Here is a 72,089-nt window from a genome sequence, read left to right on the forward strand (position 1 = left end):
AAGAAAGATTATTTGAGGGATCTTCTAACCTATGCCTATTGCTTGATGGCTGTACTGATGGTGTACACAGGCACTCTATTTATAGGCTAGGTTAGGGACCCTCAAAATGGTAAATACCGTATTTGTTTCCATCCATCAAGGAAACAATATCGTTAATTGATTTTAAAATCAATTAACCAATTCCATATTTACGGTAATCTAAATTAATAGAAATAACCATAATACCGATTCCATATTTACGGTAATCTAAATTAATGGAAATATCCATAATGCCGTATATGTTTATTGAAAAAATAATAAACATAGTAAATACCGTAAATGTGATATAAAGGCCACAACCAAAAAGGAATAATATATTACACACAGTTCTTTTGCTTATGGAGACATCCGGTACATATCATAGATGTGGAATTTGACAGGGCATTAAAGATGGTTCCTTCGACAGGGATCGCCGCTCATCTTCATTACTAAGGCTCACGACCGATTGTGGTGGGTTGCACTCAAGCGCCGGCCACGATCGCCACCAAACACCCTCACTAGCTCAACTTATGAAATTCTGTCACTGATTGATTGAACCGACACTAAAAAGGAGATTTTTAGATTATTTCCTTCTTTCTTACCATTCCAAAATATGACAACAACGCACTTGGTACTCTATATTACTCGAACGGGAAATCATAGACAGGGGACGGTTGTTCGTCCCCTGTCTATTTATTTCCCTTACTCGAACATGGCTTATACCCCATCAATCTTATAATTCTAGAAATGTAGACACCATAACCTGATGACACGTGTTGTCCGGCCATACCTACTCCTCATAGTCAAAAGGCCTAGATAGGAGGAATTAGTCATCATGGCTACAACCACTGCAAAGCTCCGATATAAAGAATACTTAGCTAAGATATGAGAAATTCATGTCAATTTTCTCTAGTTCATTTGGTATGTAGACCGAGTATTCCATTAAAGAAATAAATATTTATTAATGGGAATGAAGAAGGATGAAATGAATAATTATTCTTATTCTTTAGTTTAGTGATAACACACATACTATAATTGAAATTGAACCAAAATTACTAAAAAAATTTACATGATTTCTTTTTTTTTTTTAAAACTCAAATCTGTAGCCGGCCAACTGCCCACAACAAACCCTGGGGTAGTCGCACTACCCTGGGTGCCATCGGGGGTGGCCAAGACCACCCTCGACAAGCATGGGGGTGGTTGCGGTGACCCTGATAAGTATCGGGGGTGGTCTTAGACACTCAAAGAATCGACATATATGTTTCTTAATTTTTATTTTTTATTTTTTATTTTTTTAAAAAAATGGTTTTCGAAAGAAATTAAATTAAAATATGGTTTTTTTTTTTTTTTGAAAATGTTGTCAATTCCCTTAGAAATAGTTATTTCTCTCTTTTATTTATTAATTTATTTTTTATATTTAGGAATAGCTATTATTTTTCGTAAAGAAATAGTTATTTCCATTGAATAGTTATTCCTAAGAATATGTCACAACCAAATAAAAGAATAAATATATTTTTTGGAATAGTAATTTCATTTCAGCCCTAAGTCTAGAAACTTTCTCTCCAAGTCTTTGCCATCTTCCGTCTTTGAGTTGTATTCGACTTAGGTATCGTATCGAAGCTATTCCCCGCCGGCACATCTCTCCGAGCTCTTTGCCTAATTTTCTACTTTCTTGCAAGGACTAGTTCGTGTGTGACCGAATTTGGAGCTGTCCGGTCATCAACCAAAAACTGTTCTAACACTTCTCATGCCTGTCTAGTTTTCGTGAACTACGACTCTTGCGTAATCAGCTGGTTGTTACAAATGATCACTTTATTATCTCTCCTTATAATTTTCTTTTACCTATGAATAAGTAGGCCATGGGCAACTATATATATTACGACGTCGTACTTTGTTGAATGGTAATCAATGAAGAATTTTATTAGACACCAAATTGTTGGGATTGAGGTTCATAGGCATGCTTATTCTAGGGAACAATCAGCATAGAAGAGAGCCCGATCCTTCAGGGGCGATGGTTTATAGTGACTTTTTCTCTGTGTTTTGTAGGTTGCCTGTCAACCAGTCCGCCGTGCGAAATGAAGCATCATCACTAGGCATTATCCTTTATTTTAGAGGTATTACGGCTTTTAATAAGAATTTTCTTAAATAAGAATGACATAGGAAATTGAAGAAGTAATTACTTCCATTTTGAAAAATGAATATATATCTTGAGATATCCAAATAAAAAATAGGACATCTAAATTTAGTGGAAGTCTTAAAATATTACGAAAATTATATTAATTATCACTGCATGTGTTTCGTGCTTTTTTTTTTTCTTTTTTTTTTTTCTTTTTTAAGTAATTTTAGGAATCTCTTATGTATTACTCTTATATTTCCTTTAAAAAATGAGGTGGCTTTTAAAATCATCATTTGATCAAAATTCAATAATAATCAATCATAAGCCCAATAGTTATCGATTTTAAAAGTCACCTCATTTTTGAAGGGACGCAAAAGAGACTTCTAACATTACTCACGACTTTAAGATTTCAATTTGATGATTTAATTTCAAGATCCAAGGTCCACTATAAATTTAAATTCTCCTTAATTAAGCTTTCCCACAAATTATTGTACAAATTTGTCAACCAATTTAAATAATAGCTAGGTACATATATAGTCCCAAGTTGTGTCTCAAGTTGTAATTTATTATATAGAATAGATTTACATAAGCATATAAATAATTTTTTAATTAGGATTCCAGAGTGTCATAAATCCAACCACCGAAAACTCTTTCACATGCACATACGTAGACCACCACTCATATGCTATTATTCAATAAGTTTGACTTAATTGCTGAAAATAATAATAATAATAAAAAAACAAAAAAAAAACGTACAACATATTTTGTGTAATGTTTTTAACGATCTACATTTATTCTTACTATCTCTTTTATGAAAAAAAAAAAAAAATTTAATTAAATCTAGATAGTTAAAAAAAATTACAAGAAATGTACTGTAATATTTTTTTTACAACATCCAAGTCAAATTCTTGTTCAATTTATTAAAAAGCATTTTAATAGAATATTATTTTTAGCAATTTAAATAATAATCTAACACTTTTTTTTTTTGGTCCAATTCAAATCACTAAGATCAAGGTTATCAATTTCATTTTTATAATTGTTTATTAGAATAAAAAACATCAGTAATAGAGCAATATTCTAATGTACTATATATATATAATTGTACATTCTTATTATCTGATGCAATTGATCCATATCTTTATATATATAATTTCTTAATTAAATTATTTTAATCACAAATTATTTATACCATACCTAATATTTCTCAATCATTCGGATAAAAAAGGTATATAGATTGTAACTATAATTTGAGCCTTTGAGGTGATTATGAACAACCAGGCAACAAATATTTCAACTCACGTAGTCAATCAGACAAACAAGCCTGAAGACTTGCGAACAAAGTCTACCTTCTTGGCATAAATGTCCAAACTCGGAGCTTTGTATAAATGGAACTCCTCGATTAATTACTATATATATACTAAAAGTTATCCAAACCATACTGCGGAGTAGTCTCTGATCTTTCTCTCCAAGAGATTTCTTCGCTGCTTTTCAATATTATCCTTTTTTTCCTGTCAATTCTTGTAAGCTATGCCTGTGAAAGGCCAGGGTCCAGCGATTGGGATCGATTTGGGAACATGCTACTCCTGCGTGGCAGTTTGGAAACATAATCGGGTGGAGATCATACCCAATGATCTCGGGAACCGAAAAACACCATCTTTTGTAGCTTTCAATGAGACTCACCGTTTGATCGGTCAGGCGGCCATGGACCAGGCAGCCATGAATCCTACCAACACTGTTTTTGGTGAGTTCCTGGATCTCTGATACAATGGGTTCTGTAATTCTGTTAGCTTGCTTAGTCAATGATAATGAAGAGAAAATTTTGGAATTTTTTCTCTCTTTTTTAATGTTGTTTTGGTTTCTTTCATGATAATGAAGAGGAAAATTGTTTTAAGTTGCAGGGGTAAATCCCGAAGTAGCATAAAAAGTTGACCTTTCTGATGACAAAATGTACTTATTGTGAAGCGAAGAATGTTTGATATTGTAATGACTTGTTTACATGTTGATTTTCATGTCGGTGGTATATATGAAGACTCTAAACGTTTGATTGGAAGGCGATTCAATGATGCCTCAGTGCAACATGACATGAAATTGTGGCCATTCAAGGTGATTGCTGACCCTACTAATGGGAGGCCCATTATTGTTGTTACCTACAAGTACGAGGAAAAGCAGTTTCTGGCTGAAGAAATCTCTTCAATGATTCTCGCAAAGATGAAAGAGATTGCAGAGGCTTATTGCGGTTCAAAGATCAAGAATGCTGTTATTTCTGTCCCTGCTTGTTTCAATCACTTGCAACGTCAAGCCACAAAGGATGCTGGTGTCATTGCGGGCCTAAATGTGGTGCGTATAATCAATGAGCCAAGTGCTGCTGCTTTAGCATATGCGCTTGACAAGGAGTATGGTAGTACTGGTGAGAAGAATGTGCTCGTCTTTGATCTTGGTGGTGGCACGTTGGATGTCTCAGTTCTCACCATTGAAGAGGGCATCATCGAAGTGAAAGCTACAGCTGGTGATACCCACTTGGGAGGTGAAGATTTTGACCATAGAATGGTGAAGCATCTCGTTCAAGAGTTCAAAGCAAAGCATAAGAAGAAAATTACTGGAGTTAAGGCTCTTAGGAAGTTGCGGACTGCTTGTGAAAGGGCTAAGAGGATTCTGTCATCTAATACTCGAGTAAGTATTGAGATTGATTCTTTGTACGAGGGTATTGACTTCCAGTTAAACCTCACCCGAGCCAGGTTTGAGGAGCTTAACATGGATTTATTCTCGAAGTGTATAGGGCTTGTCGAGAAGTGTTTGAGGGATGCTAAGATGGATAAAAGCAGTGTCCATGATGTGGTTCTGGTTGGAGGGTCTACCAGGATCCCCAAGGTTCTAACATTGTTGCAGGACTTCTTCGATGGGAAGGAGCTCTGCAAAAGGATTAACCCCGACGAGGCGATTGCCTATGGTGCTGCTGTTCACGCTGCAGTCCTTAGCGGTGAGGGTAATGAGAAGGTGCAGGGCTTGTTATTGATGGATGTCACTCCTCTTTCGCTTGGTTTGGAGACTGCTGGAGAAGTCATGAATGTGTTGATTCCTAGAAACACCACCATTCCCACCATGAAGGAGCAGGTGTTCTCAATCCACATCGATAACCAGTCTGATGTACTGATTAAGGTGTATGAGGGTGAACGTAGCAGAACCGGTGACAACAACTTGCTGGGCAAGTTGGAGTTATCTGGCAATATTCCTCCTGCTCCTGAGGGAGTTGCTCAAATCCATGTGTGCTTTGGCATTGATGCCAACGGTGTTTTGGTTGTCTCTGCCGAGGATAAAACCACTGGAAATAAGAACAAAACTACAATCACCAATACGGGCTGGCTCTCCAAGGAAGAGATGGAGAGGTTAGTGGAGGAGGCTAAGAAGTACAAGGCTGAGGACGAGGAGTATAACATGAAGGGCGAGACAAAGAATAGACTAGAGAACTACGCTTACAACATGAGGAACACATTTAAAGATGAGAAGTTTTCAGCCAAGGTCCAATCTGCTATCATGAAGAAGATTGTAGATGCAATTGAGGGTACTATTAAGTGGCTGGAAGGGAACCAACTTGCTGAGGCAGATGAATTTGAGTTCCAGATGAGCGAGCTGGAGAAATTATGCAAGCCGGTCATTGCCAAGATTGTGAACGAGGGACAAGAGGCTGAGCAGTACGTGGCTCAGGATGAGGAGCATAAGAAGGAGAAAATTGAGGAGAAGAAGGCTGGGAAGGCCATCCATAGGGAGCATCGGAAGAAGGTTGAGGCTAAGAGAGCATTGGAAAATTGTGCTTACTACATGAGGTACAGAATCAGGGATGTGAAGAATGCTTTGGCAGAGACCGAAGATGCAATTGAGCAGACCATCCACTGGCTTGAAAGGAACCAGCTGGTGGAGGCACATGAGTTTGACAATAGGATGAAGGAGTTGGAGGGTATTTGTTACCCTTTCCTTGCCCAGATGTACAAAGGAGCTGGTAGTGACTCGAGCTGATAGATTAATTAGCATCTCAGATTCTCACGGGCCTAAAAAAAGTCTCCATCTTTTTAAATTAATTTGTTATATATAGTGATATTTTCTTTTCTTTATTTATTTTTATTTTTATTTTTATGGGCATTTTAATATGACTTTTGCCTTACGTATCAATTTGACCAAATATTTATAAAATATTTGTGTGGTGTGTAACATTACTTGTAATAAAATATTTGTAATATTTAACATTTTTTTTTGAGTAATACTATATACTACACTACTATTCCACTACTATCCTACTATGTTGACGCGTCATTACCAATGCATCCTTAAAACTTTTGTTAAAAAGTCCAAATAAAAAATCAATAGTGAATTAACAATGCCACATTAATATAGTAAAATAGCGATGTGGCAAGAGATTTTGGAGCTCTTGCCATACCGACGGGGGCTATAGTGAGAAAAAGTGCCAAAATTTTGAAGGAAACTCTATTGCCCCAAAAAAAAAGGGGACAAATTTTGAAAAATTACTACTTGAAGAAAGAGATCATGGAGCTCGAGCCGCATTTATTTGTCATGCATTACATGTAGAGGTAACAATTTGTATTCGTATATAATTTAGATTGTGTCGAGTTATGAATATAAAACGAATATTTCAATCTTAATCCGATTCATTTAATTAAATGGGTCAGGCCTCTCAATCACAATTCGCTAGTTTCATGTTGGGTTCAAGTTTAGTTTGTGGGTGTGTAAAAAATTGGCAACCCTAAATGTTGTGTATAGGGTTTGGGTTGTGTAAAACATGAGTATAATCCTCCGTTTGTTTCGGCGTAAAATGTTTTCGGCATTTTTTAGTGTTTGGTGAGAGCGAAAATAATGATCAACGGGAATCATTTTTAGTTTGACCGTAAAATCTTCTTTAATTTTTGGAAAACGATTTACGGTTTTGAAAATTGTAAATCGTTTTCTGGATTTAAGCTCTTCACTCTTGCACGCACGTTTATGGGAATCCGCCACCGTCGAGCACTGGAGTTTGTTGGTAATCCGACTCTACCGCCGAAGATCCCTAAATTTTAGTATCGGATTACCGTAATCCGGTGACGTCGCCGAATTTCGCCAGACCAGTACGGCTGGAATATAGAAATTTCTGCCTGAATTTGGAGACTTTGCCGGATTCCGGCAGATTAGATTCTGGCCAGTTTGAAAATTTCTACTTGGATCTGGCAACAGCGGCCGGACATCACTGGATTCCAACGACGGTTGCTGGATTCTGTTTTACGCAGTTGTTGATTTTTTCGTACGAGCCAAAATTAGGACTGCGCTGGTTCTCAACGAGAAACCGTATTTCAACGAACCGAGATGTGTTCTTCTGAGTCAAGCATTTTCGGGAGCGATGAACCCTAATTTTTCAATGAGATGTGTTCTTCTGAGTTGGTAATTGGGAAATTTTTACCTATATATATATACTAAAACTTATCCAAACCATACGTACTGCCGAGTCTCTGATCTTTCTCTTCAAGAATCCAAGAGATTTCTTCGTTGCTTTTCAATATTATCTTCTCTTTTTTCTTTCTTTTTTTTTTTCTTTTTTTTCCTGTTAGTTCTTGTAAGCAATTGCTGGCAAAGGCCAGGGTCGTCCGGTGATTGGGATCGATTTGGGAACATGCTACTCTGCGTGGCAGTTTGGGAACATAATCGGGTGGAGATCACACCCAATCATCTTGGGTACAAAAAAACACCATCTTTTGTAGCTTTCAATGAGGCTCGCCGTATGATCGGCAATGAGGCCATGGACCAAGCCCCCTTGAATCGTACCAACACTATTTTTGGTGAGTTCCTCGTCCTCTGTTAGGAGTATATATTTTAGAGTTTTATGCTTCGTTTGTTTCGGCGTAAACTGGTTTCTAAAAAATGATTTCGGCATTTTCTCGCTTTTGGTAGGGGCGAAAATAATGGTCAACCGGAAAATGATTTCCGTTTGACAAAAATGCTTAGTAAATTTCGAAAAATGATTTATGTTTTTTAAATCATTTTCTGTAGATGGCAAACGTAGTCGACCTTTATGTTCAAGCAGTTGACTATCTCCGGATTTCGGCATGGACCATCTGACAAATTATGCCGGAATCCAGCGACGTCCAGCTACCTTCACCGGATTTTGGCAGTACAGTGCCAGATTTCAGCCAGTCTGGTCGGAATCTGATCAGAACGGCCGGGATCTTGGACGGATACAGCCATTATGGCCGAATCTCCGGCCAGGATGGCAAGTTTCCGGTCAATTGGCCGAGATCCGACCATTTTCCCGGAATTCGTATGTTCCAAATATATATAAAAAAAAAAATTCTTTTTATCTTATTTTTTATTAATTTTTTTAAAATTAATATGATTAAATAAAAATATAAAAAATATTTGTAATTTTTTGTATGTACCAAACACCAAAAAAAATTTCGACGAAAAATATTTTTCCTGAAAAATTATTTCTCTGAAAATATTTTACGACAAAAACCATTTTACGCTTTTTAAGCGTAAACCACGCAGTTGACCATTTTCCCCTGACAACAGATGCGTTCAACTCTTTTTTAAACGATACAACCAACCTTCACAAATCACGCTCAAACAGTCGACTTTCGTCGAAAACTTGCAAGTACCGGAATCCTGCCGGTTCCGAAATCCGACACATCCAGCCGCCGTCGCCGGACTCCAGTGACCGAATTTTGGCTAAATCTGGCTAGGATCTTGCCAAGCAGGTCGGAACCGACCGGAATCTAGCGACGGTGATCAGATGTTGCTAGATTCCGACAACAGTTGTTAGATTTATTTTTTTTTAGCTGTTGATAAATTTTTTGTACAAACCAAACACCAAAAAATATTTTTAAAAAAATTATTTTCTTAAAAAATAATTTTGTCAAAAATATTATACGACGGCAATGATTTTATACTCAAATAATCAGTGCATTACATTCAAAACTTTGCTTATTTGTTTTATATATTGTAATGACTTGTTTACACAGGGCCGTTTCACATCTCTGACAAGAGATGAAGGTGAAAAGATGTGGCTGTCACATCTTTTCACAGCCACACCTTTTTTTTGCTTTTACTTTTTCTTTTCGGTCATTTTCCCATAAGGAAAAAGTAACCTTTTAAAAAAAAAAAAAAAAAAAAAAAAAAAAAAAAAAAACCAATAAGGGAAAGGAGTTATTTACTTAGGGCATTACTAGCAGTTTCCCTATAAAAGATCTGTTCCTTAAATTTTAGGAAAAATTTTAAGAAAGTCAAAAAAATTATTCCACAGCAACTTCCCTACAATTATCTGTTCCCTAGGAAGTGAACAGTGCTTCCCAATGCATTGGGAAGCACTGTTCACCTCCCATTCAATTATTTATTCTAAAAATATAATCTCTCTCTTACTTTATCTCTTTCTTTTCTTACTTTTAATTAAAGTAAAAGTAACAAAATAATATTTTAATGATATAGGGAAAAATGAAGGGAAGCTGCTGTGGGGTATTTTTTGATAGGGAAGTAAAAAGTAGTTTTATTCCCTACATTTAGAAAAAATGAAGGGGAAGGAAATGGAAGTTGCTAGGGATGCTCTTATAAAATAGTATTACTAATTTTTTTCAACAAAAGCTTATATAAATAAACTAATATTAGGCAGATGAAATTATGAAAGGATGTCAGTTTATTATTTTGTCCGTATAAATTAGTTACTAATTATTAAAAAAAAATTGTCTTATGGAGGTTAAAATTGTTACATGATTTTATTATAGAGCGAGGCGTTTTTGATAAATCAGGTTCTATTTTATTATTCTTTTATGTCACTTCTTTATTTATAATATTTTATAATTTATGCTACAAATATGATTAGTTATGACTTATGAAAAGCTTTAAAAATAGAAGAATAAAAAAAATATATAATTGAATCTAAAAAAATTCTGCAGACAAATTTATTACTAGCAATAAAATGTTAAATCTTAAAAGGAAGAAAAATAATTATTAAATAAAAAATATATATAAAAGGCCCATTTAAAATTGTCGCCTTAGACCCCACAATATATTGAGCCAGCCCTGTGTTTACATATATGTTGATTTTCATATCGGTGGTATATATATATATATATAAAGACTCTAAACGTTTGATTGGAAGGCGATTCAATGATGCCAAAGTCCAACATGACATGAGATCGTGGCCATTCAAGGTGATTGCTGACCCTGATAATGGGAGGCCCATTATTCTTGTTACCTACAAGTACAAGACAAAGAAGTTTCTGGCTGAAGAAATCTCTTCAATGATTCTCCTGAAGATGAAGGAGATTGCAGAGGCTCATTGTGGTTCAAAGATCGAGAATGTTGTTATCTCTGTTCCTGCTCGTTTCAATCACTCACAAAGTCAAGCCACAGTGGATGCTGGTATCATTGCGGGCCTAAATGTGATGCGTATTATCAATGATACAAGTCCTGCTGCTTTAGCGTATGGGCTTGATCTTGGTAGAACTGGTGAGAAGAATATGCTCGTCTTTGATCTTGGTGGTGGCACCTTGGATGTCTCACTTCTCACCATTGAAGATGGTATCATTGAAGTGAAAGCCACAGTTGGTGGTACCCACTTAATTGGCACTACAAAAAAAGTTGCAGTTTGCCACTTGCAAGTAGCCATGTGAACGGAGCCCATACACGTGGCGAACAGGTTGCCACGTGTAAATGGCCACATGTGTGCGGCGACCGGCGTAGTAGATCCGGTTGTTGCGAATTGTACAATTTGTCACGTGTACAGTGAATACACATTGTCATTGTGCCACGTGTCCCATAAAACACGCTGCCACACGTTAGACACGTGTAATATACACATGGCTGACGTTTCAGCCGCGTGTATTTAATACACGTGGCTGACTGTCAGCTACGTGTACCAAAGTACACATGTCTGATGTCAGCCATGTGTACTTAGATACACGTGGCCACAGTCGACAGCTGCCACTTTGGTGCGTGGCTAGGTGCCACGTGGCAATTTTTTTAAAAAAAAATTAATTAATTAATTAATTTATTGTTTTAATTTTTTTTTTTTCACCCAAAAATATCACAAAATCTATTTTACCCAAAACTATCACAAAAATATTAAGACAACATTTTAAATTTACTACGAACACAAAATCAAATTACACAAATCAATAATTAATATCGTGTTTGTTAATTACACAAATAAACGTGTTCATTACTAACAAAAAATAATTACACAAAATATCTACAAATCTGAAGGCTGTCCCTGCGGATCACGATGTACCGTCCCAGGCGTGTACTCGCCAACGGGCGATTGCTGCGCAAGGGATGGTGTAGCAAGCAATGGTGTCCCGATAAGGGAGTGTTGGCTCAGCCGTCGTCCAATAGGCGATAACGGACCAATCGTTGTCGCATTACCTTCAAGTAATAAAAATAATTAAAAAATATAAAATTATATGCAAATTTAAACAAGTAATGAAAACAAATTAAAAATAAGCAATTTAAACAATATTAATCATACCTGCAGATGCACTACTAACAGACGACGTACTAGCTCCGTTTGCCGGTGGAGACTGCTGAGTACCAGGACTCACATGTAATACACCCATAGAGGTGAGGAAGACCTCGAGTTGTCGCATGTGCTGCTCCAAGGCGTCATTCCTCTTTCTCTCTCTGTCCGTAGCATCGTCTCCATTGTCGCCATCCTCCTGTCATGTACGGCCCAGTCCTAAGATGTGCCCTGAGATGGTCCCCGTTGTGAGCGAGCCCGGTACGAGAAACACATCCCACGAACAGGAGTAACGTTCGGGCCAACCTGCCGAACCCTCCCCGCGTACTCAGGCCTCCCCAACGCCTGTTCGTACGCGTTGTTTAGTGCCCAACACACCGTGTCTTCTGAGACACTCTGCGTGGCGGCAGAATCAATGGATAAATTATACGTCATCCTCTCATGTACGTCGTCAACATAAAATACACATGTATTGAATACATACTTTATCACACGTATAACTTATAAATATTAGTAAAATAGATCAGTATCATATGCATAAGACCCGTGTACGTTCATTCAGGTAAGTGCCGTCCTTCCTTGTGTGCGTCTTCACGAACAACTCGGCGCGAGTGGGGAGCGTGTCAGATGTAGATGTCTGTCGCCATCCAGTTGAAATATACAACAAACAGTAATATTCATTTAATGTAAAAAAAAATTGTTTGATAAATTGAAAAACATCTACATATATTTGTTCGTACCTCATCGTGATTAAATCCGGCATAACTTTTGGATCCCAAACAATAGGGGAGGTCATTCTGCTCTCGCATCCGCTTCATCCGTTCACAGGTCGCCTACGCATTGAACATTTCATAAAATGTAAGCATTGACACACTTAAAGTAGTAATAAAATTAAATGAACAGTTATTGTGGTGTCTCTCTATCAAGCAACACATCTCAATCCCTTTTTTTTTATTTTTTTAAAGAAAAGACGAGATCACATGTCCAATAGTGATCCCGGCCCAATTTTATTAGAATAAAGCCTCACTTTTGGCGGAGGAATACCGTGATAACATCTAAAAATCACAGGAATTACAAAGAAAACATCCCATGAAAGACAAAACACAACTCACTTTATTCTTAAGCAAGGTAAACCACATTTGTCTACCCGTAAAATCCCTTTGAGTTCCTTGGGAATATTATTCGAATTATAATCATGCGTAATCCCCGCACTACCATGTTTATTGAGCCAGTTCGCAGCTTGGTTACCTTCTCTAAGCACATGGTTAAACCGAGTATTCAGGCCACTGAGAAGAAGAACTATTTCCTCCCAAAAATCCTCCAAATACCAAACCCGACAACTACCTTTCTCGAACCAAGTCACAATCAGAGAAGAGTCAAGTTCAACAACAATATTACGTAAACCCATCGCCTTACATTTTCGCAAACCAATAAGAACCCCCAATAATTCTGCTTTATTATTAGAACCAATACCAATATACTCCGAAAAAGCAGCGATTAAATTACCTTTATGGTCTCTAATCAGTCCCCCCGCACCTGAAATACCCGGATTCACCAAACTACTGTCATCCGTATTTAATTTAAACCAACCCAGCTCTGGCTTCTCCCAAGCAACTGCAATGAACTTACTTTTCGCAGGAGATACAGCCGGCAGATTTAATTCTTTAAGAATTGCTTGATTACGATGATGCAAATTACCGGTATCCCTTAGCCTCAAGCCAACCCAATGAATCCAGTATTTAACCTTCCGCCACAAAACATTAAAGCAATCCTTTTGTCCCTCCATACGAGCCGAACATCTCCATATCCATAGGTTCCAAATAATGATACAGGGAATCAATCCAATCAAATTACCAACCATTGTGGATTTTTTGGATCTACGAAACCAAGCTTCAACAGTACTCAACCAAGACCTAGTAGCCACATAAGGCATACCCAGGAAACTAGAGCACATTTTCCAAAGCTTAGCCGCAATCTTGCCACTGTAGAGCACATGATCCAGGTCCTCAATGTCGCCCTGCGGACAACATTCACATTTTGAGGCTATAGAGATACCAATACGCCTTATCCGGTTGTCCACACTCAAGCTATTTGTCATTGCCTTCCACACAACAACTGAATATTTTTTTGGTAAAGCAGAGTGCCAAATCCAGTTTGTCCATTAGTGCTTTGGAACCGAAATACGAAGCCAGTCCCAAACACTTTTTGTTGAAAATTTCACATCCCTACTACCAAGCCAAATTAACCGATCCATTCCTGTTTAGTTCCATCAACCTGAGAGAAAATATCATCAGCAACCTCTTGACCCACAAGCTGAACAACCATGTCCACATCCCAACTATGCTCAACTATGCAGTCTTTTATTTTTAATAAAGGCAAATCAGATATCTGAACCTTCTGACATATAGGACCTGACTCCATCTACTTATCCCGCCAAAAAGAAAGGTTCCCATCTTTGACACGCCAAACAGACTTGTCAATAAGCAGGGGAACGGAATTAATAAGCATTTTCCAAAATCTAGAGCCTTTAGAGGAGTCCATGTGAATGGGTATCGACATAATAAACAACATCAACATAAGCAATTTTAACTGTCTCTATAACATACCTCTTCTGGGTTTGGTGACAACCTTAACAACCGGAGCTGTTTTTTTCTATGTATTCGTTTCCTCATACGGTGGGAACAAAACCCCATCAATCCCTTGCACCAAAATTCTCCCGTCCGTGTATATATCGGGGTCAAACAAATAAGCAGACCCATCTCCTTGACCGAATTTCACAAACCCATCAACCTCTTGAGCCACAACCTTGTGCGGCAATTGCAAAGTATCATACCGGATCTTCCAAACTGTCAAACAACATTGTACATACTCTCCTCGGTGTGGTACTCCTGAAAGACAGGGCCATGGGTTCTTGCCACCACCCATTCCACGGCTTCACCCCTTTCACTCACCATCCTCACCGATTCCTTTCTCACACCATCTCTCTATCGTTCTCTCTCTCTCACTCTACTCGTTCTCTCTCAACACTTCTCTCTATAGTTCTCTTTGGTCTGGTGTGAGTTACAGAAAGAAAATAAAGAGGGGGAAGCTCCAATGAATGAAAGTAAGGGAGGCATTCTTGTAAGAAGGCAGAGGAAAATGAAGCTGTTAAGATTAGAACCACAGATCAAGGCAACTATCCAGCACTGTGAACTTAAGTTGAAGTGCGTATTTTGGTCAATATTTTAGTGAAAATAGAAACCTATTTTCGAAAACAGGTTGAAATTGTTTCCTGTTTTCGTGTTTCTCCTTGTTTTTGTTTTCCATGTTTTTGTTTCTAAAACAAGCAGCCAAACGTCTCTCTGCAGTGATGAAACATGTTTTGCTGTTTTGGAAACATAAAACCTGTTTCCAAAACAGGTTGCCAAATAGGCTCTCTATTGCCCCCCGCCCAAAAAAATATATATATATATATATAAGGAGGATTGATTTTGGGGAATTACAACTTGAAGAAAGAGATCATAGAGCAGTGGTGCTCGAGCCGCATTCATTTGTCATGCATTACATGTAGAGATAACAATTTGTACTCGTATATAATTAAGGTTGTGTCGAGTTATGAATGTAAAACAAATATATCAATCTTAATCCGATTCATTTAATTAAACAGGTCAAACTTTTCAATCATAATTCGCTAGTTTCATGTTGGGTTCGAGTTTAGTTTGTGAGTCGTGTAAAAAATTGGCAGCCCTAAATGTCGCGTATAGGGTTTGAACTGTGTTAAAACATGCATGAATATAAGACTATATATAAATGTCAACCATAACGTGACTCATTTAATTAAACGGATCAATTTCTTAACTGCAACCTACAAATGTATTATTGAGTTCACATCAAATTCGCTAGTCGTGTTAATAATGAGTGTAATATAAACATCTTCCGTGTTATCTAAATATTAAATCTTAAATCAATTACATGAAATGATCGTATTTCACTTCAAATGGATCGGATCATAGGAATCATGAATTTGTTAAAAGAAAATGTAAGGTATAAAAATGTTCACATATTTAGCAGCTAATTAACGGGCATTTAAAGAAATTAACGGAGTTGAAATCTCCCCTCTTCCATTCCAGACATTCTCTCTCTCTCTCTCTCTCTCTCTCTCTCTCTGAGATTGATTAGCGAGGCCGAGAATGAAGCTCTTCTACTTCTTGGTGTTCGGTGCTCTCACGGCATTAGAGCTTAGCAAAACCAGCAAAGATCCAATCAACGCTTTAGATGTGGCATATTTGCCTAATATCTTATCTAGCTAGGTTTTCATTTTTGAAGCTAAATTTAGGTTCAGTTTGTTTCAACGTAAATATTTTTTCTTAAAAATATTTTCAATGAAATCAAAAAATGATTTCAGCTGAAAATATTTGTTGACATTTGATTCGTACGAAAAATAAGCGACAGCAGGCAATGGCTGACATCCTCTGACGGCGGCCAAAAATAACCAATGACTTATGGCAACCTCCGGCAAACACCTGCATCAAATTTTGGTGACATACAGTGAATTCTAGCAGCAGATTTCAGCAGTCTTGGTGGTGGATTTTGGCAACAGACCCTAAAGAACTCCGCACAATCGGCCGGTGGCAAATTGTAGTGAACTCCGGCAGGCGGTAAGCTCCAACGACCTCCGACGGCTACGAAGAATGAACTACGAAAAAAAGTGCATACGAGAAGGAGAAACCTACCACAGGTTTAGTGGTGCATGTTTCTTTTCCAATATACTAGCATTTTTTTTTTTTATGGCAAATCAGTCTATTGAATCCTACATCAAGGGCTCAAACCAAGGGATGGTTCCCCCCTCCCATTTGGCCTTCTGGTCGGCCGAACCAACCAAGACATTTTATTTTTTTTGTTGCTTTCCTTTAATTATTTTTTAAAAAAATTTAATTTGTATTAATGAATTGTATGAGACAATTGTCAAATTGTAATGAGTTTTGGTTAGCTATTTTGAATTGAGATATACACAAACTATTGAGAGTGCTCTTATGTGTAGTTTATAAGGTAGTGGGTCACTTATTTGGAGAGTTATTATCACGTAGCCTGAAGATGGGCAAGTGGGCGAGTTATGTTTAGTTATTAATTTATTGTATTTAATCTGTGAATCAATGAAAAGATATCGAAGTATTTGAATCAAAATTCGTGAAATTATAGATGTGTACTAAAGAAGAATTTGGCCTCTTGAAGTGCCAATTGTTACTTTCGTTGTCTTTTATTATTATTTTCAGTAAATAAGATTAAAATGTATCCTTTAGAGCTTTATCATTTGAACATAGATCATAGACCGAACCACGTTATTCCATTATTTATTTATTTTCCAATTTCATTATTAATTTGTTCACCAGGAGTGATCGACGTACATAAGGGTCGAGCAGGCCTTAAGAACAAATGGGTATGATGCCTTCTCGTAGTTTGAGGTAGAGAAACAAGGACTCTTGAGGTGAACCTTGGAGTGTGTTAGCTTCTAATCAAGGTGTTCCAAGGGAAATTGGTCGGGGAAAGGATTTCGTCGAACACAAAGTGAGCATAGCCAATGAAATTAGAGGTCGACAAGCTTGGCGAGCACCTAATTTTGGAGAGGGAATGTACGAGGATTTGGGCTTGAATTTGAAGAAGGTGTGTGAGAGAGGTGGCACTACGGAGGAGAGAGGAACACGGAGCTCTGGTAGCCAGAGGAGGACAAGGGGTTATCTTTTCGTAGTGGGGTTCTGTGGAGGAATGGGGCGGTTGCAGTTACCTATTATAGAAATTGAGGAAAGCGGTTAATAATCGATAATTGGTTTGTAAGAGCTTATGTATTTTTATATGCAAAATAGCTAATCAAAACTTACTTTATTTATTTTAACTAATGTGTTTCTAAATATACTATGCATCGAATTATCTATTATTTCACTATATCATTTAAATATTATTTTTTTTATTCTTTCTTTATCTATCTTTATTTTAATTCTAAGATATTTTTTCAACGATAAGTCATTTTTTAAACATTGCCGTTCATTTTTATTTTTTTGGATAATTATTTGCTATAAAGTCAGCAAAAATTTTGTTCTCATCTAAGGTAGTTTGCATAAGTGTAACCTTAAAATGACACATAGATTTTGTCATATAGACATACTTTGAAATACAAATAAATAAATAAATGCATGTTTGAATAGTGCAACTCCACATGTATCATAAATGCATTTTGCATTTGATTTGCATAATCGGATGGAAGGACTTTTTAGTGAATTGGTTAGTCATTTTAGCCTAAAGGTAAAAATTGTTAAGCAATTAAGAATGCTCTAATATATATTATATAATAGAAAATGATTAATTTAATTATCCAATTTACAACTTTATTGTTTTTGTATAAATCAATTACAACCTACGAGGAGCAATTAATCTGATTCCCAAAATTTCGAATTGTTAAAAATATACGCAACAAAATGGTTCAAAGACAATCTCCGAGATAGCTAAGATATGATATACATTTATGTCCAATAGTATATGCTTATCCAATTGGAATATTTTTTCTTTGAAATAATAGATCTAATTTCAATCATAAAACCAATAGAGCAAAAATCATCTACAGAAAACAAAGTCCTAGACTCTGAGGATATAGTTTCCTGAAAACACGCTGGAAAACAAAACTATTCACACACCTAAATTTCTCCATAACATTCTTCATGCCGGAAGTTTACAATAACCATTTTGTCCCCAAAAACTCGAGAAGAAACTACTCATGTATAATCACGTCTTCTACAATTACGTCCGATCTTCCCGAGGAAGTTAGAGCAATTTTCTTTGCCACATAATTACTGCTGCCTCCTCTGCTTATGTCATGGGCTTGACCAACTAGTCGTCGTCGCTCCATGATGCCATAGTAGGAATACTCCCTAGACAAACCCTGGGATTACACCACACTAGAACAGAACCGATTTCACCCAGGACCGTGAAAGCATTCATCCCAGATTGGTTTTCATTCCCGAATTAGGGTGGACTTTATGGCAATCTAACCCACAATACGAACTACAAACATAAAAATAAACCCCAAAGGAGAAAACACACAACAAAAACAGAAATCTACTTCTCAATCCCAGAACAGAACGAGAAAAACCACAATAAAGACAGAATTCTACTTCTCAATCCTTAAACAGGACGAGAAAAATCACAACAAAGACAGAAATCTACTTCTCAATCCTAAAGATGAAAAAAACCACAACAAATACAAAAATCTACTTCTTAATCTTAGAGTAGGACGAGAAAAAAACTACATTCTCCTCTTAGGCTAGGGACTTTTTTTTCTCAGTGACAGTTTTTTTTTTTTCGATCTCTGAAAGCTTATCCAATTGGAATTTGGAACTTAATTCAACACAAATGCAAAGTGAATCTTCACCATCATATCCGCATCCAACCTAGCAATATAATCCTACCAAAATGCCTATTTTCATCCAAATCTTAATCATAAAAAAGCTCTCTTGTCATTTATTTTAATATGTTGTTATTATTATTATTTTTTTTTAAAAAAAAAAAATTGAAATAGTGAAACAATTTATTGATAAAAAAAAATTGAATTTTTATGGAAAGTAGTTACTAGTTGATAATCAGTCTTCAATGACTATATAACCGCCGGTTGCGATTAACCTCTAATCAGCTTAGCGGTTGTGATTGCAATTATTTAAAAATTATAACCACCTAAACCGGTTGCAATTACAATTAGTAGAGAATAACCGCAACCACAACCAACCACAATCGATTGTGGGCCTATGATGCAGATGAATTGGAGTTCAAGATGAGGGGGCTCGAGAGAAAATGCAACCCACCCAACAAGTGGCTCGCAGCTAGACTCACTTTTCGTCCGACGCTCTGCCCCAGCTGACACCTCGAAGGCTAGTTACGGCCAGGCTCTGAACAATTTGAGGACGAGGACGCAGGGAAAAAAGGGACTTATGCCTAGCTAGCTGCTAGGGGAGCAGCAATTATCCTGCTAAAGTAAGTACTCAAGTCCTAGTTCAAAAGTTCAGCAAGAAACTAAAACCCTCTAGCCATTGGGCATAAGTTGGGCTGAAGCTAAATGGAGGGTAGAAAGCACCTCCTTAACCAACCTCAGGAATGGAAGCCATAGGCTAGCTTTGAGAATTTCTTCAAAAAGACAAACTCATCGAGGTTGTCATCTACCAGAGCACCCTCGTAAGGATTGGGAGGGTAAAGAACTATAGAATCAGGTATATAGTATCTCTCTCGCAACCTAACCATGTCCCTCTCCTTCATCACAGAGTGCCATGAAGCTTCGTGAAAAACAACGTGCCCCGCAGAGTCCTTCAGTAGGTTACTAGGACCTTCGAAAGGAGTTGCACTGTGAGCTTGGGCACGACCCATCAGATAATCTATTACCAATCGAAGATGGGGAACAACCGACTCGAGCAAAGGAAGAACAAGATCTAAAACAGCAGAAACCGGTAAATCTACATATGCAATGTAAAAGGAAGCTGGTCTACAGCGGCTCGGAAACGACAGATTCTGACAAAATTAAAACAAAAAAACAAAAAAAAACAAAACATAAAATCCTGAAGATGATAATCTAAAGGAGCTAGTAAAAGACAACCAGCGGCGGCGAAGAAAAGAACGACGATGGAGGCAGGTTGTAGAGGTGAAAAGATGAAAATGATCACCTAAAAGCACTACAAAAAAAAAATATTTTTTGCCACTTGCAATTCACCACGTGTACGGTCACTGTACACATGGCGAACTGTTAGCCACGTGCAAGTGGCCACGTAAATACACGTGGTGAATCCGGGTGACACTAATTGCACAATTGGCCGCGTGTATTATTGTACACGCGGCCAACTGTTGGCCGCGTGTATTATTATACACGTGGCCAATTGGCCGATTTTTTTCTTAATATTTAATTCTGTTTTTTAATTTCTTTTTATTTAAAATATATATATATATATATATATATATATATATATATATATATATATATATATATATATATATATATATATATATATACTAAAATTCTGCAAAATTATTTTATCTAAAAATATCACAAAATCAAAATACACAAATTAATCAAAACAACAATATTTAAAAATTTGAATACCATATACTAATAAATGTATTCGTTACTAACAACAAATACTTACACAACAATATTAACAAATTTGAAAATCTTGATCTAATAAAGTTATTCGTTACTAACAAAAAAAAAAAACACAAAATATCTACAAATCTGGAGGACATCGTTGCGGATCACGAGGTGCAGTCCCGGGCGTGAACTCGCCAACCGGCGATTGTCCCGCAAGAGATGGTGTGACGGGCGATGGAGTCCCGAGAGGGGATTGTTGGCTCAGCAATTGTCCAACAGGCGACACCGGACCAATCGTTGTCGCATTACCTGCAAGTAATAAAAATAATTAACCTATATAATATTATATGCAAATTTAAACAAGTAATGAGAACAAATTAAAAATAAACCTAAGTGTATACATAATATGAACCATACCTGCAGGCGCACTACTAACAGACGACGTACTACCTACGTGTGCAGGTGAAGACTGCTGAGCACCAGGGCATACAAACGATAATCCTATAGAGGACATGAAGGCCCCAAACTGTCGCATGCGCTGCTCCATAGCATCAAACTGTCGTATGCGCTGCTCCATGCTGTCAGCCCGCTCTCTCTCGGCCCGCACTATGCCCTCCAACCCGTCATTCCTCTCTCTCTCTCTCGACCTGTAACATGATATCCATCTCTGCAATTTTGTGGGCAGCCCAATCCTGAGACGTGCCCTCGGCCGGTCCCCCCCGTGTGCGGGCCCTATACGAGAAACAAGTCCCGCGAACAGGAGTAACGTTCGGCCCAACCTGCCGAACCCTACCCCCATACTCGGGTCGCCCAACTGCCTGCTCGTACGCATCCCCAGGTGCCCAACGCACCATATCTGATGAAACGGAATCCGTGGCAGCAGGATCAGTGGACAAACTCTGTGTCATCCGCTCCTGTACGTCGTCAACATACAATACACTGGTAATTAATAAATACTTTATCACACGCATAACTAATAAATATTAATAACATAGAACAGTAGCATACGCATAGGTCCCATGTCCGCTCGTTCAGATAAGTGTCGTCTTTCCTTGTGTGCGTCTTCACAAACGACTCGGCGCGAGTGGGGGGCGTGCCAGATGTAGATGCCTGTCGCCATACAGTATAAATATATAACAAACATTGGATATTCATTTAATGTTAAGAAAGAACAATTACGCACAAATAAGAATTAAAACATTTACATATTGTTTCATACCTCATCGTGATTAAATCTGGCATAACTTTTGGACCCCAGACTATGGGGGATGTCATTCTGCTCCCGCAGCCGCTTCATTCGTTCAGACCTCGCCTTTGCATTGAACATTCCGAAAAAAAATGTAAGAATTGACACACTTAATTACTTATGTGCTATGATTAAATGAACTGTTTATTAAAAAAACACAACATTATAGTAATACATTCAAAGACCTACATACCTGATTTCTTTTTGTGCACCACTCGTGCAGTACGTCCTCCACATCCATTCGGTCATACTTATCAAAAAACGTATATGGCATTCTCGCACGTATTGTCAATGGTGTGTCACCGTCTCGAATATTTAGCTGGGTCCTCAACTTCAACTTCCACGAATGGTGCTTACGGCCCATATCGCCCCAGAATTCGTTCTGTGCCAGACGCTGGTCGACGGATACGGATACATAAAATTCTTGCTGCACATTCAATTTAAGGATTAATTTTAGCAGTTCAACAAAAACTTAATCTTAACTTTAATTTCACTAAATACATATATTAGTTTCATACACATACCATTATGGCATCCCACATAGCCCGCTTAATCTGCTTATCTACCTTTGCCCATTCGTCCCGCAAGTAAATGTGGGACCCGTTCCGTAAAAGCTTGCCCGCAGCCCGTCTATAACGATTGCATGCTTGTCCCACGGGTTGTGTTGCAACATTGTACTGCAACACAACTTTCTTCCCCCTCGGGAGCACCCAATTTCTCTCTGGGTCCTTAATCACCTCAAAATAGATGCTCCTGTCTGGGTTATACCCTAGTCAATAAATATAAAACATTAATATATTAACACTAAATAACTTAATTATATTAATAAATTAAAAATTCAATTTAAATATTATACGGACTGATTAAATTAAGATATAATTATGTATAAAAATGTACTTACCCATCAGCCGAATATGGTCGATCGCTATGAGCTCGGTCGCTGGGTCGCCAGCATGCTCTTCGCCTACCTCATCTACCGGGTGAGGCTCATCATGATGATCGTCATCCGAAGACATATCCTGGGGGACATCATGGGCCAACTGATCAAGACCCAACGTCACATCGTCCCCCTCATGGGGCATCTGGCTCTCCCCCACATCCGGGTCCTGACTCTCCCCAGAAAGCGGCAACTGGCTTTGTCCATAAACAGGCACCTGACTCTCCCCATGTGCCGGGCCCTGGCCCCCTGCCGGTGCCGACATCTGTCCCGACCGCATAGCCGGCATAGGCATCCCCCCCCCCCCCCGCTGTGACAGCGGGAATCTGTCATCCTGAGTCTCACTATCAGGGTTGACTGGCATAGGTGGTGTAAGGGGGTATGGATAATACAACGGGAATCTGCTCAGATCATGACACTCTCGCGCCCACCATCGATCAATATGACCGGGTGAGGTGATCCCCAACTGCGAGAACGTCGGGTATCCAGCTGAGCTCGTCTGGCCGGGATCTAACCTGCTCATCCCCACCGTACCCGGGGGCAATGGTCTATAAACGGCGTCCGGGTGGTGTGGCCACGATGTAGTATGTAGTGCCACTGACATCGCCGGTGTGGACGTAGGTGGGTATGGAGAAGCAGAATATCCAGCTGCGCTCGTCTGCCCGGGATCTGATGAGCTCATCCCCGTCGTACCCGGGGGCAATGGTCTATAAACGGCGTCCGGGTGGTGTGGCCAGGGTGTGGTATGTAGTGCCGCTAACATCGCCAGTGTGGATGTAGTCGTGCAAGGCACGGGTACGTGTGGTGCACGATGTGTGCAAGTAGGGGGTCTCTGGTCCATCGAAACCTGCGAACAAAAATGTAGACAAATTATTTGAAATTCGTATTAGTTTTGATATTAAAAAAAAATATGCATATTATACAATGAGCTCTATGCAAAATAAGAAAGTATTTTGAGTTTAAGCGAATTGTACCAACAATAAATATAGCAATCATTGTATAACAAGAGTTTCAATCGGATCAATGTCGGGCCTGTCGTGATCGAATTCATCATTCATATCATGCAGGTCATCAGTGGGTAGTACGAGCGGTACACACTCGTGATATGCATAATCTGCATCACTACTCCCTTCCCCCTGACCAACATCGTACACGTTGCGCGGTTTAGTCCTCACGGCACAAACCCAGTTTGGGTTCCTTCCATCCTCGACATAAAACACTTGGTCTACCTGAGATGTAAGCACGTAAGGCTCGTCAGTAAGCAGTTCTCCCCTGTGGACGAGGTGAGTGAAGTTGACAAACGTTAGGCCATAATCGTCGACTCTGAATCCTCTATCCATCATACACAACATTATAGTAATACAATCAAAGACCTACATACCCTTTTTTGTTCAGTACATAGTCCACATCTGCTGTGTCATACTTCTCAAAAACTTTCTCCGGCACTCTCTCACGTATACTCTTGGGCGTGTCACCGTCTCGAATAGCTAGCGCTTTTTTAAATTTCGACTTTCACGAGCGGTGCTTACGGCCAATATCAACCCACGCTTCATGTTGTTCCTTGCGCTCATCTACGGATACAGGTAGATAAAACTCTTCCTGCACATTCAATTTAAGCATTAATTTTATAAATTCAACAAAAACTTAACCCTAAGTTTTATTTTAAATAAATAAAAAATTAGTTTCATAAACATACCATCAGCGTGTCCCACATAGTCTTCTTAATCTGTTTATCTACCCTCGCCCATTCATCCCGCATATGTATGAAAAACCCGCTCCTCACAAGCATTCCCGTAGCACACCTAAAACGATTGCAGGCTCGTCCTACGGGTTGTGTTGTAGCATTGTACTGCAACACAATCTTCTTCCTTCTCTGGAGCATCCAATTTCTCTCCGGGTCCCTAATAACCTCATAATAGATGCTCCCGTCTGGATTGTACCATAATCAAAGAATATAAAACATTTAATTTAATATACTTAAAAACTAAATTATATTAATAAATGATATAATTCAATTTATGTTTTTTTCAAACTTAATATTAATTATTGGTAAAATAATAGGAGTTTCAATGATGCGTGTCCGAACGGCCACATGTATAAATACACGTGGCCACACGGCCACGTTTATAAATCCACGTGGCCGAACGTCTCCCAGCTGCATGCTGCCACGTTATCACTATGACATGTGGCTATCTGGACATGTGGCTACAGTAACCACTATTGTAGCCACGTGGCGAATGACAAGTTTTTTTGTAGTGTGGGAGGTGAAGATTTTGACCGTAGAATGGTGAAGCATTTCGTTCAAGAGTTCGACGCAATGCATAAGAAGAAAATTACTGGAGTTAAGGCTCTTGGGAAGTTGCGGACTAATTGTGAAATGGCTAAGAGGAACCTGTCATCTAATATTCGAACAAGTATTATGATTGACTCTTTGTATGAGGATACTGACTTCCAATTAAACATCACCCGAGCCAGGTTTGAGGAGCTTAACATGGACTTATTCTTGAAGTGTATAGAGCCTGTCGAGAAGTGTTTGAGGGATGCAAAGATGGATAAGAGCAATGTCGATGATGTGGTTCTGGTTGGAGGGTCGACTAGGATCCCCAAGGTTCAGCAATTGTTGCAGGACTTCTTCGATGGGAAGAAGCTCTGCAAAAGGATTAATGTCGATGAGGCGGTTGCCTATGGTGCTCCTGTTCCGGCTGCAATCCTCAGCCATGAGGCTAATGCGAAGGTGTAGAACTTGTTGTTGCTGGATGTCACTTCTTTTTCCCTTGGTTTGGAGACTGTTGGAGATGGCATGAATGTGTTGAGTCCGAGAAACACTGACATTCCGACTAAGAAGGAGCAAGTTTTCTCAACCAACTCTGACAACCAGCCCAGTATGCTGATCCAGGTGTACGAGGGTGAATGAAGCAGAACTAGTGACAACAACTTGCTGGGCAAGTTCGAGTTATCTAGCATTCCTCCTGCTTCTAAGGGAGTTCCTCAAATCCATCTGTGCGTTGAGATTAATGCCAACGGTATTTTGGATGTCTCTGCCGAGGATAAAACCACTGGAAATAAGAGCAAAACTACAATCACCAATACGGGCTGGCTCTCCAGGGAAGAGATGGAGAAGTTAGTGGAGGAGGTTGAGAAGTACAAGGATGAGGACAAGGAGTATAACATGAAGGGCTAGGCAAGTGTTTTTACATATTTTCTTGTTTTCAATTATGTGTGGATGCAATCTTAACATGATAATCTATTTTAAAAAAAAAAAAATAGAACCAATAATTTTCAAATTTAATACAAGAACCTTAAAAAAAAAAAAAAAACAAATTGACTGTCTTAATTACAAGGTATAAATTAGATACACTTGTTGGAACTCCCTAAATTCAATTGAAATCAACAAAAGCATCTAATGGGTATATCGAAAATTGTCAATTTCATCAAACCACGAACACCTATCGATACCCATTCATAATTAATTCAGAGCCATTATCAATGACCACATGTATCCATGAGCAACAATGTAAGCCACGCGTCTCTCCATCAAGCTACACATCTCAATCCCATATGAATGGGTATCGACATAATAAACAACATCAACATAAGCAATTTTAACTGTCTCTATAGCATACCTCTTCTGGGTTTGGTGCCAACCTTAACAACTGAAGCTGTTTTTTTTTTTTTTTTTTTTTTTGTATTCGTTTCCTCCTACGGTGGGAACAAAACCCCATCAATCCCTTGCACCAAAATTCTCCCGTCCGTGTATATATCGGGGTCAAACAGATAAGCAAACCCATCTCCTTGACCGAATTTCACAGACCCATCAGCCTCCTGAGCCACAACCTTGTGCGGCAATTGCAGAGTATCATACCGGATCTTCCAAACCGTCAAACAACTTTGTACATACTCTCCTCGGTTTGGTACTCTTGAAAGACACTGCCAAGGGTTGTTGCCACCACCCATTCCACGGCTTCACCCCTTTCACTAACCATCCTCACCGATTCCTTTATCACACCATCTCTCTATCGTTCTCTCTCTCTCTCTCTCGCTCTGCTCATTCTCTCTCAACCCTTCTCTCTATAGTTCTCTTTGGTCTGGTGTGAGTTACAGAAAGAAAATAAAGAGGGGGAATCTCCAATGAATGAAAGTAAAGGAGGCATTCTTGTAAGAAGGCAAAGGAAAATGAAGCTGTTAAGATTAGAACCACGGATCAAGGCAACTATCCAGCACTGTGAACTTAAGTTGAAGTGCGTATTTTGGTCAATATTTTAGTGAAAATAGAAACCTATTTTCGAAAACAGGTTGAAATTGTTTCCTGTTTTCGTGTTTCTCTTTGTTTTTGTTTCTAAAACAAGTAGCCAGACGCCTCTCTACAGTGATGAAACATGTTTTGCTGTTTTGGAAACATAAAACCTGTTTCCAAAACAGTTTGCCAAATAGGCTCTCTATTGCCCCCCCGGCCCGCCCCCCCCCCCCCTCCCCAAAAAAAATAAAAATAAGGAGGATTGATTTTGGGTAATTACAACTTGAAGAAAGAGATCATAGAGTAGTGGAGCTCGAGCCACATTCATTTGTCATGCATTACATTTAGAGATAACAATTTGTACTCGTATATAATTAAAGTCGTGTTGAGTTATGAATATAAAACGAATATATCAATCTTAATTCGATTCATTTAATTAAACAGGTCAAACTTTTCAATCATAATTCGCTAGTTTCATGTTGGGTTCGAGTTTAGTTTGTGAGTCGTGTAAAAAATTGGCAGCCCTAAATGTCGCGTATAGGGTTTGAACTGTGTTAAAACATGCATGAATATAAGACTATATATAAAGGTCAACCATAACGTGACTCATTTAATTAAACGGATTAATTTATTAACTGCAACCTACAAATGTATTATTGAGTTCACATCAAATTCGCTAGTCGTGTTAATAATGAGTGTAATATAAACATCTTCCGTGTTATCTAAATATTAAATCTTAAATCAATTACATGAAATGATCGCATTTCATTTCAAATGGATCGGATCATAGGAATCATGAATTTGTTAAAAGAAAATGTAAGGTATAAAAATGTTCACATATTTAGCAGCTAATTAACGGGCATTTAAAGAAATTAACGGAGTTGAAATCTCCCCTCTTCCATTCCAGACATTCTCTCTCTCTCTCTCTCTCTCTCTCTCTCTCTCCCTGAGATTGATTAGCGAGGCCGAGAATGAAGCTCTTCTACTTCTTGGTGTTCGGTGCTCTCACGGCATTAGAGCTTAGCAAAACCAGCAAAGATCCAATCAACGCTTTAGATGTGGCATCTTTGCCTAATATCTTATCTAGCTAGGTTTTCATTTTGAAGCTAAATTTAGGTTCAGTTTGTTTCAACGTAAATATTTTTTCTTAAAAATATTTTCAATGAAATCAAAAAATGATTTTAGCTGAAAATATTTGTTAACATTTGATTCGTACGAAAAATAAGCGACAGCAGGCAATGGCCGACGTCCTCTGACGGCGGCCAAAAATGGCCAATGACTTATGGCAACCTCCGGCAAACACCTGCGTCAAATTTTGGTGACATACAGTGAATTCTAGCAGTAGATTTCAGCGGTCTTGGTGGTGGATTTTGGCAACAGACCCTGATGAACTCCGCACAATCGGCCGGTGGCAAATTGTAGTGAACTCCGGCAGGCGGTAAGCTCCAACGACCTCCGACGGCTACGAAGAATGAACTACGAAAGAGAGTGCATACGAGAAGGAGAAACCTACCACAGGTTTAGTGGTGCATGTTTCTTTTCCAATATACTAGCATTTTTTTTTATGGCAGATTAGTCTATTGAATCCTACATCAAGGGCTCAAACCAGGGGATGGTTCCCCCCTCCCATTTGGCCTTCTGGTCGGCCGAACCAACCCAGACATTTTATTTTTTTTGTTGCTTTCCTTTTATTATTTTTTAAAAAAATTATTTTGTATTAATGAATTGTATGAGACAATTGTCAAATTGTAATTAGACTTGACTTGACACGCCGTTAACTTATTGGACGTAACGTAAAGGAAAGTACGAAATGTGTGTATTAAGTATCCACATATACCATTTATTGTACTTTTTGAAATTGAGGGGTCTTTTTTATTTTGCGTTAAACTATATGTACTAATAAAGTAATTGACCCTAATATTTTTCATAAACATTAAAACTAGGTATAGAATATTAACACGTTATAGGTAAAAAGAAAATTAGACAAAAATATCATATTATAATTGATTTATTTTGCACCATCCATAGTAACGTCAGCAATCTACGTCACCTTCTATATGAGTTGCTTGGGTCATAGATAAAGTTGGATTTTATTTATTTTTTTATTTTTTATTTTTATAAAGAGAGAACTTGTTGGAGAAGTATTAGATCGGGATTGGGGATCAATCATTTTGAATTCTATCTAGACAGGTGGGTTCAGACAACTCTCTATCATATGATGTTGCCTTATTATCTTGCAATAAACAATTTATTTATTTATTTATTTTAATTTAATAAATAAAAAATTATTACAAAAAATTTCTTCTCGCTTCAGATTAGAATAAAAGAGAGAGTGAACAATTTTAAAATTAAAAAATTGATGAGCTTCTCAACATTATACCCAAAATAAAAATACAATGCAGCAAATAACAGAAAATAGGCCAACTCGATCCTTTAAATCTTGGTCACAAAACCAATAACAAACACCACAGATTAGTGTTCGAAGAAGCTGGCCAAAAAGGGGTGCAATAAGCATTTGAATTTGTAACAATAAAGAATAAGGGGGGTGTTTGGTAACATATATATCATTCCCCTCATTTATTTTTACTTATCCTAAAAATAATTAACTTCAAAACATTTTAATTTTTTTTACTTTTTATATCACATTAATAAATTTTTTTTATTAATATTCAAATAAAAAAAATCACTACAACACAAAATTTTTTCAAATTTTCTTACAAATTCTTTTTACTTTAATATATCACATCAATCACTTCTTACTACTACTTGAAAAAAATTCAACAATTTTTACCAAACAAACTCAGAGACGTCGATTGACAATAGATTAGGAAAAGAATGAAAGCCCATCGATTGACAATCGTACGAAAAAGTGGAAAAGGAATCAAATATGCCCTAACTGAAAAGCTAGTCATGTAAACCGAAGTGCAAACTTCTGTGCCCAATGCTCATCATGTGGCAAATTGGGCCGCAACCAGAATTCATTCTGACTGCATTCTCATTCTTTCCCCTCTATCCACATCTTTTCCTCCATGTTTTGGAAAAGACTCCCCCTCCACTTTCTTTATTCCTTAAGTTTTTGTTTTCTTCAAATGTACTCACAAAAAAAAAAAAAATGGACAAACAAGACTGAAAGACTTGCGAGCCAAGTTTACCAGCTCTGCATTTCCATGCACAGTCGATCGGACCACAGTACAAATGCAACTCCTCCATTACTATATTACTTAGTTAGCCCTCTCCACTCCCCAGTGATCTTTCTCTTTACAAATATTCCAAGAGGTTTCTTCCTTGTTTTTCACTATCTTTTTTCCTGTCAATTCTTGTAAGCTATGGCTGGGAAAGGCCAGGGTCCGGCGATTGGGATCGATTTGGGAACATGCTACTCCTGCGTGGCAGTTTGGAAAAATAATCGGGTGGAGATCATACCCAATGATCTTGGGAACCGAAAAACACCTTCTTATGTAGCTTTCAATGAGACTCACCGTTTGATCGGTGATGGGGCCATGGGCCAGACAGCCAGGAATCCTACCAACACTGTTTTTGGTGAGTTACGCTCGAGTATATATACATTTTAGAGTTTTACATTCAAAACTTTGGTTATTTGTTTTCTGTATATATGGGTTCTGTAATTCTGTTAGCTTGCTTGGTCAATGACGTTAGTTATTGCGGAGGAAGGAGAGAATTTTTTTTGGATTTGTTCTTTCTTTTCTTTTTTATGTTGTTTTGGTTTCTTTCATGATAATAAAGAGGAAAATTGTTTTAAGTTGTTGGGGTCTTTCTTTTGCTTCGGGCGAATCCGTAAGTAGCATAAAAAGTTGACATTTTTTGCTTTCTAACGAGTCCAAAACAAATTAAGGTGACAAAATGTACTTATTGTGAAGCGAAGAATGTTTAATGTGATGACTTGTTTACATGTTGAAACTGCATGTCGGTGGTTTGAAGACACTAAACGTTTGATTGGAATGCGATTCAATGATGACGAAGTGCAACATGACATGAAATTGTGGCCATTCAAGGTGATTGCTGACCCTGATAATGGGAGGCCCATTATTGTTGTTACCTACAAGTACGAGGAAAAGCAGTTTCTGGCTGAAGAAATCTCTTCAATGATTCTCATAAAGATGAAGGAGATTGCAGAGGCTTATTGTGGTTCAAAGATCAACAATGCTGTTGTCTCTGTTCCTGCTCGTTTCAATCACTCACAACGTCAAGCCACAATGGATGCTGGTGTCATTGCCGGCCTAAATGTGATGCGTATTATCAATGAGCCAACTGCTGCTGCTATTGCATATGGGCGTGACAAGGAGAGTCGTGCTGGTGAGAAGATTGTGCTCATCTTTGATCTTGGTGGTGGCACGTTGGATGTCTCACTTCTCGCCATGGAAGAGGGTATCTTTGAAGTGAAAGCTACAGCTGGTGATACCCACTTGGGAGGTAAAGATTTTGACTGTATGATGGTCGAACATTTTTGTGGAGAGTTCAACGAAAAGTATAAGAAGAAAATTACTGGAGGCAAGGCTCTTCGGAAGTTGTGGACTGCCTGTGAAAGGGCTAAGAGGACTCTGTCATCTAGTACTCTAACAAGTATTGAGATTGATTCTTTGTACGATGGTATTGACTTCTACTCAAGCATCAGCCGAGCCAGGTTTGAGGAGCTGAATAAGAAATTATTCTGGAAGTGTATAGAGCCTGTTGAGAAGTGTTTGAAGGATGCAAAAATGGATAAGAGCAGTGTCCATGATGTGGTTCTGGTTGGGGGGTCTTCCAGGATCCCCAGGGTTCAGAAATTGCTGCAGAACTACTTCAAGGGGAAAGAGCTTTGCAAAAGGATTAACCCTGATGAGGCTGTTGCTTATGGTGCTGCTGTTCAGGCTGCAATTCTTAACGATGAGGCTAGTAAGAAGGTGAAGGACATCTTGTGCCTGGATGTCACTCCTCTATCCCTTGGTCTGAAGACTTATGGTGATGTCATGAGTGTGCTGATTCCGAAAAACACCATCATTCCCGCCAAGAAGGAGGAGAACTTCTCAACCAAAACTGAAAACCAGGATAGTGTGTCCATACATGTGTATGAGGGTGAAAGTATCAGAACCCAATACAACTACTTGCTGGGCAAATTTGAGCTCTCGGGTATTCGTCCTGCTCCTAGTGGAGTTCCACAAATCACTGTTTGTTTTGACATTGATGCTGATGGTATCTTGAGCGCCTCTGCCAAGGACCAAGCCACAGGAAAGAAGAATGAAATTACAATCACCAATACGGGCAGGCTCTCCAAGGAAAAGATCAAGAAGTTAGTGCGGAAGGCTAAGAAGTACAAGGCTGAGGATGAGGAGCATAACAGGAAGGTCGATACAAAGAATGCACTGGAGAACTACGCCTACAACATGAGGAACACATTTAAAGAGGAAAAGTTTGCAGCCAAGGTCCCATCTGCTAACAGGGAGAAGATTGACAATGCAATTGAGCAGGCTATCGATTGGGTTGAACGGAACCAACTTGCTGAGGCAGATGAATTTCAGTTGAAGATGAGCGAGCTGGAGAACATATGCAACCCGGTCATTTCCAAGATTGAGCAAGGTTCTGATGGTGATGACATGGGTGGAGCTGCGCAAGAGGACAAGGAGCCTGGGAGGGAGATTAAGAACCAGGCACAGGAGGCAGAGCAGTACGTGGGTCAGGATGAGGAGCATAAGAAGGAGAAAATTGAGGAGGAGAAGAAGGCTGAGAAGGTGATTAAGAACAAGAAGAAGGATAAGGAGCCTGAGAAGGAGATTAAGAACGAGGTGCAGGAGGCTGAGAAGTACATGGTTCAGGATAAGGAGCACGAGAAGGAGAAGATCGAGAAGAAGGTGAAGAAGGATAAGAAGGCCATGGCCACGCAAGCTGATAAGGAACCTGAGAGGGAGATTAAGAACCAGGCATAGGAGGCTGAGAAGAATCCGAGATGTGAAGAATGCTTTGGCAAAGACTGAAGATGAAATTTAGCAGACCATCCACTGGCTTGAAAGGAACCAGCATGTGGAGGCACATGAGTTTGACAATAGGATGAAGGAGCTGGAGGGCATTTGTTACCCTTTCATTGCCAAGATGTACCAAGGAGCAGGGAGTGATAAGAGTTGATAGATTTAGCATCTCACGGGCCTATTAAAGTCTCCATCTGTAAATTTGTTTCTAACTCATGAAGAATGTCATTGTGATCTTTTTATTTTTATTTTTCTGGGCATTATAATATGACTTTTGTTTGTGGGTATTACTGGGTAGAGGGTTGCAGGCTGAGTCTATTATTGTATTGCAAATATAAATCATAACTCGTTGCATTTTAGGTGTTCTTGAGTTGGGCATTTTAACTTTCATTTCGTGTTGTGGGTAACAGAAGCAAGTGAGAGCCCACTTCGGTGGGCTTAATTATATAATGAAAATAATTTGTACATGAATCTAGCACAAATTTGAATTTTAGTGCTGTACAATAATAATAATATTAAGGCATGTTAGCATAGAACACCGAAAAAGTTTAAAATGAAAACAGCATACCCCACGCTATTCCATTCAACAGAGGAAGTGATGAACAAAATACCCGTTACCTCGTTCAAGAGATTCGAAGTCCACTGTTCGCCCCCTCTCCTCGGCGGAGCCACCTCTCCCTTCCTCCGCCAAATGCCACTGCCAAACAAAAACGAGCCTTCTCTATTAATTAAGATGAAACATGATCTGCAAAAGGACCCTCAAATCAAGCATGAAAATCAGCCGCAGAATCCAGCAAAACCCTCCACAATTCATGCTGACTTGCTCTCTCACAGCAGCCTGCAGTAGCCTACCTCCTTGATTCTTGGTGCATACTCAAGCCCCATGTCATCCGGAGTGCTCACCAACGTTTTATGGGATGTGCTCCCCTTTATTAGTTTATATATTGTTCTATCTTGTAACCAAAATATATAATGAAAACTAGACAAAATGTAGTCCTTTAGTTGACCCTCGTGTTCTCTTCTTCTTCCTTTACAAGCTTCCATCTCCTTGCCTTTATTTTTACATGGTATCAGAGCCTTCAAAATCGACCAACGTCGTCTTCTTTTTCTTCCTGTAGCTTCTCTGCGTCTTTCTGTCAAACACCTTAGCTACAGCCCCTGAGACCCTGCACGGCCAGCATCCAAACCACTCTCTTTCTCTTTGTAGAGAAGAAGCCACGCCCAGCAGCCCAACATGTCCCGCAGCCAAGTCACCCTCTTCCTCTCTGTTGCAAGTGGAAGACTTCAAAAGCCTTCTTCAACAGTATACTTGCACACTTCAAAAGTCACCAGCTGTTGCAGAAGATTGCACCATGTGCCAATCTGATCTTAAGCCACTCTCATCACATCTTCTTTTTGCCCCAGTCTGGTCGCTGTCCGTCTCAACAAGCTCGTGTTCGCTTCTTCTTCCTTTACAAGCTTCCATCTCCTTGTCTTTATTTTTACATTCTCCACATCTCCACATTTTGAGTACATGTGTATAAGAGCAGTAGCTAGACAAGAAAATGTTCAGAGGAATAGCCATGTACGTAGAATCAAGTCTATCTTCCAACTTCAAAATTAGCAAGACTTGAACATTCAGTGAGAAGGCAGACCATTGTTGCCGAGTTGGGTTCAACACTTCAAACTCATCAGCCGAGACAAGTATGTCACGAAAAAAGCCCAACATCTCCACCAAATTCCGTTCTTTCCCCACACCCCATTTATCATCGCAGTCCAACAAAAACACATTCCTTTTTCGCAGATTTTTTTCAAACAAATCCCTTGCCCTTTCAACCTCTGTTATGGGTCCATACAGGACGGTGCCAGACATTTTAATTGAAGGGGCCAAATAAATTTTTTTTTTTAATTATTATTATTATTATTATTATTATTATTGTTATTATTTTCATTTTTAAGTAAGGGTTAAAGTATATGTATATTTATAACTATATATAAAGCCAAATTTTAAGTAAATAAAATATAACCCAATCTTTCTATTTTTATTATTCCCTTTAAATAAAAAGAAATTAATAAGCAAAATTGAAAAGAAAGTTTTTTGATAAAAAAAAAATAAATAAATAAAGAAAAGAAGAAGAAGAAGAAGAAGAAGAAGAAGAAGAAGAAGAGGAGGAGTAAAGAAAACAACTATTCAAAGATTCAAAAAATGAAAAAAAGAATGTCTCAGTTTTTGTACTGAAAATTGAGAAAATTCAGTTGGATGAATTATATGCTTCTCAGTGCTCATAATGCTTTACTTGGATGACATAACTCTTTAAGTTAACATTCTCTTACTTCTTTTGTTAGAACATCTCACTCTAACTAATACAGTAGTCCACTTACTGTAATATAAAACACAATATATTCTACACAAAACACATTCTATTAAACGCAACACAAAACAAATGAAACGCATATCTTCTAGACTTTTCTAATGTCATCTAGCTATATTGAAATGACTCCTCATTTTACGTTATATTTACCACACATCTTTAGGAAATTGAGCTTTGCCACTGCTTTACTAAACCCTTTCATTTACTTTGAACAAAACATATGTAACTTTGTAAAGCTCATTTCATTGTTACCCTTTCTAAAGTATTTTCAAAATTAATATGTATATATATTTATTTTGTGTCTTGGAAATGATTTAAAAGGAAGGTGTTAAAGAACATTAATTGAAGATAGTTCCACATGGAAAAAAAAAAAAAGAAATTGTAGTTGGCATTTGTAAGGCCCAACACACTTTAAGCATTTAAAGTAATGCTTGGGTGTATGCGAAGCACCGGACGCACACGCACACGTGCGCGCGTGTGGTAGTTGGCTGTAGATGGACGGTATACAGAAGTAACTGCATAACAAAATTTCTTTTATTTTTAGCGCTTTTTCTTATACCTTCTGTATTTTTAAATAAATAATAATAAAAAAAAGTCTTTGTCTATCTCTTGCTATAATAGAAAAATCTAGAAGTGTTCGGATTTAATTTTTCATTAGTGCAAAACGCAATCAAACAAACAGAGGATTTTGGGCTCCATTGTATCCTGAAGAAATATTTGTTGTAACCTTTTGAATACCTTTTTCGAGGGGGCAAATAATTTCTTAAGGAAAGCGACGTTGTAACGCACCTTAAGAGCATTTCTTTTTTTTCTTTTCGTTTACATTTTCTAACAACCCTTCTTAGACATGTCTATTGCTACCCGTGAAATATTAAAAGAAAAAGTTTTGACAATGAATCTATTGTTCCAAATGAGATGAAACTAGTTGAAAAGATGATAAAAGGGAAGGGACCAATTTTTTTTTTTTTTGTTGCTAGGGGCTAATAAACAAAAAACCTTAAAATTGTTTTTTTTTTTCTTTTCTTTTTAATAATTAGGGGGGGGGGGGGGGGGCATGACCCTTACCGGCCCCCCCTTCCCTCCGTCACTGGGCCCAAAGGAAGCCACGATCTACTCTAGTTATTTATGCTTTGTACGTGTGTGTTTGTTATGGGCGTAATGGTCTTTAAGTCAGTTAGAGCATTCTCATTGGATTAGCTATCTGTAACTTTAGGTTAAAAATACACTTCATTGAATTATGTAAACAAAAGTTAGAATACATGTTTTTTAGATCCGTGAACAGTGCAACTCTACATGTAGCGTTGCCCTGTTCACATATCTCTCTCTTTCTTTCTTTTTTTCTTTTTTTTTTTTTTTTTTTATTATTATTATTATTATTATTATTATTATTATTGCTTATCTCCACTTTCTGCGCTTTTTTTCTTCATTTTCCCTCTACGTTCTACATGCAGCAGCAGTTGATTGTTTTTTTTTTTTTTTGTAATGCAATTGATTGAGTTAGGTCGACTAGCTTTGGTTACACAGAAGTCCCATTTAATGTGATATTATGATAGGTTCAACCCTTAATGACCGTTAGAAAAATTATTGTTTAAAAATTATTGCGTTAGGAAAATACCAGATTTAACAAAACGACTGTTAAAGAATATGACTATTAGAAAAATGGTCGTTTGAAAAAAAATGATCGTAAAAAATTTGTGTTAGAAAAATGACCGTTTTAATAAAACAACCGTTGACAAATATGATCAAATATGACCATTTATATATATATATATATAAAAAGAAGAAAAGAAAAAAAGTCAGCATTATCTAAACTAGATAAAGTGAGTTTTGGTCATTGGGCCCAAAGGAAGCCATGATCTACTCTAGTTATTTATGCTTTGTACATGTGTGTTTGTTATGGGCGTAATGGTCTTTAAGTCAGTTAGAGCATTCTCATTGGATTAGCTATCTGTAACTTTAGGTTAAAAATACACTTCATTGAATTATGTAAACAAAAGTTAGAATACATGTTTTTTAGATCCGTGAAGAGTGCAACTCTACATGTAGCGTTGCCCTGTTCACATATCTCTCTCTTTTTTCTTTTTCTTTTTTTTTATTATTATTATTATTATCATCTCCACTTTCTGCGCTTTTTTTCTTCATTTTCCCTCTACGTTCTACATGCAGCAGCAGTTGATTGATTTTTTTTTTTTCTTTTTTTGTAATGCAATTGATTGATTTAGGTCGACTAGCTTTGGTTACACAGAAGTCCCATTTAATGTGATATTATGATAGGTTCAACCCTTAATGACCGTTAGAAAAATGATTGTTTAAAAATTATTGCGTTAGGAAAATAACAGATTTAACAAAACAACTGTTAAAGAATATGACTATTAGAAAAATGGTCGTTTGAGAAAAAATGATCGTCAAAAATTTGTGTTAGAAAATGACCGTTTTAATAAAACAACCGTTGACAAATATGATCAAATATGACCATTTATATATATATATATAAAAAGAAGAAAAAAAAAAGTCAGCATTATCCAAACTAGATAAAGTGAGTTTTGGTTAGCTATTTTGAATTGAGATATACACAAACTATTGAGAGTGCTCTTATGTGTAGTTTATAAGGTAGTGGGTCACTTATTTGGAGAGTTATTATCACGTAGCCTGAAGATGGGCAAGTGGGCGAGTTATGTTTAGTTATTAATTTATTGTATTTAATCTGTGAATCAATGAAAAGATATCGAAGTATTTGAATCAAAATTCGTGAAATTATAGATGTGTACTAAAGAAGAATTTGGCCTCTTGAAGTGCCAATTGTTACTTTCGTTGTCTTTTATTTTTATTTTCAGTAAATAAGATTAAAATGTATCCTTTAGAGCTTTATCATTTGAACATAGATCATAGACCGAACCACGTTATTCCATTATTTATTTATTTTCCAATTTCATTATTAATTTGTTCACCAGGAGTGATCGACGTACATAAGGGTCGAGCAGGCCTTAAGAACAAATGGGTATGATGCCTTCTCGTAGTTTGAGGTAGAGAAACAAGGACTCTTGAGGTGAACCTTGGAGTGTGTTAGCTTCTAATCAAGGTGTTCCAAGGGAAATTGGTCGGGGAAAGGATTTCGTCGAACACAAAGTGAGCATAGCCAATGAAATTAGAGGTCGACAAGCTTGGCGAGCACCTAATTTTGGAGAGGGAGGCCATGTACGAGGATTTGGGCTTGAATTTGAAGAAGGTGTGTGAGAGAGGTGGCACTACGGAGGAGAGAGGAACACGGAGCTCTGGTAGCCAGAGGAGGAAAAGGGGTTATCTTTTCGTAGTGGGGTTCTGTGGAGGAATGGGGCGGTTGTAGTTACCTATTATAGAAATTGAGGAAAGCGGTTAATAATCGATAATTGGTTTGTAAGAGCTTATGTATTTTTATATGCAAAATAGCTAATCAAAACTTACTTTATTTATTTTAACTAATGTGTTTCTAAATATACTATGCATCGAATTATCTATTATTTCACTATATCATTTAAATATTTTTTTTTTTTATTCTTTCTTTATCTATCTTTATTTTAATTCTAAGATATTTTTTCAACGATAAGTCATTTTTTAAACATTGCCGTTCATTTTTATTTTTTTGGATAATTATTTGCTATAAAGTCAGCAAAAATTTTGTTCTCATCTAAGGTAGTTTGCATAAGTGTAACCTTAAAATGACACATAGATTTTGTCATATAGACATATTTTGAAATACAAATAAATAAATAAATGCATGTTTGAATAGTGCAACTCCACACGTATCATAAATGCATTTTGCATTTGATTTGCATAATCGGATGGAAGGACTTTTTAGTGAATTGGTTAGTCATTTTAGCCTAAAGGTAAAAATTGTTAAGCAATTAAGAATGCTCTAATATATATTATATAATAGAAAATGATTAATTTAATTATCCAATTTACAACTTTATTGTTTTTGTATAAATCAATTACAACCTATGAGGAGCAATTAATCTGATTCCCAAAATTTCGAATTGTTAAAAATATACGCAACAAAATGGTTCAAAGACAATCTCCGAGATAGCTAAGATATGATATACATTTATGTCCAATAGTATATGCTTATCCAATTGGAATATTTTTTCTTTGAAATAATAGATCTAATTTCAATCATAAAACCAATAGAGCAAAAATCATCTACAGAAAACAAAGTCCTAGACTCTGAGGATATAGTTTCCCGAAAACACGCTGGAAAACAAAACTATTCACACACCTAAATTTCTCCATAACATTCTTCATGCCGGAAGTTTACAATAACCATTTTGTCCCCAAAAAATCGAGAAGAAACTACTCATGTATAATCACGTCTTCTACAATTACGTCTGATCTTCCCGAGGAAGTTAGAGCAATTTTCTTTGCCACATAATTACTGCTGCCTCCTCTGCTTATGTCATGGGCTTGACCAACTAGTCGTCGTCGCTCCATGATGCCATAGTAGGAATACTCCCTAGACAAACCCTGGGATTACACCACACTAGAACAGAACCGATTTCACCCAGGACCGTGAAAGCATTCATCCCAGATTGGTTTTCATTCCCGAATTAGGGTGGACTTTATGGCAATCTAACCCACAATACGAACTACAAACATAAAAATAAACCCCAAAGGAGAAAACACACAACAAAGACAGAAATCTACTTCTCAATCCCAGAACAGAACGAGAAAAACCACAATAAAGACAGAATTCTACTTCTCAATCCTTAAACAGGACGAGAAAAATCACAACAAAGACAGAAATCTACTTCTCAATCCTAAAGATGAAAAAAACCACAACAAATACAAAAATCTACTTCTTAATCTTAGAGTAGGACGAGAAAAAAACTACATTCTCCTCTTAGGCTAGGGACTTTTTTCTCAGTGGCAGTTTTTTTTTTTCGATCTCTGAAAGCTTATCCAATTGGAATTTGGAACTGAATTCAACACAAATGCAAAGTGAATCTTCACCATCATATCCGCATCCAACCTAGCAATATAATCCTACCAAAATGCCTATTTTCATCCAAATCTTAATCATAAAAAAGCTCTCTTGTCATTTATTTTAATATGTTGTTATTATTATTTTTTAAAAAAAAAAAAAAATTGAAATAGTGAAACAATTTATTGATAAAAAAAAATTGAATTTTTATGGAAAGTAGTTACTAGTTGATAATCAGTCTTCAATGACTATATAACCGCCGGTTGCGATTAACCTCTAATCAGCTTAGCGGTTGTGATTGCAATTATTTAAAAATTATAACCACCTAAACCGGTTGCAATTACAATTAGTAGAGAATAACCGCAACCACAACCAACCACAATCGATTGTGGGCCTATGATGCAGATGAATTGGAGTTCAAGATGAGGGAGCTCGAGAGAAAATGCAACCCACCCAACAAGTGGCTCGCAGCTAGACTCACTTTTCGTCCGACGCTCTGCCCTAGCTGACACCTCGAAGGCTAGTTACGGCCAGGCTCTGAACAATTTGAGGACGAGGACGCAGGGAAAAAAGGGACTTATGCCTAGCTAGCTGCTAGGGGAGCAGCAATTATCCTGCTAAAGTAAGTACTCAAGTCCTCGTTCAAAATTTCAACAAGAAACTAAAACCCTCTAGCCATTGGGCATAAGTTGGGCTGAAGCTAAATGGAGGGTAGAATGCACCTCCTTAACCAACCTCAGGAATGGAAGCCATAGGCTAGCTTTGAGAATTTCTTCAAAAAGACAAACTCATCGAGGTTGTCATCTACCAGAGCACCCTCGTAAGGATTAGGAGGGTAAAGAACTATAGAATCAGGTATGTAGTATCTCTCTCGCAACCTAACCATGTCCCTCTCCTTCATCACAGAGTGCCATGAAGCTTCGTGAAAAACAACGTGCCCCGCAGAGTCCTTCAGTAGGTTACTAGGACCTTCGAAAGGAGTTGCACTGTGAGCTTGGGCACGACCCATCAGATAATCTATTACCAATCGAAGATGGGGAACAACCGACTCGAGCAAAGGAAGAACAAGATCTAAAACAGCAGAAACCGGTAAATCTACATGTGCAATGTAAAAGGAAGCTGGTCTACAGCGGCTCGGAAACGACAGATTCTGACAAAATTAAAACAAAAAAAACAAAACATGAAATCCTGAAGATGATAATCTAAAGGAGCTAGTAAAAGACAACCAGCGGCGGCGAAGAAAAGAACGACGATGGAGGCAGGTTGTAGAGGTGAAAAGATGAAAATGATCACCTAAAAGCACTACAAAAAAAAAAAATGTTTTTTGCCACTTGCAATTCGCCACGTGTACGGTCACTATACACGTGGCGAACTGTTAGCCACGTGCAAGTGGCCACGTAAATACACGTGGTGAATCCGGGTGACACTAATTGTACAATTGGCCGCGTGTATTATTGTACACGCGGCCAACTGTTGGCCGCGTGTATTATTATACACGTGGCCAATTGGCCGATTTTTTTCTTAATATTTAATTCTGTTTTTTAATTTCTTTTTATTTAATATATATATATATATATATATATATATATATATATATATATATATATTTTTACTAAAATTCTCCAAAATTATTTTATCTAAAAATATCACAAAATCAAATTACACAAATTAATCAAAACAACAATATTTAAAAATTTGAATACCATATACTAATAAATGTATTCGTTACTAACAACAAATACTTACACAACAATATTAACAAATTTGAAAATCTTGATCTAATAAAGTTATTCGTTACTAACAAAAAAAAAATACACAAAATATCTACAAATCTGGAGGACATCGCTACGGATCACGAGGTGCAGTCCCGGGCGTGAACTCGCCAACCGGCGATTGTCCCGCAAGAGATGGTGTGACGGGCGATGGAGTCCCGAGAGGGGATTGTTGGCTCAGAAATTGTCCAACAGGCGACACCGGACCAATCGTTGTCGCATTACCTGCAAGTAATAAAAATAATTAACCTATATAATATTATATGCAAATTTAAACAAGTAATGAGAACAAATTAAAAATAAACCTAAGTGTATACATAATATGAACCATACCTGCAGACGCACTACTAACAGACGACGTACTACCTACGTGTGCAGGTGAAGACTGCTGAGCACCAGGGCATACAAACGATAATCCTGTAGAGGACATGAAGGCCCCAAACTGTCGCATGCGCTGCTCCATAGCATCAAACTGTCGTATGCGCTGCTCCATGCTGTCAGCCCGCTCTCTCTCGGCCCGCACTATGCCCTCCAACCCGTCATTCCCCTCTCTTTCTCGGCCTGTAACATGATATCCATCTCTGCAATTTTGTGGGCAGCCCAATCCTGAGACGTGCCCTCGGCCGGTCCCCCCCGTGTGCAGGCCCTATACGAGAAACAAGTCCCGCGAACAGGAGTAACGTTCGGCCCAACCTGCCAAACCCTACCCCCATACTCGGGTCGCCCAACTGCCTGCTCGTACGCGTCCCCAGGTGCCCAACGCACCATATCTGATGAAACGGAATCCGTGGCAGCAGGATCAGTGGACAAACTCTGTGTCATCCGCTCCTGTACGTCGTCAACATACAATACACTGGTAATTAATAAATACTTTATCACACGCATAACTAATAAATATTAATAACATAGAACAGTAGCATACGCATAGGTCCCATGTCCGCTCGTTCAGATAAGTGCCGTCTTTCCTTGTGTGCGTCTTCACAAACGACTCGGCGCGAGTGGGGGGCGTGCCAGATGTAGATGCCTGTCGCCATACAGTATAAATATATAACAAACATTGGATATTCATTTAATGTTAAGAAAGAACAATTACGCACAAATAAGAATTAAAACATTTACATATTGTTTCATACCTCATCGTGATTAAATTTGGCATAACTTTTAGACCCCAGACTATGGGGGATGTCATTCTGCTCCCGCAGCCGCTTCATTCGTTCAGACCTCGCCTTTGCATTGAACATTCCGAAAAAAAATGTAAGAATTGACACACTTAATTACTTATATGCTATGATTAAATGAACTGTTTATTAAAAAAACACAACATTATAGTAATATATTCAAAGACCTACATACCTGATTTCTTTTTGTGCAGCACTCGTGCAGTACGTCCTCCACATCCATTCGGTCATACTTATCAAAAAACGTATATGGCATTCTCGCACGTATTGTCAATGGTGTGTCACCGTCTCGAATATTTAGCTGGGTCCTCAACTTCAACTTCCACGAATGGTGCTTACAGCCCATATCGCCCCAGAATTCGTTCTGTGCCAGACGCTGGTCGACGGATACGGGTACATAAAATTCTTGCTGCACATTCAATTTAAGGATTAATTTTAGCAGTTCAACAAAAAATTAATCTTAACTTTAATTTCACTAAATACATATATTAGTTTCATACACATACCATTATGGCATCCCACATAGCCCGCTTAATCTGCTTATCTACCTTTGCCCATTCGTCCCGCAAGTAAATGTGGGACCCGCTCCGTAAAAGCTTGCCTGCAGCCCGTCTATAACGATTGCATGCTCGTCCCACGGGTTGTGTTGCAACATTGTACTGCAACACAACTTTCTTCCTCATCAGGAGCACCCAATTTCTCTCTGGGTCCTTAATCACCTCAAAATAGATGCTCCTGTCTGGGTTATACCCTAGTCAATAAATATAAAACGTTAATATATTAACACTAAATAACTTAATTATATTAATAAATTAAAAATTCAATTTAAATATTATACGGACTGATTAAATTAAGATATAATTATGTATAAAAATGTACTTACCCATCAGCCGAATATGGTCGATCGCTATGAGCTCGGTCGCTGGGTCGCCAGCATGCTCCTCGCCTACCTCATCTGCCGGGTGACGCTCATCATGATGATCGTCATCCGAAGACATATCCTGGGGGACATCATGGGCCAACTGATCAAGACCCAACGTCACATCGTCCCCCTCATGGGGCATCTGGCTCTCCCCCACATCTGGGTCATGACTCTCCCCAGAAAGCGGCAACTGGCTTTGTCCATAAACAAGCACTTGACTCTCCCCATGTGCCGGGCCCTGGCCCCCTGCCGGTGCCGACATCTGTCCCGACCGCATAGCCGGCATAGGCATCCCCCCCCGCTGTGACAGCGGGAATTTGTCATCCTGAGTCTCACTATCAGGGTTGACTGGCATAGGTGGTGTAAGGGAGTATGGATAGTACAACGGGAATCTGCTCAGATCATGACACTCTCGCGCCCACCATCGATCAATATGACCGGGTGAGGTGATCCCCAACTGCGAGAACGTCGGGTATCCAGCTGAGCTCGTCTGGCCGGGATCTAACCTGTTCATCCCCGCCGTACCCGGGGGCAATGGTCTATAAACGGCGTCCGGGTGGTGTGGCCACGGTGTAGTATGTAGTGCCGCTGACATCGCCGGTGTGGACGTAGGCGGGTATGGAGAAGCAGAATATCCAGCTGCGCTCGTCTGCCCGGGATCTGACGAGCTCATCCCCGCCGTACTCAGGGGCAATGGTCTATAAATGGCGTCCGGGTGGTGTGGCCAGGGTGTGGTATGTAGTGCCGCTGACATCGCCAGTATGGATGTAGTCGTGCAAGGCACGGGTAGGCGTGGTGCACGATGTGTGCAAGTAGGGGGTCTCTGGTCCATCGAAACCTGCGAACAAAAATGTAGACAAATTATTTGAAATTCGTATTAGTTTTGATATTAAAAAAAAATATGCATATTATACAATGAGCTCTATGCAAAATAAGAAAGTATTTTGAGTTTAAGCGAATTGTACCAACAATAAATATAGCAATCATTGTATAACAGGAGCTTCAATCGGATCAATGTCGGGCCTGTCGTGATCGAATTCATCATTCATATCATGCAGGTCATCAGTGGGTAGTACAAGCAGTACACACTCGTGATATGCATAATCTGCATCACTACTCCCTTCCCCCTGACCAACATCGTACACATTGCGCGATTTAGTCCTCACGGCACAAACCCAGTTTGGGTTCCTTCCTCGACATAAAACACTTGGTCTACCTGAGATGTAAGCACGTAAGGCTCGTCAGTAAGCAGTTCTCCCCTGTGGACGAGGTGAGTGAAGTTGACAAACGTTAGGCCATAATCGTCGACTCTGAATCCTCTATCCATCATACACAACATTATAGTAATACAATCAAAGACCTACATACCCTTTTTTGTTCGGTACATAGTCCACATCTGCTGTGTCATACTTCTCAAAAACTTTCTCCGGCACTCTCTCACGTATACTCTTGGGCATGTCACCGTCTCGAATAGCTAGCGCTTTTTTAAATTTCGACTTTCACGAGCGGTGCTTACGGCCAATATCAACCCACGCTTCATGTTGTTCCTTGCGCTCATCTACGGATACAGGTAGATAAAACTCTTCCTGCACATTCAATTTAAGCATTAATTTTATAAATTCAACAAAAACTTAACCCTAAGTTTTATTTTAAATAAATAAAAAATTAGTTTCATAAACATACCATCAGTGTGTCCCATATAGTCTTCTTAATCTGCTTATCTACCCTCGTCCATTCATCCCGCATATGTATGAAAAACCCGCTCCTCACAAGCATTCCCGTAGCACACCTAAAACGATTGCAGGCTCGTCCTACGGGTTGTGTTGTAGCATTGTACTGCAACACAATCTTCTTCCTTCTCTAGAGCATCCAATTTCTCTCCGGGTCCCTAATCACCTCATAATAGATGCTCCCGTCTGGATTGTACCATAATCAAAGAATATAAAACATTTAATTTAATATACTTAAAAATTAAATTATATTAATAAATGATATAATTCAATTTATGTTTTTTTCAAACTTAATATTAACTATTGGTAAAATAATAGGAGTTTCAATGATGCGTGTCCGAACGGCCACATGTATAAACACACGTGGCCACACGGCCACGTTTATAAATCCACGTGGCCGAACGTCTCCCAGCTGCATGCTGCCACTTTGTCACTATGACATGTGGCTATCTGGACATGTGGCTACAGTAACCACTATTGTAGCCACGTGGCGAATGACAAGTTTTTTTGTAGTGTGGGAGGTGAAGATTTTGACCGTAGAATGGTGAAGCATTTCGTTCAAGAGTTCGACGCAATGCATAAGAAGAAAATTACTGGAGTTAAGGCTCTTGGGAAGTTGCGGACTAATTGTGAAATGGCTAAGAGGAACCTGTCATCTAATATTCGAACAAGTATTATGATTGACTCTTTGTATGAGGATACTGACTTCCAATTAAACATCACCCGAGCCAGGTTTGAGGAGCTTAACATGGACTTATTCTTGAAGTGTATAGAGCCTGTCGAGAAGTGTTTGAGGGATGCAAAGATGGATAAGAGCAATGTCGATGATGTGGTTCTGGTTGGAGGGTCGACTAGGATCCCCAAGGTTCAGCAATTGTTGCAGGACATCTTCGATGGGAAGAAGCTCTGCAAAAGGATTAATGTCGATGAGGCGGTTGCCTATGGTGCTGCTGTTCAGGCTGCAATCCTCAGCCATGAGGCTAATGCGAAGGTGTAGAACTTGTTGTTGCTGGATGTCACTTCTTTTTCCCTTGGTTTGGAGACTGTTGGAGATGGCATGAATGTGTTGAGTCCGAGAAACACTGACATTCCGACTAAGAAGGAGCAAGTTTTCTCAACCAACTCTGACAACCAGCCCAGTATGCTGATCCAGGTGTACGAGGGTGAATGAAGCAGAACTAGTGACAACAACTTGCTGGGCAAGTTCGAGTTATCTAGCATTCCTCCTGCTTCTAAGGGAGTTCCTCAAATCCATCTGTGCGTTGAGATTAATGCCAATGGTATTTTGGATGTCTCTGCCGAGGATAAAACCACTGGAAATAAGAGCAAAACTACAATCACCAATACGGGCTGGCTCTCCAGGGAAGAGATGGAGAAGTTAGTGGAGGAGGCTGAGAAGTACAAGGATGAGGACAAGGAGTATAACATGAAGGGCTAGGCAAGTGTTTTTACATATTTTCTTGTTTTCAATTATGTGTGGATGCAATCTTAACATGATAATCTATTTAAAAAAAAAAAATAGAACCAATAATTTTCAAATTTAATACAAGAACCTAAAAAAAAAAAAAAAAAAAACAAGTTGACTGTCTTAATTACAAGGTATAAATTAGATACACTTGTTGGAACTCCCTAAATTCAATTGAAATCAACAAAAGCATCTAATGGGTATATCGAAAATTGTCAATTTCATCAAACCACAAACACCTATCGATACCCATTCATAATTAATTCAGAGCCATTATCAATGACCACATGGATCCATGAGCAACAAAGTAAGCCACGCGTCTCTCCATCAAGCTACACATCTCAATCCCATATGAATGGGTATCTACATAATAACCAACATCAACATAAGCAATTTTAACTGTCTCTATAGCATACCTCTTCTGGGTTTGGTGCCAACCTTAACAACTGAAGCTGTTTTTTTTTTTTTTTTTTTTTTGTATTCGTTTCCTCCTACGGTGGGAACAAAACCCCATCAATCCCTTGCACCAAAATTCTCCCGTCCGTGTATATATCGGGGTCAAACAGATAAGCAAACCCATCTCCTTGACCAAATTTCACAGACCCATCAGCCTCCTGAGCCACAACCTTGTGCGGCAATTGCAGAGTATCATACCGGATCTTCCAAACCGTCAAACAACTTTGTACATACTCTCCTCGGTGTGGTACTCTTGAAAGACACTGCCAGGGGTTGTTGCCACCACCCATTCCACAGCTTCACCCCTTTCACTAACCATCCTCATCGATTCCTTTCTCACACCATCTCTCTATCGTTCTGCTCATTCTCTCTCAACCCTTCTCTCTATAGTTCTCTTTGGTCTGGTGTGAGTTACAGAAAGAAAATAAAGAGGGGGAATCTCCAATGAATGAAAGTAAAGGAGGCATTCTTGTAAGAAGGCAAAGGAAAATGAAGCTGTTAAGATTAGAACCACGGATCAAGGCAACTATCCAGCACTGTGAACTTAAGTTGAAGTGCGTATTTTGGTCAATATTTTAGTGAAAATAGAAACCTATTTTCGAAAACAGGTTGAAATTGTTTCCTGTTTTCGTGTTTCTCTTTGTTTTTGTTTCTAAAACAAGTAGCCAGACGCCTCTCTACAGTGATGAAACATGTTTTGCTGTTTTGGAAACATAAAACCTGTTTCCAAAACAGTTTGCCAAATAGGCTCTCTATTGCCCCCCCGCCCCCCCCCCCCTCCCCCCCCCCCCCCCAAAAAAAAAAATAAAAATAAGGAGGATTGATTTTGGGTAATTACAACTTGAAGAAAGAGATCATAGAGTAGTGGAGCTCGAGCCGCATTCATTTGTCATGCATTACATTTAGAGATAACAATTTGTACTCGTATATAATTAAAGTCGTGTCGAGTTATGAATATAAAACGAATATATCAATCTTAATTCGATTCATTTAATTAAACAGGTCAAACTTTTCAATCATAATTCGCTAGTTTCATGTTGGGTTCGAGTTTAGTTTGTGAGTCGTGTAAAAAATTGGCAGCCCTAAATGTCGCGTATAGGGTTTGAACTGTGTTAAAACATGCATGAATATAAGACTATATATAAAGGTCAACCATAACGTGACTCATTTAATTAAACGGATTAATTTATTAACTGCAACCTACAAATGTATTATTGAGTTCACATCAAATTCGCTAGTCGTGTTAATAATGAGTGTAATATAAACATCTTCCGTGTTATCTAAATATTAAATCTTAAATCAATTACATGAAATGATCGCATTTCATTTCAAATGGATCGGATCATAGGAATCATGAATTTGTTAAAAGAAAATGTAAGGTATAAAAATGTTCACATATTTAGCAGCTAATTAACGGGCATTTAAAGAAATTAACGGAGTTGAAATCTCCCCTCTTCCATTCCAGACATTCTCTCTCTCTCTCTCTCTCCCTGAGATTGATTAGCGAGGCCGAGAATGAAGCTCTTCTACTTCTTGGTGTTCGGTGCTCTCACGACATTAGAGCTTAGCAAAACCAGCAAAGATCCAATCAACGCTTTAGATGTGGCATCTTTGCCTAATATCTTATCTAGCTAGGTTTTCATTTTTGAAGCTAAATTTAGGTTCAGTCTGTTTCAACGTAAATATTTTTTCTTAAAAATATTTTCAATGAAATCAAAAAATGATTTTAGCTGAAAATATTTGTTAACATTTGATTCGTACGAAAAATAAGCGACAGTAGGCAATGGCCGACGTCCTCTGACGGCGGCCAAAAATGGCCAATGACTTATGGCAACCTCCGGCAAACACCTGCGTCAAATTTTGGTGACATACAGTGAATTCTAGCAGCAGATTTCAGCGGTCTTGGTGGTGGATTTTGGCAACAGACCCTGATGAACTCCGCACAATCGGCCGGTGGCAAATTGTAGTGAACTCCGGCAGGCGGTAAGCTCCAACGACCTCCGACGGCTACGAAGAATGAACTACGAAAGAGAGTGCATACGAGAAGGAGAAACCTACCACAGGTTTAGTGGTGCATGTTTCTTTTCCAATATACTAGCATTTTTTTTTATGGCAGATTAGTCTATTGAATCCTACATCAAGGGCTCAAACCAGGGGATGGTTCCCCCCTCCCATTTGGCCTTCTGGTCGGCCGAACCAACCCAGACATTTTATTTTTTTTGTTGCTTTCCTTTTATTATTTTTTAAAAAAATTATTTTGTATTAATGAATTGTATGAGACAATTGTCAAATTGTAATTAGACTTGACTTGACACGCCGTTAACTTATTGGACGTAACGTAAAGGAAAGTACGAAATGTGTGTATTAAGTATCCACATATACCATTTATTGTACTTTTTGAAATTGAGGGGTCTTTTTTATTTTGCGTTAAACTATATGTACTAATAAAGTAATTGACCCTAATATTTTTCATAAACATTAAAACTAGGTATAGAATATTAACACGTTATAGGTAAAAAGAAAATTAGACAAAAATATCATATTATAATTGATTTATTTTGCACCATCCTTTCTCTCACGTGATAACATTCATGATGAGAGAAATTATAATGTCGAAATATGGTTACCAAAAATAAAATTAAACTTGTATCCATGTCATTTCCTCAATAAATTATAATTCCAGGTAATTCTTTCAACCAATAAGGTAACATCACGTGACAGAAATTAAATGATGCTAAGTATACTTATATGTCAGCTTCTAATTAGTCTAGTAGACTGTAAAAGTCTTGGTCCTCCTTGTTTGTAAGTCTTGGTCGTCTTTGTTTGTTGTTGCCCTCTTCTTCCATCCATAGTAACGTCAGCAATCTACGTCACCTTCTATATGAGTTGCTTGGGTCATAGATAAAGTTGGATTTTATTTTATTTTTTTATTTTTTTACTTTTATAAAGAGAGAACTTGTTGGAGAAGTATTAGATCGGGATTGGGGATCAATCATTTTAAATTCTATCTAGACAGGTGGGTTCAGACAACTCTCTTATCATATGATGTTGCCTTATTATCTTGCAATAAACAATTTATTTATTTATTTAATTTAATAAATAAAAAATGATTACAAAAAATTTCTTCTTGCTTTGGATTCGAATAAAAAGGAGAGTGGACAATCGTAAAACTGAAAAATGGATGAGCATCTCAACATCATACCCAAAATAAAAATATAATACAACAAATAATAAAAAGTAAGCCAAAAAAATAACTCGATCGTTTAAATCTTTGTCGCAAAACCAATAACGAACACCACAAATTAGTGTTTGAAGAAGCTGGCCAAAAAGGGATGCAATAAGCATTTGAATTTACAACAATAAAGAATATGGGGGGTGTTTGGTAACATTTATATTATTTCCTTAATTTATTTTCATTTTTCTTAAAAATAATTAACTTCAAAACATTTTAACTTTTTTGATTTTTTACATTACATCAATAATTTTTTTTATTACTATTCAAATAAAAAAAATCACTACAATACAAAATTTTTTCAAATTTTTTTTACTTTAATATATCACATCAGTCACTTTTTACTACTACTTAAAAAAATAAAATTTAACAATCTTTACCAAACACACTCATGAATATTAAACACGATCGAGAATACGACCTGAATGCGACCAAGTGGATTTATGCCAATTCTTTTTTTTTTTAAAAAAAATAAAATTTGATATTCTAATTTTCAATTTGATAAAATTAAGATTGTTATTTTGAATATCTATAAATCGATACTTTTGTTAATATTTTCTATTAAATAAATAACAAAAACAACGTAATTTATTTATTTATTTTTTAAAAAGGTTGGGTTGGTTCTATCACCAACAACACTCCTAATTTTGATAGAGAAGTTTAAAAGACGCAAATCCTCTTTAAAGTTGTACTAACAATTACGATTAGCGATTATTGATTAAAATTGTTAATCACAATCGTTTAAGACTATCATTAAATTTTAACAACCGTAACAATTATTTTTATAAATGCCAATTAACAGTTATTAAACTTCCAACCTGTAATTTAAAAACCGCTTTTTTTTATGTGAGATTTAGACCCATTTTGATAGATAAGTAGCAATAATTACAACGAGTGGACTCATTTGTCAAACTGTTCAGAAAGGTGGGTTCATGATTGATTAAAGTCTCGTAGAATGTTGCTTTATTATCGTGCAGTAACATACAATCACATTGTACGGAATTTGTATTTGCAACAATAAAGAACATGAATATTAATTTATTAAACAAGATCCAGAGAACACGACTTGACACCAAGTGGATTTATGCCAATTCTTTTTGCTTTGGCTTTTTATTTTTTATTTTTGATATTCTAATTTTCAATTTGATTAAATCATACTTCTGTTAATATTTCCCATTCAATAAATAGCAAAAACAACATAGAAGTACAATTATTCTGTTCGGTTTTTTTTTTAAAAAAAAAAAAGAAAAAACAAAAGGAGGTTGGCCTGCATTCATAACTCAACCACACCCCTAATTTTGATGGAAAAGTTCAAAAGATTCGGGGCTTGTTTGGCAAACTCCTCCGCTTTTCATCACTTTTTTCTAATAAAATCAACTTGAAAACATTTTAACTTTTTATATTAAATTAATAACTTTTTAATAATTTTTTTTTCTCTTTTTATATCATATCAATTACTTTTTATTATTATTTAAAAAATAAAAACACTACAAAATATTTATCAAACACATCCGCAAATCCCCAACATTAACTTTAAGTTAGTGATTAGTCAATTTAATGTATTTTAAATGCGGTGGCAATATATATATGTATATATATTAGATTTTAATGAAATGACTTCTCTCACTTTCAAGTGAAATGAAAATGAGTTTATTTGAAATTGTCATGGTCGCATCTACTGATAGAACTATTCACCAAATAGCTCATATTCTTAAAAGACAATTAAAAAGATGGCGGGATCATTATTTCGGGTGCGTTTGGAATTGCAATTTCGTAGACAAAAAGTACGATTTTAAATCAAATTGTAGAAAATGAATCATTTGGAAATTGCATCGCAGAATACTGTTTTTTAAATCGCAGATAATTGAGTACTTTTTTGAAAATACAGAATTTTAAAGGCTAACTTGCGATTTCAAATGTCAAACTGTGATTTTATCATACGTTTAACTGGGTTTTTAAAAATCATTTTTTCAAATCGTACATTTTAAAATCGCATTTTTTGAAGTCACAAACTCAAACGGATCCTTCATATGAAATTGAGGGAAATTCAATATTAAATGCTTATAAAAAATATGCAGCATCATAAATAATTAAAGGTGAAAATGGTCTAACAATAGAAGAGGGGGTTGGCGATCCTTCAACATTTAATGAAAGAACAAGTGATTTATTGATAAATATTAGATGTGCTAAATTATCTGATTTCAGTCAATGTGGTTAGCCTATATTACAAATTAAATCGAACATTGTGGTATTAAAAGTAATTTATAGTCTTCGGAACATGCCAAAATAACAATTTAGCCATTACAGTCAAATTTCGTCAAAACACTTTATGGATTCCGTTAGTATGCCAAGACAATACCAATAAAATGATAACATGTATTACTCTTAATAAAAAAAATATACAAATATCTTAAATATATAAATATAAAAAATTAAAGACTTAAAAAACTAATTACACATACCCATCAATGACAAAAATACCCTTCATAAAATTCTAAATGTTTGTAGTAGCTAGTATACTAAATCTTAATTAATAGTTGAGATTGTTTGATGTGATTTTGTCATATTAATTAAACATTTAATATGTTGCAACTATTTATTGAGCTTAATTAAACATTTTTTTTTTAAAACCTAACTTGTGATGATAGGAAAAGATGACATTAGGGGCTTATTTGGCAAGCAAGTATAAAATTTCCAACCCACTTTTCACTTCTAAAAATAAAAATAAAAATAAAAAAAAAAAAAAAAAATCAAATAAAAAAACATTATAACTTTTTTACATTTTTTACATTACATCAATAATTTTTTTATTACTATTCAAATAAAAAAAAAATTCACTACAAAACAAAACTTTTTCACTTTTCTATAAAACATTCTCAAATTTTATATTACATCAATTATTTCTTATTACTATTCAAACAAATATTTCACGACACAATTATTTACCAAAGCAACTATTTATTTATGTTCAGAGGATAAATCCGTTACCAAACAACTCAAAGATATTTACATGCCTGGAAACAAAACATAAATTGTTTATCATGGCCTTATTTTCATGAAACACAAACACTAGGAAAAGAAAAAGAAACGTCGATTGACAATAGATTAGGAAAAGAATGAAAGCCCATCGATTGACAATCGTACGAAAAAGTGGAAAAGGAATCAAATATGCCCTAGCTTTTCACAAACAATAATTGCGAGTCATGTAAACAGACAAACAAGACTGAAAGACTTGCGAGCTAAAGTTTACCAGCTAGGCATTTCCATGTACAGTCGATCGGAACACAGTACAAATGCAACTCCTCCATTACTATATTACTTAGTTAGACCTCTCCACTCCCCAGTGATCTTTCTCTTTACAAATATTCCAAGAGGTTTCTTCCTTGTTTTTCACTATCTTTTTTCCTGTCAATTCTTGTAAGCTATGGCTGGGAAAGGCCAGGGTCCGGCGATTGGGATCGATTTGGGAACATGCTACTCCTGTGTGGCAGTTTGGAAAAATAATCGGGTGGAGATCATACCCAATGATCTTGGGAACCGAAAAACACCTTCTTATGTAGCTTTCAATGAGACTCACCGTTTGATCGGTGATGGGGCCATGGGCCAGACAGCCATGAATCCTACCAACACTGTTTTTGGTGAGTTACGCTCTAGTATATGTACATTTTAGAGTTTTACATTCAAAACTTTGCTTATTTGTTTTCTGTATATATGGGTTCTGCAATTCTGTTAGCTTGCTTGGTCAATGACGTTAATTATTGCGGAGGAAGGAGAGAGAATTTTTTTTGGATTTGTTCTTTCTTTTTTTTATGTTGTTTTGGTTTCTTGCATGATAATAAAGATGAAAATTGTTTTAAGTTGTTGGGGTCTTTCTTTTGCTTCGGGCGAATCCGTAAGTAGCATAAAAGGTTGACATTTTTTGCTTTCTAACGAGTCCAAAACAAATTAAGGTGACAAAATGTACTTATTGTGAAGCGAAGAATGTTTAATGTGATGACTTGTTTACATGTTGATTTTCATGTCGGTGGTATGAAGACACAAAACGTTTGATTGGAATGCGATTCAATGATGACGAAGTGCAACATGACATGAAATTGTGGCCATTCAAGGTGATTGCTGACCCTGATAATGGGAGGCCCATTATTGTTGTTACCTACAAGTACGAGGAAAAGCAGTTTCTGGCTGAAGAAATCTCTTCAATGATTCTCATAAAGATGAAGGAGATTGCAGAGGCTTATTGTGGTTCAAAGATCAACAATGCTGTTATCTCTGTTCCTGCTCGTTTCAATCACTCACAACGTCAAGCCACAATGGATGCTGGTGTTATTGCGGGCCTAAACGTGACGCGTATTATCAATGAGCCAACTGCTGCTGCTATTGCATATGGGCTTGACAAGGAGAATCGTGCTGGTGAGAAGATTGTGCTCATCTTTGATCTTGGTGGTGGCACGTTGGATGTCTCAATTCTCACCATGGAAGAGGGTATCTTTGAAGTGAAAGCTACAGCTGGTGATACCCACTTGGGAGGTAAAGATTTTGACCGTATGATGGTCGGACATTTTTGTGGAGAGTTCAACGAAAAGTATAAGAAGAAAATTACTGGAGGTAAGGCTCTTCGGAAGTTGTGGACTGCCTGTGAAAGGGCTAAGAGGACTCTGTCATCTAATACTCTAACAAGTATTGAGATTGATTCTTTGTACGACGGTATTGACTTCTACTCAAGCATCAGCCGAGCCAGGTTTGAGGAGCTTAATAAGGAATTATTCTGGAAGTGTATAGAGCCTGTTGAGAAGTGTTTGAAGGATGCAAAAATGGATAAGAGCAGTGTCCATGATGTGGTTCTGGTTGGGGGGTCTTCCAGGATCCCCAGGGTTCAGAAATTGCTGCAGAACTACTTCAAGGGGAAAGAGCTTTGCAAAAGGATTAACCCTGATGAGGCTGTTGCTTATGGTGCTGCTGTTCAGGCTGCAATTCTTAACCATGAGGCTTGTAAGAAGGTGAAGGACATCTTGTGCCTGGATGTCACTCCTCTATCCCTTGGTCTGGAGACTTCTGGTGATGTCATGAGTGTGCTGATTCCGAAAAACACCACCATTCCCGCCAAGAAGGAGGAGAACTTCTCAGCCAAAACTGAAAACCAGGATAGTGTGTCCATAAATGTGTATGAGGGTGAAAGTATCGGAACCCGAGACAACAACTTGCTGGGCAAATTTGAGCTCTTGGGTATTCGTCCTGCTCCTAGTGGAGTTCCACAAATCACTGTTTGTTTTGACATTGATGCTGATGGTATCTTGAGCGCCTCTGCCAAGGACCAAGCCACAGGAAAGAAGAATGAAATTACAATCACCAATACGGGCAGGCTCTCCAAGGAAGAGATCAAGAAGTTAGTGCGGAAGGCTAAGAAGTACAAGGCTGAGGATGAGGAGCATAACATGAAGGTCGATACAAAGAATGCACTGGAGAACTACGCCTACAACATGAGGAATACATTTAAAGATGAAAAGTTTGCAGCCAAGGTCCCATCTGCTAACAGGGAGAAGATTGACAATGCAATTGAGCAGGCTATCGATTGGGTTGAACGGAACCAACTTGCTGAGGCAGATGAATTTCAGTTCAAGATGAGCGAGCTGGAGAACATATGCAACCCAGTCATTTCCAAGATTGAGCAAGGTTCTGATGGTGATGACATGGGTGGAGCTGTGCAAGAGGACAAGGAGCCTGAGAGGGAGATTAAGAACCGGGCACAGGAGGCAGAGCAGTTCGTAGGTCAGGATGAGGAGCATAAGAAGGAGAAAATTGAGGAGGAGAAGAAGGCTGAGAAGGTGATTAAGAAGGGGAAGAAGGATAAGGAGCCTGAGAAGGAGATTAAGAACGAGGTGCAGGAGGCTGAGAAGTACATGGTTCAGGATGAGGAGCACGAGAAGGAGAAGATCAGGAAGAAGGTGAAGAAGGATAAGAAGGCCATGGCCACTCAAGACGATAAGGAACCTGAGAGGGAGATTAAGAACCAGGCACAGGAGGCTGAGAAGTACATGGCTCAGGATGAGGAGCATAAGAAGAAGGCTGAGACCATCCCTGAGGACAGGGAGCATCAGAAGAACGCTGAGGCAAAGAATGCATTGGAAAATTGTGCTTACTACATGAAGTACAGAATCCGAGATGTGAAGAATGCTTTGGCAAAGACTGAAGATGAAATTGAGCAGACCATCCACTGGCTTGAAAGGAACCAGCATGTGGAGGCACATGAGTTTGACAATAGGATGAAGGAGCTGGAGGGCATTTGTTACCCTTTCATTGCCAAGATGTACCAAGGAGCAAGGAGTGATAAGAGTTGATAGATTAGGCATCTCACGGGCCTATTAAAGTCTCCATCTGTAAATTTGTTTCTAACTTATGAAGAATGTCATGGTGATCTTTTTATTTTTATTTTTCTGGGCATTATAATATGACTTTTGTTTGTGGGTATTACTGGGTAGAGGGTTGAAGGCTGAGTCTATTATTGTATTGCAAACATAAATCATAACTCGTTGCATTTTAGGTGTTCTTGAGTTGGGCATTTTAACTTTCATTTCGTGTTGTGGGTAACAGAAGCAAGTGAGAGCCCACTTCAGCGGGCTTAATTATATAATGAAAATAATTTGTACATGAATCTAGCACAAATTTGAAATTTAGTGCTGTACAATAATAATAATATTAAGGCATGTTAGCATAGAACACCGAAAAAGTTTAAAATGAAAACACCATATCCCACGCTATTCTATTCAACAGAGGAAGTGATGAACAAAATACCTGTTACCTCGTTCAAGAGATTCGAAGTCCACTGTCCACCCCCTCTCCTCGGCGGAGCCACCTCTCCCTTCCTCCGCCAAATGCCACTGCCAAACAAAAACGAGCCTTCTCTGTTAATTAAGATGAAACATGATCTGCAAAAGGACCCTCAAATCAAGCATGAAAATCAGCCGCAGAATCCAGCAAAACCCTCCACAATTCATGCTGACTTGCTCTCTCACAGCAGCCTGCAGCAGCCTACCTCCTTGATTCTTGCTGCATACTCAAGCCCCATGTCATCCGGAGTGCTCTCCAACGTTTTATGGGATGTGCTTCCCTTTATTAGTCTATATATTGTTCTATCTTGTAACCAAAATATGTAATGAAAACTAGACAAAATGTAGTCCTTTAGTTGACCTTCGTGTTCTCTTCTTCTTCCTTTACAAGCTTCCATCTCCTTGTCTTTATTTTTACATGGTATCATAGCCTTCAAAATCGACCAACGTCGTCTTCTTTTTCTTCCTGTAGCTTCTCTGCGCCTTTCTGTCAAACACCTTAGCCACAGCCCCTGAGACCCTGCACGTCCAGCAGCCAAACCACTCTCTTTCTCTTTGTAGAGAAGAAGCCACGCCCAGCAGCCCAACATGTCCCGCAGCCAAGTCACCCTCTTCCTCTCTGTTGCAAGTGGAAGACTTCAAAAGCCTTCTTCAACAGTATACTTGCACACTTCAAAAGTCACCAGCTGTTGCAGAAGATTGCACCATGTGCCAATCTGGTCTTAAGCCACTCTCACCACATCTTCTTTTTGCCCCAGTCTGGTCGCTGTCCGTCTCAACAAGCTCGTGTTCTCTTCTTCTTCCTTTACAAGCTTCCATCTCCTTGTCTTTATTTTTACATTCTGCACATCTCCACATTTTGAGTACATGCGTATAAGAGCAGTAGCTAGACAAGAAAATGTTCAGAGGAATGGCCATGTACGTAGAATCAAGTCTATCTTCCAACTTCAAAATTAGCAAAACTTGAACATTCAGTGAGAAGGCAGACCATTGTTGCCGAGTTGGGTTCAACACTTCAACCTCATCAGCCGAGACAAGCATGTCACGAAAAAAGCCCAACATCTCCACCAAATTCCCTTCCTTCCCCATACCCCATTTATCATCGCAGTCCAACAAAACACGTTCCTTTTTAGCAGATTTTTTTCAAACAAATCCCTTGCCCTTTCAACCTCTGTTTATGGGTCCAAACAGACGGAGCCAGACATTTTAAAGGAAGGGGCCAAATAATTATTTTTTATTTTTTATTTTTAAGTAAGGGTTAAAGTGTATATATATTTATAACTATATATAAAGCCAAATTTTAAGTAAATTAAACATAACCCAATTTTTATATTTTTATTATTCCCTTTAAATTAAAAAAATTAATAAGCAAAATTGAAAAGAAAGTTTTTTGATAAAAAAAAAAAAGAAAAAAAAAAAGGTCTTAGTTTCTGTATCACAGCTATCCAAAGATTCAGAAAATGAAAAAATGAAAAAAAAAAAAAAAAAAAAAAAAAAAAAAAAAAAGGGTCTTATTTTCTGTACTGAAAATTGAGAAAATTCAGTTTGATGAATTGTATGTTTCTCAGTGCTCGTAAGGCTTTAATTGGATGACATACATCTTTAAGCTAACATTCTCTTGCTTCTTTTGTTAGAACAAGTCACTCTAACTAATACAGTAGTCTACTTACTATAATACAAAACACAATATATTCTACACAACATATTCTATTAAACGTAACACAACACAAAACAAATAAAACGCATATCTTCTAGACTTTTCTAATGTCATCTAGCTATATTGAAATGAATCCTCATTTTACGTTATATTTACCACACATCTTTATGAAATTGAGCTTTGCGGTTGCTTTACTAAACTCTTTCATTTACTTTGAACAAAACATATGCAACAACTTTGTAAAACTTATTTCATTGTTACCCTTCTTAGACATGTCCGTTACTACCCGTGAAATATTAAAAGAAAAAGTTTTGACAATGAAACTATTGTTCCAAATGAGATGAAACTAGTTGAAAAGATGATCAAAGGGAAGGGGCCAAAATTTTTTTTAGCTAGGGGCTAATAAACAAATAACCTTAAATTTTTTTTTTTTTTTTTTTTTTTTACCTTAATTTTTTCTTCTTCTCAATAATCATGCCCCCCCCCCCCCCCCTCCTTCCCTCTGTCTCTGGGCCCAAAGGAAGCCACGATCTACTCTAGTTATTTATGCTTTGTACGTGTGTGTTTGTTATGGGCGTAATGGTCTTTAAGTCAGTTAGAGCATTCTTAATGGATTAGCTATATGTAACTTTAGGTTAAAAACACACTTCATTGAATTATGTAAACAAAAGTTAGAATACATGTTTTTTAGATATGTGAACAGGGCAACTCTACATTCACATATCTCTCTTTCTTTTCTTTTATTATTATTATTATTATTATTATTGCTTATCTCCACTTTTTGCGCTTTTTTTCTTCATTTTCCCTCTATGTTCTACATGCGGCAGCAGTTGATTGGTTTTTTTTTTTTTGGTAAGTGCAATTGATTGATTTAGGTTTACTAGCTTTGGTTACACAGAAGTCCCATTTAATGTGATATTATGATAGGTTCGACCCTTAATGACTGTTAGAAAAATGATTGTTTAAAAATTATTGCGTTAGGAAAATAACAGATTTAACAAAACGATTGTTAAAAAATATGACCGTTAGAAAAATGGTCGTTTGAGAAAAAATTATCGTAAAAATTTGTGTTAGAAAAATGACCGTTTTAACAAAACAACCGTCGACAAATATAATCAAATATGACCATTTTTTTAAAAAAAAGAAGAAAAAAAAAAGTATTAGCTAAACTAAATAAAGTGAGTTTTGATTAGTTATTTTAAATTGAGATATACACAAGCTATTGAGAGTGCTCTTATGTGTAGTTTATAAGGTAGTGGGTCACTTATGTGGGGAGTTAGTATCACATAGCCTGTAGATGGGCAAGTGGGTGAGTTATGTTTAGTTATTAGATTATTGTATTTAATCCTTGTGAATCAATGAAAAGATATCGAAGTATTTGAATCAAAATTCATGAAATTATAGATGTGTACTAAAGAAGAATTTGGCCCCTTGAAGTGCCAATTGTTACTTTTGTTGTCTTTTATTATTATTTTCAGTAAATAAGAGTAAAATGTACCCTTTAGAGCTTTATCCTGTGAACATAGATCATAGACCGAACCACGTTATTCCGTTATTTATTTATTTTCCAATTTCATTATTAATTTGTTCACCAGGAGTGATCGACGTACATAAGGGTCGAGCAGGTCTTAAGAACAAATGGGTATGATGCCTTCTCGCAGTTTGAGGTAGAGAAACAAGGACTCTTGAGGAGAACCTTGGAGTGTGTTAGCTTCTAATCAAGGTGTTCCAAGGGAAATTGGTCGGGGAAAGGATTTCGTCGAACACAAAGTGAGCATAGCCAATGAAATTAAAGGTCGACAAGCTTGGCGAGCAGCTAATTTTGGAGAGGGAGGCCATGTACGAGGATTTGGGCTTGAATTTGATGAAGGTGTATGAGAGAGGTGGCACTGAGGAGGAGAGAGAGGAACACGAAGCTCTGGTAGGCGAGGAGGAAAACAGGTTATCTTTTCGCTGTGGGGTTCGGTGGAGGAACACGGGTGCAGTTACCTATAATAGAAATTGAGAAAAGCGGTTAATAACCGCTAATTGGTTTGTAAGAGCTTATATATTTTTATATGCAAAATGACTAATCAAAACTTAATTTATTTATTTTAATTAATGGGTTTCTAAACGTACTATACATCGGATTATCAATTATTTCACTATATCATTTATATATTACTTTTTTATTCTTTCTTTATTTAAATTTTAAGATATTTTTTCAACGATAAATCATTTTTTTAAACATTGCCGGTCTTTTTTTTTTTGGATAATTATTTGCTATAAAGTCAGCAAAAATTTTGTTCTCATCTAAGGTAATTCACATGAGTGTGACCTTAAAATAACACATAGATTTTGTCATATAGACATATTTTGAAATACAAATATAAAAAATAGATGCATGTTTGAATAGTGCAACTCCACATGTATCATAAATGCATTTTGCATTGAGTAATAATTGAATATCACCAAAAGATACAACTTTTCACCACATTGCCTATGTGGCAAGGTGGTCCCCTACCTTAATTTATTTTTTTTAAAAAAAAAAAAAAAAAAAAAAAAAAACTCAAAAAGTAGTGGGGGACCACCTTGCCACATAGACAAAGTGGTGAAAAGTTGTATCTTTGGGTAGTATTCAATCATTACTCTTTTGCATTTGATTTGCATAATCGGATAAAGGGACTTTTTAGTGAATTGGTTAGTCATTTTAGCATAAAGGTAAAAATAGTTGAGCCATTGAGAATACTCTAATATATATTACATAATAGAAAATGATTAATTTAATTATCCAATTACAACTTTATTGTTTTTGTATAAATCAATTACTAACCTACATTTTTCTTTCTTTAGAGATGAGTACTTATGAACCTACAAGGAGCAATTAATCTGATTCCCAAAATTTCGAATTATTAAAAATATACGCAACAAAAAGGTTCAGAGACAATCTCCGAAACAGCTAAGATATACATTTATGTCCAATAGTATATGCTTATCCAATTGGATTTTTTTTTTTTTTGAAATAATAAATCTAATTTCAATCATAACCAATAGAGCAAAAATGCTCTACAGAAAACAAAGTCCTAAACTCTTTGAATACAGTTTCCTGGAAACACGCCGGAAAACAAAACTAGCCATACACTTAAATTTCTCCATAACATTATCTTTTCTGGAAGTTTCCAATAACCATTTTGTCCCCAAAAACTAGAGAAGAAACTGTTCATGTATGATCACATCTTCTGCAATTGCGTCCGATCTTCCCGAAGAAGTTAGAGTAGTTTCCTTTGCCACATAATTGATGCTACCCCCTCTGCCTGCATCACGGGCTTGACCATCTGGCTGTCGTCACTCCATGATGCCATAATAGGAATACTCTCTGGACAAACCCTGGGATTACACCACACTGGAACAAAACCGATTTCATCGAGGAACGTGAAAGCATTCATCCCAGATTGGTTTCCATTCCCGAATTAGGGTGGACTTTATTGCAATCTTACCCACAATATGAACTGCAAACGTAAAAATAAACCCCAAAGGAGAAAACACACAACAAAGACAGAAAATCTACTTCTTAATCCCTAAACAGGACGAGAAAAACTACAACAAAGACAGAAATCTACTTCTCAATCTCAAAGACGAGAAAAACCACAACAAAGACAAAAATCTATTTCTCAATCCCAGAATAGGACGAGAAAAAAAATCCCTTCTCCTCTAAGATGACGATGTCACCCTAAAAAAAAAAAAATCCATACCTGAATCTAAAAGCAAGTACCTAAAATACCATGGGAGGAGGGATTTTTGTTTTCTTAGTGGCAGTTTTTTTTTTTTTTTTTTCTTAGTGGCAGTTTTTTTTTTTTTTTTTTTGCTTTCTGAAAGCTTATCCAATTGGAATTTGGAACTTAATTCAACACAAATTCAAAGTGAATCTTCACCATCATATCCGCATCCAACCTAGCAATATAACCCTACCAAAATGCCTATTTTCATCCGAATCTTAATCATAAAAAAGCTCTTTTGTCATTTATTTTAATATATTGTTATTATTATTATTTTTTTAAAAAAAAATTGAAATTGTGAAACAATTTATTGTTAAAAAAAAAAAATGAATTTTATAAAAAGTAGTTACCGGTTAATAATTAATCTTCAATAACTGCGTAACTGCCGGTTGCAGTTAACCTCTAATTAGCCTAGCGGTTGTGATTGTGATTATTGAAAAATTATAACGTCCTAAACCAGCTACAATTGCAATTAGGAGAGAATAACAGCAACCACAACCGATTGTGGCATATCATGCAGATGAATTGGAGTTCAAGATGAGGGAGCTCGTGAGAAAATGCAACCCGCCCAACAAGTGGCTCGCAGCTAGACTCACTTGTCGTCTGTCGCTCTGCCCCGGCTGACACCTCGAAGGCTAGATACGGCCGGGGTCTGAACGATTTGAGGACGAGGACGCAGGGGAAAAAGGGGCTTATGCCTAGCTGCTAGGGGAGCAGTAGTTATCCTGCTAAAGTACTCAAGTCCTCGTTCGATAGTTCAGCAAGAAACTAAAACCCTCTAGCCATTGGGCATGAGTTGGGCTCAAGCTAGAAGGAGGGTAGAAAGCACCTCCTTAACCAGCCTCGATCATGAACGGAAGCCAAAGGCTAGCTTTGAGAATTTCTTCAAAAAGACAAACTCATCGAGTTTGTCATCTACCAGAGCACCCTCCTAAGGATTGGGAGGGTAAAGAACTACAGAATCAGGTATGTAGTATCTCTCTCGCAACCTAACCATGTCCCTCTTCTTCTTCTTCTTCTTTTTTTTTTTATGAATAAAACATTTATTGATCATCAAACCAGAATACACTCCAGAAAAGACTGGAACTCTATCCCATAGGAACACACACTCCCAAAGGCCAAACAAGCCAACTCAAACAAAACAAATGCATCTTCGTAGGGAGCAGTACCCTAATACCCAAACCAAAACAAAACCAAGCTCCCTTCTATACAACAGAACAGCACAAAAACTCAGAAAAACCCCTGCAAACCAACATCAGAAACTTAGTAACCCTCCATACCAAGCTGATCAACTAGATAAGATTCTGCAGGTTCCATCTAGAAACAAGACCCATAAAATTTTGGAGGTGCTTGAAATGCCCTTTAGCCACGATCCTAGCCCGAGCTTCCCACCTAATACGAGCAAGGAGTGCTTCCTCAGTGCATGGAGTATTATTGTGCAAAAGATCATTTCTCTGCTTCCATAAATGGTACACAGTAGCTCCAAGGCACAACCGGCCCAAGCTGGCTTTTCCCTTGCAACGCCTTCAAACACCAGTCTTCTATACTTTCCCAATCCAAAGGCACATTGAGAAAAGAAAATCAGCCATGATTGCAGTCCAAATCCGATGACTGAAACTGCACCTAAAGAAAAGGTGATCACGGATCTCTTGGGCTTCATAACAGAATACACACAAAATCTGTCCTATATAGCCCCAACCACTCATTCGTTGTTTTGTGACCAAAACATCCTGGAAAACTAGCCAAAGAAGAAAGGAATGACGGAGGATAGAAGTGGGAGACCAAACAATCTTCCACCACCTGACTATCGAATGCACCTCTCGCAGCTTGTCCCAGGTATCCGAACACTTGTAATGGCCACTTCGAGAATTCCATACAGGCTCATCAGAATCGCCTATCTCAATTGTATGTAGCTTACTTTGCACCTCTACTAGAGCGTCTAATCGGACATGACGCCAGAACCAATCACCATTTTTAATAATAACATCCTGCTTGAAATGCAGAGAAAGGCCAGAATCATGTCGCTCTTCTTCATCACACAGTGCAATGAAGCTTCGTGAAAAACAACGTGCTCCGCATGCAGACTCTTTCAGTAGGTTACTAGGACCTTCGAAAGGAGTTGCACTATGAGCTCGGGCATGACCCATCAGATAATCCATTCCCAATCGGAGATGGGGAACAACTCACTACAAAAAATGCTGCAATTAGCCGCGTGTCTACAGTAGCGGTTACTGTAGCTACGCGGCCAACTAGCCACGTGTCTTGATGATAACGTGGCAAATTGCATATAAAAAACAAATGGCCACGCATATTTTTTACACGCGTCCAATTGGCCGCGTGCATAAATAAACGTGGCCAATTGTTTCTAATTTCCCCCTCTCTTTTTTTTCATTTCTCCGCCCTTTATCTTTTCATTTCCGCCTCTCTCTCTCTCTTTTTCATTTCCCCACGCCTTCTTTTTTCTTCCTTCTTTCCCTTTTTTCTTCCCCTTTCTTCACACAGTCACAGAGAGGGAAATGGCCAGAAGAGGGAGACCGAGAGAGCTGGAGAGAGAGATTCTGAGATAGATCCGGCGAATGACGACGGAGCTGGAGTCCGGAGGGTCACGACCAGAGATGGAGGAGATCCGGCCGACTCACGCTCGCCGGCCGGTTTTTGGTTTGATTTCCGTTCCGTTTGTTTTTTCCTTCTTTCCCTTTTTCCCACGCTCGCTGTTCCTTCTTCTCCTTTTTTTTTTTTTTTTTTTTTTTTTTTTTTTTTTTTCTTTTCTTCACACAGAGGGAGATGGAAAAGGGAGACCGATCGGAGATAGATCCGTGGTCGACGACGGAGCTGGAGTCCGGAGGATCATGGCCGGAGAGGTAGAGATCCAGATCGACCGATTCTCAGAGATGGAGGAGATCCCGCCGACTCAAGCTCGCCGACCGGATTTTGAATTTGATTTTGAGTTTTTCTTGTTTTGGTTAGATGATTTCCGGCGAGTGGTTGAGTGGGCGACTGGGTGTAATGGCTGGCGAATTGGTTTTTTTTTTTTTTTTTTTTTTTTTTTTTTTTTTTTTTCTTTTTTAGTTTTATTTCCGGCGACTAGATTGTTGTTGTTTTGGTGTATTGAATTTTTTTTTCCCATTTGGGGTTTTTGTATTTTTGGTTTGATGGGTTCGAATCCGGCGATTAGGTGATTGCCGGTCCCGGCCTGGATTTACGCCAGATTGGGAGAAGAAAAAAGATCGGCCTGGCCGGATGTACGCCGGATTGGGAGAAGAAAAAAGACCAGCCTGACTGGATGTACGCCGAATTGGGAGAAGAAAAAAGAAAAAACAGAACAAAATTTTTGTTCTGTTTTTTCTTTTTCTTTTTAAAAAAAAAAAAGAACAAAAATTTTAGTCACGTGTCTTTCATTACACGTGGCTAGAATTGCCTTTTTTTTTTTTCTTTTTTTTTTTTTTTTCAGAAAAATGAAATTGCAGTTAGCCACTTGAGGTGGCACGTGGCTAAACGCTACATGGCTAAATAGCCGCATATATAAAGGGATACATGGCTAAAATTGCATTTAGTTACACCCGCATTCACTGTGTGTAACTCACGTAGCTAAATGCACGTGGCTAACAGTTAGCCATGTGTATGACCCCATACACGTGGCTAACTGCAAGTGGCTAAAAACAGAGTTTTTTGTAGTGACTGACTCGAGCAAAGGAAGAACAAGATCTAAAACACCAGATGCTGATAAATCTAAACGTGCAAAGTATTCAACAAAAGGAAGCTGGTCTACAGCTGCTCGAAAACGACAGATTCTGACAATTTTTTTTTTTTTTTTTAAAAAAAAAAACATAAAATCATGAAGATGATAATCTAAAGGAGCTAGTGAAAGACAACCAGCGGCGACAAAGAAAAGAACGACGATGGAGGCAAGTTGTAGAGGCGAAAAGATGAAAACGATCACCTAAAATGTACACTTTTAAAAGATTTTTGGAGGTACACACAACCACTAACTCAAAATTTTAAATAGATGATGTTGTTGATGCAAGTGACAAGCATTTGGACAAAAATCTTGTAGCCTCATACTTGGATTACTACAATTGAGGTCGGGGGATGCGGCATGCTTTTGTGTTAGACTAGCTAGCATGTATTAGTGTGCCTCTTTTGTACATCGTTTTTGTTGTATATATATATAACACGTATGATGTATGAATGGCTTGTATCGGCGCGCACTGTGACACTTTTGTATAGCCATTCTTTTGTTATGTATTGTTACAATGTAAAAGTTTGTGATAACTTTACAAAAATGTATTGAATTATACGTCGTTTTAAGATAAAGGTATTGAACTAGCAAACTTCTCAAATTGAGGTATTCATGTTTTCAAATGTCTTATTTAAGGGTATTTCGTTAGGATTTGCTGTTAAATCCTAATAGAGTACCAAAAATACTTATATTTTTTAGGAAAAAAGAATGCTAGGATTTAGGTGTTGGTCAAAATTTAAGGGAATTTGTAAAAATACTCATGCTTGAATCTTTGAAAATTTTATAAATTTTTTTTAAAATAAAAATAAAAATACAGGGGTGTTTTGGGAATGTTGGTAGGATTTAACAACAAATCCTAACGGAGCACCCTTAAGTGAGACGTTTGAGAATGTAGATACCCCAATTTGAGACGTTTGCTAGTTTAATATCCATATCTCAAAACGGCATATAATTCGATACTCTTTTGTAAAGTTATTCCTAAAAGTTTTAAAAATATAGATCAATCATATTCATGTCAGCTCTATGTAGTATGTAACTATTTATTTTATAGATGTTTCAAATGTGCTGTAATAATTTCTGATATGATATACTTATGTTATGAGGTGCTATAATGTAAGAGAAATGATTTATACACTTCTCTTCCACAACATTTTCACAACACGCCAACGTGGCAGTAATATTTTTTTTTTTTTTTTTCTATTTTCGTTCATGCTGCTAGAAAACCGAAGAGAGGGAGTTTCAAATTTTCATTTCGCACGATTCCAACGCTACCAGTCCCTCCAAGCTCTGAAATTTCTCTCCGTACAGATCTACTTACAGACGTCGGCGGCTTCTCTCTCGGCGGTCGTCCGTCGTCCGGTGCTTCCGCTCGCTCTCTCTCTCCCTCTCTCCGGCATATTTCCGCTCTCCGGCGCTTCCCGCTCGATTCCAACGCTGCCCAGTCCCTCCGAGCTCTGAAATTTCTCTCCGGTCAGTGACGTCGCCGGCTTCTCTCTCGGCGGTCTCCCTTCTCCGTCGTCCGTCGTCTGCTGCCCAGTCCCTCTCTCTCTCTGAAATCTCTCTCCGTACAGATCTGCTCTCCGGTCAATGACGTCGCCGGCTTCTCTCTCTCTCCGGCTCTGCATCGACCGTATCTCAGGTAGTCCCCGTCCCTCTCGGCGGCTTTAGTGAGTGAATCTCATGGTTTTGAAGAATCTTGTTGAAATGAAAGTGATTTCGGTTCGGCTAGTTCTGTTTTTGCCTTTCTGCTTTCGCTGTTCTTTTTTATTTAGAAACCAAATGGAGATCCTTGTTGGCCTTTAAATGTAAAGGCTGTAGGACTGGATTCACGTATACTCTTCTTGGTGCTAAGAATTTACTCTTTTTTGAGCTTTTAACCAGAAAACTTACATATCTGGGATATTTTAGTTTTACTCGGCAAACCCATTAACCTCTAGCTCTAGTTTTGCAATCCAAGATCTGGGAATGCCAATGACAAGCAGAATTGCCGAGTCAACATACCATTAATTGATATAAATTATGCAATGCAATTCTTCGGAACTCTCACTATCTCTTTCATTTTAATTTGTTTTTTTATAGTCTGTGCTTTGATATGGACATTAGTGAAAAGCCAATGAAAAAGAGACATTCTTTTTCTATGAATCCATTATGACAATGTATTTTATATTGAAATTTGAATGATTTCTTTTGCACTTGATTAGATTGATTTTAGAACTAGGAGTACTGTTGGCAGCAGGATGTGCATGACTGTAATATTAACAGCTAGCCTCTGTTTTTTTTTAGCTTGTTTTGCTTGCTGTCTTGTTGTTTCTGTTGCTGCTTTTTGAGCTTCTGATTTAGCTTCTGCTGGGTGGGTTTGCTGTATGTGTTGTTTGGGTCATTGTGTTTTTGCCGCAGTCCGGTTTTGCTGTCTGTGGTGTAGATGTAATCCGAGTTTGTTGGATTGTGTTCCAGTTTTAACTGGAGGGTTGTATTGTTTGTTGTTCTATGAAAGCTTTTATTCATCAAAAAAAAAAAAAAATTCAAATCAGTTCAACATATTAGCAATTGGAGCAAATTCATACAAACCTTCCTTGTTCATATTTTTCAAACTCCATGAAGGGATTTGTTAAAGCAGGGTATTGGATCCATGGTTGTGTTTTGTTATGCTGTAATTTGGTATTTAGTGATTATTTTTTTCAACTTTCATGGTGCAATGGTTTGTGTTATTATTTAACTATGCTATAGTTTGTTCAAATCGATAGTGTTAATTTTCTTTTTTCATTCTTTTTCATTTATCCAGGCTAAGGATAGAGTTGTGCCACTTGACAAAACTTCTCTATACTTGACAGATGCAGAGTACAAAGATGACAAGATTAAATGTAAGACTATCGACTTTTGCATGTACAAAAGCAGATTCTTTTGGTTTAAAATCCATTTTTTTTTTTTTTTTGTCTGGATAGTGCAGGAGCCTGTTAATTCTCTCTGTTGTTGTTATGGGAATATGAATTGCTAAGTTTTTTTTTTTTTTTCAATTACAACATGATGGTGCAGTGTAAATGTTGATTGTTTTGAATAAACAGGATTCACTTCGGAGTTGCAGGGTACTTCCGAATAAACAGGACTCACTTCTGAGTTGTGGTTAGGCCAAAGTGCTTTCAAAGTCACTTAAAACTTTATTGGTTGATTGTTTTGATATACTTTCAAAATTGCGTTATTGTATATATATTAATATTACATAACAGAGTTCAGGTTTCTTTCTTCGTCCAAGAGCACAACAAAGTAACTGAGTTCTAGACACAATGATTCCTTGCAGTGTGAATATGTGCCTTTTTTCTTTTTCTTTTTGCGCATGGTGGTTCCAATATCAAACTGATCAAGAATGCAATTTACAATGAGTTCAGGATATCATTGTAAGTTGTGTTCTTTAACTCTTTGTAAGTTGCAACTTTTTTCTTTTTCTACATCTCCTTCCCTTCGATCACCAATTAAGTGTTTGGAGGAACCAGTGCAGCATATTTAGAATGTATACTATATGTAGCCAGTATTTTTTTTTTATCATGCCTTTCAATCGACCTCAAAAAAAGGGGTTTGGCTTTATTGGTTGTTTTTGCATCTGGAAGTTATGTTAACAATATTCTGTAATCCAAGTAGTAAATAGCCTACACTTTTGTAATTGTTTTTGTTAATATTTCTTAAAAATATTGCAGGATCTTTTAGATCTTTTTCTCTTCAATGGTTCGAAGCATTCACAGAAATTTCAAGTACTGCTGACCATCTCACAAAAGAAGTACCGATCGATGATGAAACAATATCATGCTGCTTTAGCCTTTTTTAATTTTGTTTATAGAATTATATGTAACTAGGATATAGTGAAATTTTTATGTTGTAATGTTGGATAATGGATAAGCACTACAAGTGTTGTTAGATGTTCATTCAGTTTTGAAGAATCTGCTTAAGCATCTTGTTGTCTTTTTGCTTTTTGGTTAGCTTTTGTTCTCTTTCATTGTTTGTAGTAACCCCCAACCAAAGACTTAGTTTAAAATACAAACGAAAACCAGTGTTCTTTTTGGTATGCAAATTAATGTAGAATAGTAATGTCTAAAAATATTGATCACCAAATATTCAGCCATGATCATGTATTCATGTGAAAATCACCAAATTTATGGAACAAGGATGCTCTTTTCTGCATAAAATACACTAGTTACATCGCCTTCCTGACCTTGTGAGGAAACAATTTTTCCCTACTTTGACATATTTGGTAAACCAATTTAACGAGTCCATATTTGTTTTATTTTATCATTATGTTTTTTTTTTTTTTAAGTGAAGGGACAACCTTCTTGCAATCACGCTTGTTAACAGTTTAACAAGCCTGTATGGCTGAAACCAACCTGGCTTGATCCAACCACCTTGCATATAATCATAGTAAAGACAAACACATACAAAGCAATGCAAACAAGATGTCCCAAAAAGCTAAACCACAGGTTTTCACACTTGGTTTCCACTTCATAGTGATTTAGTGAAGGTTGAAAGAGCATTACAAGATACCAACTAATGACACCATGACAGTCCAGAAAGAGACACCAGTTAAACATCAGTAAGTGTGCCGATGGCCATCCAATCTAGAAAAGGTCCCATGGATATAAATTTGATTGACTTGATACCATAGTCAGATATGGAATTTATAACCCTAGCTTATGGGGCATTAGCAAATTCAAGAATCAAATATGTTAAATAAAGAAATGCTTTTTCCTTTAAACCATATACAGTTTAAATCATTACATGTACCACAACAAAACTTAATCCAGACAATAAAATGTGGAGAAGCCTGTCAACTTATGACACTTGCAAAAGAGCATGGATGTAATCATCACGTTCTACCACAAGCTTGAAAGGAGCAGTGAAGGAAGCATCCCCAGGAGCCATCTTGGAGATATCCATTACCTGAATGAAGGGAAGCAAATGAACTTACATTAGCCAAAAAGC

General features: G+C 37.6%; 6 protein-coding genes and 1 pseudogene across 6 annotated transcripts; 6 read left to right on the plus strand and 1 right to left on the minus strand.

The window, feature by feature from the left end:
• Positions 1-3,408: 3,408 nt before the first annotated feature.
• On the plus strand, positions 3,409-6,387 carry LOC133877321 (heat shock cognate 70 kDa protein 2-like). Its single transcript, XM_062315577.1, has 2 exons — positions 3,409-3,875; positions 4,164-6,387. Exons 1-2 carry the CDS (start codon positions 3,662-3,664, stop codon positions 6,143-6,145), a joined length of 2,196 nt encoding a protein of 731 aa, XP_062171561.1. The 5' UTR covers positions 3,409-3,661; the 3' UTR covers positions 6,146-6,387.
• A 1,397-nt stretch (positions 6,388-7,784) lies between these two features.
• On the plus strand, positions 7,785-25,635 carry LOC133878317 (heat shock cognate 70 kDa protein-like). Its single transcript, XM_062316848.1, has 3 exons — positions 7,785-7,950; positions 10,241-10,729; positions 25,160-25,635. The coding sequence occupies exons 1-3, from the start codon at positions 7,785-7,787 to the stop codon at positions 25,633-25,635; spliced, it is 1,131 nt and encodes a 376-aa protein (XP_062172832.1).
• LOC133878319 (uncharacterized) lies at positions 20,832-21,535 on the minus strand. Its single transcript, XM_062316849.1, has 2 exons — positions 21,130-21,535; positions 20,832-21,021 (listed from the first exon to the last, which is right to left on the minus strand). The coding sequence occupies exons 1-2, from the start codon at positions 21,509-21,511 to the stop codon at positions 20,849-20,851; spliced, it is 555 nt and encodes a 184-aa protein (XP_062172833.1). The 5' UTR covers positions 21,512-21,535; the 3' UTR covers positions 20,832-20,848.
• Positions 25,636-25,695: 60 nt separating the features above from the next.
• LOC133876848 (heat shock 70 kDa protein-like) lies at positions 25,696-26,076 on the plus strand. The gene is made up of 2 exons (XM_062315090.1): positions 25,696-25,791; positions 25,876-26,076. The coding sequence occupies exons 1-2, from the start codon at positions 25,696-25,698 to the stop codon at positions 26,074-26,076; spliced, it is 297 nt and encodes a 98-aa protein (XP_062171074.1).
• Positions 26,077-30,279: 4,203 nt separating this feature from the next.
• Positions 30,280-33,057, plus strand: LOC133878316 (heat shock cognate 70 kDa protein 2-like). The gene is made up of 2 exons (XM_062316847.1): positions 30,280-30,669; positions 31,069-33,057. Exons 1-2 carry the CDS (start codon positions 30,456-30,458, stop codon positions 33,048-33,050), a joined length of 2,196 nt encoding a protein of 731 aa, XP_062172831.1. The 5' UTR covers positions 30,280-30,455; the 3' UTR covers positions 33,051-33,057.
• Positions 33,058-46,516: 13,459 nt separating this feature from the next.
• On the plus strand, positions 46,517-47,167 carry LOC133878682 (heat shock cognate 70 kDa protein-like; annotated as a pseudogene).
• Positions 47,168-54,335: 7,168 nt separating this feature from the next.
• On the plus strand, positions 54,336-57,697 carry LOC133878680 (heat shock cognate 70 kDa protein 2-like). The gene is made up of 2 exons (XM_062317267.1): positions 54,336-54,787; positions 55,185-57,697. The coding sequence occupies exons 1-2, from the start codon at positions 54,574-54,576 to the stop codon at positions 57,482-57,484; spliced, it is 2,514 nt and encodes an 837-aa protein (XP_062173251.1). The 5' UTR covers positions 54,336-54,573; the 3' UTR covers positions 57,485-57,697.
• The last annotated feature ends 14,392 nt before the right edge of the window (positions 57,698-72,089 follow it).

This window comes from Alnus glutinosa, chromosome 9 (genome assembly GCF_958979055.1).
Source record: "Alnus glutinosa chromosome 9, dhAlnGlut1.1, whole genome shotgun sequence".
NCBI classification, from domain to species: Eukaryota; Viridiplantae; Streptophyta; class Magnoliopsida; order Fagales; family Betulaceae; genus Alnus; species Alnus glutinosa.

Bases quoted from the DNA above. Each gene is read 5' to 3' on its own strand.
- LOC133878319 (XM_062316849.1), bottom strand. From the start codon at position 21,511: ATGGGGGTAGGGTTCGGCAGGTTGGGCCGAACGTTACTCCTGTTCGCG. The intron at 21,022-21,129 runs GTATGGTTCATA...TATTACTTGCAG, and splicing joins TGTTAGTAGTGCGCCTGCAG to GTAATGCGACAACGATTGGT.
- LOC133878680 (XM_062317267.1), top strand. From the start codon at position 54,574: ATGGCTGGGAAAGGCCAGGGTCCGGCGATTGGGATCGATTTGGGAACA. The intron at 54,788-55,184 runs GTGAGTTACGCT...GGTGGTATGAAG, and splicing joins TCCTACCAACACTGTTTTTG to ACACAAAACGTTTGATTGGA.
- LOC133878316 (XM_062316847.1), top strand. From the start codon at position 30,456: ATGGCTGGGAAAGGCCAGGGTCCGGCGATTGGGATCGATTTGGGAACA. The intron at 30,670-31,068 runs GTGAGTTACGCT...GGTGGTTTGAAG, and splicing joins TCCTACCAACACTGTTTTTG to ACACTAAACGTTTGATTGGA.
- LOC133877321 (XM_062315577.1), top strand. From the start codon at position 3,662: ATGCCTGTGAAAGGCCAGGGTCCAGCGATTGGGATCGATTTGGGAACA. The intron at 3,876-4,163 runs GTGAGTTCCTGG...GTATATATGAAG, and splicing joins TCCTACCAACACTGTTTTTG to ACTCTAAACGTTTGATTGGA.
- LOC133878317 (XM_062316848.1), top strand. From the start codon at position 7,785: ATGCTACTCTGCGTGGCAGTTTGGGAACATAATCGGGTGGAGATCACA. The intron at 7,951-10,240 runs GTGAGTTCCTCG...ATATATATAAAG, and splicing joins TCGTACCAACACTATTTTTG to ACTCTAAACGTTTGATTGGA. The intron at 10,730-25,159 runs GCACTACAAAAA...GTAGTGTGGGAG, and splicing joins TGGTGGTACCCACTTAATTG to GTGAAGATTTTGACCGTAGA.
- LOC133876848 (XM_062315090.1), top strand. From the start codon at position 25,696: ATGAATGTGTTGAGTCCGAGAAACACTGACATTCCGACTAAGAAGGAG. The intron at 25,792-25,875 runs GTGTACGAGGGT...CCTGCTTCTAAG, and splicing joins AGCCCAGTATGCTGATCCAG to GGAGTTCCTCAAATCCATCT.